A 64,625-nucleotide genomic window follows, 5' to 3' on the forward strand; every position below is an offset into this window, starting at 1 on the left:
TATACCCTCTCTCTCTGTCCCATTGTGTTTTGAGTATCTCTCTCTCTCTCTGTCCCTTTGTGTTTTGTGTATCATCTCTCCATCTCTCTGTCCCTTTGTGTTGTATATCCTCTCTCTCTGTCCCATTGTGTTTTGTATATCCTCTCTCTCTCTCTCTCTCTGTCCCTTTGTGTTTTGTGTATCCAGTCTCTCCGTCTCTCTGCCCCTTGTGTTTTGTGTATCCTCTCTCTCCGTCTCTCTGTCCCTTTGTGTTTTGTGTATCCTCTCTCTCTCTCCGTCTCTCTGTCCCTTTGTGTTTTGTATATCCTCTCTCTCTGTCCCTTTATGTTTTTGTGTATCCTCTCTCTCTCTTTCCCTTTGTATTTTGTGTATCCTCTCTCTCTCTCTGTGTCCCTTTGTGTTTTGTGTATCCTCTCTCTCTCTCTCTCTCTGTCCCTTTGTGTTTTGTGTATCCTCTCTCTCTCTCTCTCTCTCTGTCCCTTTGTGTTTGGTGTATCCTCTCTCTCTCTCCGTCTCTCTGTCCTTTGTGTTTTGTATATCCTCTCTTTCTGTCCCTTTGTGTTTTGTGTATCCTCTCTCTCTCTCTCTCTCTGTCCCATTGTATTTTGTGTATCCCTCTCCTCTCCGTCTCTGTCCGTTCGTGTTTTGTGTATCCTCTCTCTCTCTCTGTCCCTTTGTGTTTGGTGTATCTTCTCTCTCTCTCTCCCCGTCCTCTCTGTCCCTTTGTGTTTTGTGTATCGTCTCTCTCTGTCCCTTTGTGTTTTTGTGTATCACTCTCTCCGTCTCTCTGTCCCTTTGGGCTTTGTATATTCTCTCCTCTCTCTGTCCCTTTGAGTTTTGTGTATCCTCTCTCTCCATCTCTGTCCCTTGTGTTTTGTGTATCCTCTCTGTCCGTCTCTCCATCCCTTTGTGTTTTGTGTATCCCTCTCTCTCGCCGGTCTCTGTCCATTCGTGTTTTGTGTATCCTCTCTCTCTCTCTGTCCCTTTGTGTTTTGTGTATCCAGTCTCTCCGTCTCTCTGCCCCTTGTGTTTTGTGTATCCTCTCTCTCCGTCTCTCTGTCCCCTTTGTGTTTTGTGTATCCTCTCTCTCCGTGTCTCTGTCCCTTTGTGGTTTGTGTATCCTCTCTCTCTCTCTCTCTGTACCTTTGTGTTTTGTGTATCCTCTCTCTCTTCTCTCTCTGTCCCTCCGTGTTTTGCGTATCCTCTCTCTCTCCGTCTCTCTGTCCCTTTGTTTTGTGTATCCTATCTCTCTCTCTCTCTGTCCCTTTGTTTATCCTCTCTCTCCGTCTCTCTGTCCCTTTGTGTTTTGTGTATCCTCTCTCTCTGTCCCTTTGTGTTTTGTATATCCTCTCTCTCTCTCTGTCCCTTGTGTTTTGTGTATCCTCTCTCCATCTCTCTGTCCCTTTGTGTTGTATATCCTCTCTCTCTGTCCCATTGTGTTTTGTATATCCTCTCTCTCTCTCTCTCTCTGTCCCTTTGTGTTTTGTGTATCCAGTCTCTCCGTCTCTCTGCCCCTTGAGTTTTGTGTATCCTCTCTCTCCGTCTCTCTGTCCCTTTGTGTTTTGTGTATCCTATCTCTCTCTCTCTGTCCCTTTGTTTGTTTATCCTCTCTCTCCGTCTCTCTGTCCCTTTGTGTTTTGTGTATCGTCTCTCTCTGTCCCTTTGTGTTTTGTATATCCTCTCTGTCTCTCTCTCTCTGTCTCTTTGTTTTGTGGTATACTCTCTCTCTCTCTCCCTTTGTGTTTGTGTATCCTCTCTCTCTCTGTCCCTTTGTGTTTTGTATATCCTCTCTCTCTGTCCCTTGTGTTTTGTGTATCCTCTCTCCGTCTCTCTGTCCCTTTGTGTTTTGTATATCCTCTCTCTCTGTCCCTTTATGTTTTGTGTATCCTCTCTCTCCTCTTCCCTTTGTATTTTGTGTATCTCTCTCTCTCTGTGTCCCTTTGTGTTTTGTGTATCCTCTCTCTCTCTCTCTCTCTCTGTCCCTTTGTGTTTTGTGTATCTCTCTCCTCTCTCTCTGTCCCTTTGTGTTTGGTGTATCCTCTCTCTCTCTCCGTCTCTCTGTCCCTTTGTGTTTTGTATATCCTCTCTTTCTGTCCCTTTGTGTTTTGTGTATCCTCTCTCTCTCTCTCTCTCTGTCCCTTTGTATTTTGTGTATCCTCTCTCTCCGTCTCTGTCCGTTCGTGTTTTGTGGTATCCTCTCTCTCTCTCTGTCCCTTTGTGTTTGGTGTATCTTCTCTCTCTCTCTCCGTCTCTCTGTCCCTTTGTGTTTTGTGTATCCTCTCTTTCTGTCCATTCGTGTTTTGTGTATCCTCTCTCTCTCTCTGTCCCTTTGTGTTTTGTGTATCCAGTCTCTCCGTCTCTCTGCCCCTTGTGTTTTGTGTATCCTCTCTCTCCGTCTCTCTGTCCCTTTGTGTTTTGTGTATCCTCTCTCTCCGTCTCTCTGTCCCTTTGTGGTTTGTGTATCCTCTCTCTCTCTCTGTACCTTTGTGTTTTGTGTATCCTCTCTCTCTCTCTCTCTCTCTGTCCCTCCGTGTTTTGCGTATCCTCTCTCTCTCCCGTCTCTCTGTCCCTTTGTTTTGTGTATCCTATCTCTCTCTCTCTGTCCCTTTGTTTGTTTATCCTCTCTCTCCGTCTCTCTGTCCCTTTGTGTTTTTGTGTATCGTCTCTCTCTGTCCCTTTTTGTTTTGTGTATCCTCTCTCCATCTCTCTGTCCCTTTGTGTTGTATACCCTCTCTCTCTGTCCCATTGTGTTTTGAGTATCCTCTCTCTCTCTCTGTCCCTTTGTGTTTTGTGTATCATCTCTCCATCTCTCTGTCCCTTTGTGTTGTATATCCTCTCTCTCTGTCCCATTGTGTTTTGTATATCCTCTCTCTCTCTCTCTCTCTGTCCCTTTGTGTTTTGTGTATCCAGTCTCTCCGTCTCTCTGCCCCTTGTGTTTTGTGTATCCTCTCTCTCCGTCTCTCTGTCCCTTTGTGTTTTGTGTATCCTCTCTCTCTCTCCGTCTCTCTGTCCCTTTGTGTTTTGTGTATCCTCTCTCTCTATGTCCCTTTGTGTTTTGTCTATCCTCACTCTCTCCATCTCTGTTTTGTGTATCCTATCTCTCTCTCTCTCTCTGACCCTTTGTGTTTTGTGTATCCTCTCTCTCTCTGTCCCTTTGTGTTTTGTCTATCCTCTCTCTCTCCATCTCTGTTTTGTGTATCCTATCTCTCTCTATCGCTTTGTGTTTTGTGTATCCTTTCTCTCTGTCCCTTTGTGTTTTGTGTATCCTCTCTCTCTCCGTCTCTCTGTCCCTTTGTGTTTTGTGTATCCTCTCTCTCTCCGTCTCTGTGTTTTGTGTATCCTCTCTCTGTCCCTTTGTATTTTGTGTATCCTCTCTCTCTCTCCGTCTCTCTGTCCCTTTGTGTTTTGTGTATCCTCTCTCTCTCTGTCCCTTTGTGTTTTGTGTATCCTCTCTCTCTCTGTCCCTTTGTGTTTTGTGTATCCTCTTTCTCTCTGTCCCTTTGTGTTTGGTGTATCCTCTCTCTCTCTCTCTCTCTCTCCGTCTCTCTGTCCCTTTGTGTTTTGTATATCCTCTCTTTCTGTCCCTTTGTGTTTTGTGTATCCTCTCTCTCTCTCTGTCCCTTTCTGTTTTGTGTATCCTCTCCCTCTGTCTCTCTGTCCCTTTGTGTTTTGTGTATCCTCTCTCTCCGTCTCTGTCCGTTCGTGTTTTGTGTATCCTCTCTTTCTCTCTGTCCCTTTGTGTTTGTGGTATCTTCACTCTCTCTCTCTTTCCGTCTCTCTGTCCCTTTGTGTTTTGTGTATCCTCTCTCTCTGTCCCTTTGTGTTTTGTGTATGCTCTCTCTCTGTCTCTCTGTCCCTTTGTGCTTTGTATATTCTCTCTCTCTCTGTCCCTTTGAGTTTTGTGTATCCTCTCTCTCCGTCTCTGTCCCTTTGTGTTTTGTGTATCCTCTCTCTCCGTCTCTCCATCCCTTTGTGTTTTGTGTATCCTCTCTCTCGCCGTCTCTGACCGTTCGTGTTTTGTGTGTCCTCTCTCTCTCTCTGTCCCTTTGTGTTTTGTGTATCCAGTCTCTCCGTCTCTCTGCCCCTTGTGTTTTGTGTATGCTCTCTCTCTGTCTCTCTGTCCCTTTGTGTTTTGTGTATTATCTCTCTCCGTCTCTCTGTCCCTTTGTGGTTTGTGTATCCTCTCTCTCTCTCTCTCTGTACCTTTGTGTTTTGTGTATCCTCTCTCTCTCTCTCTCTCTCTGTCCCTCCGTGTTTTGCGTATCCTCTCTCTCTCCGTCTCTCTGTCCCTTTGTTTTGTGTATCCTATCTCTCTCTCTCTGTCCCTTTGTTTATCCTCTCTCTCCGTCTCTCTGTCCCTTTGTGTTTTGTGTATCCTCTCTCTCTGTCCCTTTGTGTTTTGTATATCCTCTCTCTCTCTCTGTCCCTTTGTGTTTTGTGTATCCTCTCTCCATCTCTCTGTCCCTTTGTGTTGTATACCCTCTCTCTCTGTCCCATTGTGTTTTGTATATCCTCTCTCTCTCTCCATCCCTTTGTGTTTTGTGTATCCTCTCTCTCGCCGTCTCTGTCCCTTTGTGTTTTGTGTATCCTCTCTCTCTGTCCCTTTGCGTTTTGTGTATGCTCTCTCTCTGTCTCTCTGTCCCTTTGTGTTTTGTGTATCCACTCTCTCCGTCTCTCTGTCCCTTTGTGCTTTGTATATTCTCTCTCTCTCTGTCCCTTTGAGTTTTGTGTATCCTCTCTCTCCGTCTCTGTCCCTTTGTGTTTTGTGTATCCTCTCTCTCCGTCTCTCCATCCCTTTGTGTTTTGTGTATCCTCTCTCTCGCCGTCTCTGTCCATTCGTGTTTTGTGTATCCTCTCTCTCTCTCTCTGTCCCTTTGTTTGTTTATCCTCTCTCTCCGTCTCTCTGTCCCTTTGTGTTTTGTGTATCCTCTCTCTCTCTGTCCCTTTGTGTTTTGTGTATCCTCTCTTTCTCTCTGTCCCTTTGTGTTTGGTGTATCCTCTCTCTCTCTCTCTCTCTCTCTCTCCGTCTCTCTATCCCTTTGTGTTTTGTATATCCTCTCTTTCTGTCCCTTTGTGTTTTGTGTATCCTCTCTCTCTCTCTGTCCCTTTCTGTTTTGTGTATCCTCTCTCTCCGTCCCTTTGTGTTTTGTGTATCCTCTCTCTCCGTCTCTCTGTCCCTTTGTGTTTTGTGTATCCTCTCTCTCTCTCTCTCTGTCCCTTTGTGTTTGGTGTATCCTCTCTCTCTCTCTCTGTCCCTTTGTGTTTGGTGTATCCTCTCTCTCTCTCTCTCCGTCTCTCTGTCCCTTTGTGTTTTGTGTATCCTCTCTCTCTCTCTCTGTCCCTTTGAGTTTTGTGTATCCTCACTCTCCGTCTCTGTCCGTTCGTGTTTTGTGTATCCTCTCTCTCTCTCTGTCCCTTTGTGTTTGGTGTATCTTCTCTCTCTCTCTCTCTCTCCGTCTCTCTGTCCCTTTGTGTTTTGTGTATCCTCTCTCTCTGTCCCTTTGCGTTTTGTGTATGCTCTCTCTCTGTCTCTCTGTCCCTTTGTGTTTTGTGTATCCACTCTCTCCGTCTCTCTGTCCCTTTGTGCTTTGTATATTCTCTCTCTCTCTGTCCCTTTGAGTTTTGTGTATCCTCTCTCTCCGTCTCTGTCCCTTTGTGTTTTGTGTATCCTCTCTCTCCGTCTCTCCATCCCTTTGTGCTTTGTGTATCCTCTCTCTCGCCGTCTCTGTCCATTCGTGTTTTGTGTATCCTCTCTCTCTCTCTGTCCCTTTGTGTTTTGTGTATCCAGTCTCTCCGTCTCTCTGCCCCTTGTGTTTTGTGTATCCTCTCTCTCCGTCTCTCTGTCCCTTTGTGTTTTGTGTATCCTCTCTCTCCGTCTCTCTGTCCCTTTGTGGTTTGTGTATCGTCTCTCTCTCTCTCTCTGTACCTTTGTGTTTTGTGTATCCTCTCTCTCTCTCTCTCTCTGTCCCTCCGTGTTTTGCGTATCCTCTCTCTCTCCGTCTCTCTGTCCCTTTGTTTTGTGTATCCTATCTCTCTCTCTCTGTCTGTTTGTTTATCCTCTCTCTCCGTCTCTCTGTCCCTTTGTGTTTTGTGTATCGTCTCTCTCTGTCCCTTTGTGTTTTGTATATCCTCTCTCTCTCTGTCCCTTTGTGTTTTGTGTATCCTCTCTCCATCTCTCTGTCCCATTGTGTTTTGTATATCCTCTCTCTCTCTCTCTCTCTCTGTCCCTTTGTGTTTTGTGTATCCTCTCTCTCTCTATCGCTTTGTGTTTTGAGTATCCTCTCTCTCTCTCCGTCTCTCTGTCCCTTTGTTTTGTGTATACTCTCTCTCTCTCTCCCTTTGTGTTTTGTGTATCCTCTCTCTCTCTGTCCCTTTGTGTTTTGTGTATCCTCCTCTCTCTCCGTCTCTCTGTCCCTTTGTGTTTTGTATATCCGTCTCTCTCTGTCCCTTTGTGTTTTGTGTATCCTCTCTCCGTCTCTCTGTCCCTTTGTGTTTTGTATATCCTCTCTCTCTGTCCCTGTGTTTTCTGTATCCTCTCTCTCTCTCTCTCTCTCTGTCCCTTTGTGTTTGGTGTATCCTCTCTCTCTCTCCGTCTCTCTGTCCCTTTGTGTTTTGTATATCCTCTCTTTCTGTCCCTTTGTGTTTTGTGTATCCTCTCTCTCTCTCTCTCTCTGTCCCTTTGTATTTTGTGTATCCTCTCTCTCCGTCTCTGTCCGTTCGTGTTTTGTGTATGCTCTCTCTCTGTCTCTCTGTCCCTTTGTGTTTTGTGTATCCTCTCTCTCCGTCTCTGTCCCTTTGTGTTTTGTGTATCCTCTCTCTCCGTCTCTCCATCCCTTTGTGTTTTGTGTATCCTCTCTCTCGCCGTCTCTGTCCCTTTGTGTTTTGTGTATCCTCTCTCTCTGTCCCTTTGCGTTTTGTGTATGCTCTCTCTCTGTCTCTCTGTCCCTTTGTGTTTTGTGTATCCACTCTCTCCGTCTCTCTGTCCCTTTGTGCTTTGTATATTCTCTCTCTCTCTGTCCCTTTGAGTTTTGTGTATCCTCTCTCTCCGTCTCTGTCCCTTTGTGTTTTGTGTATCCTCTCTCTCCGTCTCTCCATCCCTTTGTGTTTTGTGTATCCTCTCTCTCGCCGTCTCTGTCCATTCGTGTTTTGTGTATCCTCTCTCTCTCTCTCTGTCCCTTTGTGTTTTGTGTATCCAGTCTCTCCGTCTCTCTGCCCCTTGTGTTTTGTGTATCCTCTCTCTTCGTCTCTCTGTCCCTTTGTGTTTTGTGTATCCTCTCTCTCCGTCTCTCTGTCCCTTTGTGGTTTGTGTATCCTCTCTCTCTCTCTGTACCTTTGTGTTTTGTGTATCCTCTCTCTCTCTCTCTCTGTCCCTCCGTGTTTTGCGTATCCTCTCTCTCTCCGTCTGTCTGTCCCTTTGTTTTGTGTATCCTATCTCTCTCTCTCTGTCCCTTTGTTTGTTTATCCTCTCTCTCCGTCTCTCTGTCCCTTTGTGTTTTGTGTATCGTCTCTCTCTGTCCCTTTGTGTTTTGTATATCCTCTCTCTCTCTCTGTCCCTTTGTGTTTTGTGTATCCTCTCTCCATCTCTCTGTCCCTTTGTGTTGTATACCCTCTCTCTCTCTGTCCCATTGTGTTTTGAGTATCCTCTCTCTCTCTCCGTCTCTCTGTCCCTTTGTTTTGTGTATACTCTCTCTCTCTCTGTGTTTTGTGTATCCTCTCTCTCTCTCTCTGTCCCTTTGTGTTTTGTGTATCCTCTCTCTCCGTCTCTCTGTCCCTTTGTGTTTTGTATATCCTCTCTCTCTGTCCCTTTGTGTTTTGTGTATCCTCTCTCCGTCTCTCTGTCCCTTTGTGTTTTGTATATCCTCTCTCTCTGTCCCTTTGTGTTTTATGTATCCTCTCTCTCTTTGTCCCTTTATGTTTTGTGTATCCTCTCTCTCTCTGTGTCCCTTTGTGTTTTGTGTATCCTCTCTCTCTCTCTCTCTCTGTCCCTTTGTGTTTTGTGTATCCTCTCTCTCTCCGTCTCTCTGTCCCTTTGTTTTGTGTATCCTATCTCTCTCTCTCTGTCCCTTTGTTTGTGTATCCTCTCTCTCCGTTTCTCTGTCCCTTTGTGTTTCGTGTATCCTCTCTCTCTCGCTCCGTCTCTCTGTCCCTTTGTGTTTTGTGTATCCTCTCTTCTATGTCCCTTTGTGTTTTGTCTATCCTCACTCTCTCCATCTCTGTTTTGTGTATCCTATCTCTCTCTCTCTCTCTGTCCCTTTGTGTTTTGTCTATCCTCACTCTCTCCATCTCTGTTTTGTGTATCCTATCTCTCTCTCTCTCTCTGTCCCTTTGTGTTTTGTGTATCCTCTCTCTCTCTGTCCCTTTGTGTTTTGTCTATCCTCTCTCTCTCCATCTCTGTTTTGTGTATCCTATCTCTCTCTATCGCTTTGTGTTTTGTGTATCCTCTCTCTCTCTGTCCCTTTGTGTTTTGTGTATCCTCTCTTTCTCTCTGTCCCTTTGTGTTTGGTGTATCCTCTCTCTCTCTCTGTCCCTTTGTGTTTGGTGTATCCTCTCTCTCTCTCTCTCTCTCTCTCCCCTGTGGTCACTGGGGGACCCGACGGGGGGAGTAATGTGCTCTCTCTCTCTCTCTCTCTATCTCTATCTCTCTCCCCTGTGGTCACTGGGAGACCTGACGGGGGGAGGAATGTTCGTTCTCTCTCTCTCTCTCTCTCTCCCTCCCTCCCTCCCTCCCTCCCCCCCTCCCCCCCCCCCCCCGTGGTCACTGGGAGACCTGACGGGGGGAGGAATGTGCTCTCTCTATCTCTCTCTCTCTCTCTCTCCCCTGTGGTCACTGGAGGACCCGACAGGGGGAGGAATGTGCTCTCTCTCTCTCTCTCTCTCCCCCCTGTGGTCACTGGAGGACCCGACGGGGGGAGGAATGTGCTCTCTCTCTCTCTCTCTTTCTCTCTCCCCCCTGTGGTCACTGGAGGACCCGACGGGGGGGAGGAATGTGCTCTCTCTCTCTCTCTCTCTCTCTCTCTCTCTCCCTCCCTCCCTCCCCCCCCCCCCCCCCCCCCGTGGTCACTGGGAGACCTGACGGGGGGAGGAATGTGCTCTCTCTCTCTCTCTCTCTCCCCCCTGTGGTCACTGGAGGACCCGACGGGGGGAGGAATGTGCTCTCTCTCTCTCTCTCTCTCTCCCCCCTGTGGTCACTGGAGGACCCGACGGGGGGAGGAATGTGCTCTCTCTCTCTCTCTCTCTCTCCCCCCTGTGGTCACTGGAGGACCCGACGGGGGGAGGAATGTGCTCTCTCTCTCTCTCTCTCTCTCTCCCCCCTGTGGTCACTGGAGGACCCGACGGGGGGAGGAATGTGCTCTCTCTCTCTCTCTCTCTCTCTCTCTCTCTCCCCCTCCCTCCCCCTCCCTGCCCTGTGGTCACTGGGGGACCCGATGGAGAGAGGAATTTGTCGGCAATGGAGGGTGACAGGAGGCACGTCAGCTGGCGATCAGCATTGTGGGGGTCTGTCAGGGGCAGAAGCAATCTCTCCATTAGAGGGGTCCAAGGCAGCTTCCCTGTCCCACAGTCAGAGGTTCTGTGTCCCCTGGGCTGTGTGTGAACTCGCAGAAGGGTGGGGAGGCAGGAGGAAGAGCTGTCGATCTGGAAAGCTGATCTCACATTCAATGGGAAGTAACTCCCTCCGACCGATTGCAGGTCTGGTGTTGGTGACACCTCCGAGCTGAGAAAAACGGGATCAGGTGCAGCTTTCCAAATCGAGGCTCACTCTCCTCGGATGCCGTTGTGCCAAGATCCGGGCTTGCTCGCCCTGGAATCTGAACTGCCCAGCTCACAGTAACCAGGATCCAGGTGCGAACTCGCCCTCCCCGGGATCCAGACCTCAAATAACCTCGGCTTGTTTTCCCAGGACGCCATGTTGGATCCAACAGGCCAGGAAGCAGGGATTTTGGTGAGTTGTGTGCAAAGGAGAGGGAGGGAGCGGGTTGGGAAAGGATGTGAGTGAGATGGGGCAGAACTGCTCAGAAGTGCAGCAGGAAGAAAGGGAAACGGGGGAGTGAGGGTGATGGGTGGGGGGGGAGTGAGGGTGATGGGTGGGGGTGGAGTGAGGGGATGGGTGGGGGCGGAGTGAGGGGGATGGGTGGGGGCGGAGTGAGGGTGATGGGTGGGGGGGAGTGAGGGTGATGGGTGGGGGGGAGTGAGGGGGATGGGTGGGGGGGAGTGAGGGGGATGGGTGGGGGGGAGTGAGGGTGATGGGTGGGGCAGAGTGTGATGGGTGGGGGTGGAGTGAGGGGGATGGGTGGGGAGAGTGAGGGTGATGGGTGGAGGTGGAGTGAGGGCGATGGGTGGGGGTGGAGTGAGGGGGATGGGTGGGGGGGAGTGAGGGTGATGGGTGGAGGTGGAGTGAGGGTGATGGGTGGGGGGGAGTGAGGGCGATGGGTGGAGGGGGAGTGAGGGCGATGGGTGGGGGGGAGTGAGGGCGATGGGTGGGGGCGGAGTGAGGGCGATGGGTGGGGGGGGGAGTGAGGGTGATGGGTGGGGGTGGAGTGAGGGGATGGGTGGGGGCGGAGTGAGGGTGATGGGTGGGGGTGGAGTGAGGGTGATGGGTGGGGGGGATTGAGGGTGATGGGTGGGGTGGAGTGAGGGCGATGGGTGGGGGGGAGTGAGGGCGATGGGTGGGGCAGAGTGAGGGTGATGGGTGGGGAGAGTGAGGGTGATGGGTGGAGGTGGAGTGAGGGCGATGGGTGGGGGTGGAGTGAGGGGGATGGGTGGGGGGGAGTGAGGGGATGGGTGGGGGGGAGTGAGGGCGATGGGTGGAGGGGGAGTGAGGGCGATGGGTGGGGAGAGTGAGGGCGATGGGTGGAGGTGGAGTGAGGGCGATGGGTGGGGGCGGAGTGAGGGGGATGGGTGGGGGCGGAGTGAGGGGGATGGGTGGGGGGGAGTGAGGGCGATGGGTGGAGGCGGAGTGAGGGCGATGGGTGGGGGCGGAGTGAGGGCGATGGGTGGGGGCGGAGTGAGGGTGATGGGTGGAGGGGGAGTGAGGGCGATGGGTGGGGGGGAGTGAGGGTGATGGGTGGGGGGGAGTGAGGGCGATGGGTGGAGGGGGAGTGAGGGCGATGGGTGGGGGGGGAGTGAGGGCGATGGGTGGGGGCGGAGTGAGGGCGATGGGTGGGGGCGGAGTGAGGGGATGGGTGGGGGGGAGTGAGGGCGATGGGTGGGGGAGGAGTGAGGGGATGGGTGGGGGGGAGTGAGGGCGATGGGTGGGGGCGGAGTGAGGGCGATGGGTGGAGGTGGAGTGAGGGCGATGGGTGGGGGCGGAGTGAGGGGGATGGGTGGGGCGGAGGGCGATGGGTGGGGGCGGAGTGAGGGGGATGGGTGGGGGTGGAGTGAGGGGGATGGGTGGGGGTGGAGTGAGGGGGATGGGTGGAGGGGGAGTGAGGGGGATGGGTGGAGGTGGAGTGAGGGCGATGGGTGGAGGTGGAGTGAGGGCGATGGGTGGGTGCGGAGTGAGGGCGATGGGTGGGGGCGGAGTGAGGGGGATGGGTGGGGGGGAGTGAGGGCGATGGGTGGAGGTGGAGTGAGGGCGATGGGTGGGGGCGGAGTGAGGGCGATGGGTGGGGGGGGAGTGAGGGCGATGGGTGGGGGGGAGTGAGGGCGATGGGTGGGGGCGGAGTGAGGGGGATGGGTGGGGGCGGAGTGAGGGCGATGGGTGGAGGTGGAGTGAGGGCGATGGGTGGGGGCGGAGTGAGGGGGATGGGTGGGGCGGAGTGAGGGCGATGGGTGGGGGCGGAGTGAGGGGGATGGGTGGGGGGGAGTGAGGGCGATGGGTGGGGGGGGAGTGAGGGCGATGGGTGGGGGGGAGTGAGGGGGATGGGTGGGGGTGGAGTGAGGGTGATGGGTGGGGGGGGAGTGAGGGGGATGGGTGGAGGTGGAGTGAGGGCGATGGGTGGGGGGGAGTGAGGGCGATGGGTGGAGGGGGAGTGAGGGTGATGGGTGGGGAGAGTGAGGGCGATGGGTGGAGGTGGAGTGAGGGCGATGGGTGGGGTCGGAGTGAGGGCGATGGGTGGAGGGGGAGTGAGGGGGATGGGTGGGGGGGGAGTGAGGGCGATGGGTGGAGGTGGAGTGAGGGCGATGGGTGGAGGGGGAGTGAGGGCGATGGGTGGGGGTGGAGTGAGGGCGATGGGTGGAGGGGGAGTGAGGGCGATGGGTGGAGGGGGAGTGAGGGCGATGGGTGGGGGTGGAGTGAGGGCGATGGGTGGGGGTGGAGTGAGGGCGATGGGTGGAGGGGGAGTGAGGGCGATGGGTGGGGGTGGAGTGAGGGCGATGGGTGGGGGGGAGTGAGGGCGATGGGTGGGGGGGAGTGAGGGCGATGGGTGGGGGGGGAGTGAGGGCGATGGGTGGAGGGGGAGTGAGGGCGATGGGTGGGGGTGGAGTGAGGGCGATGGGTGGGGGTGGAGTGAGGGGGATGGGTGGAGGGGGAGTGAGGGCGATGGGTGGGGGTGGAGTGAGGGCGATGGGTGGGGGCGAGTGAGGGCGATGGGTGGGGGCGGAGTGAGGGCGATGGGTGGGGGGGGAGTGAGGGCGATGGGTGGGGGCGGAGTGAGGGGATGGGTGGGGGGGAGTGAGGGCGATGGGTGGGGGGGAGTGAGGGCGATGGGTGGGGGGGAGTGAGGGCGATGGGTGGGGGGGAGTGAGGGCGATGGGTGGAGGGGGAGTGAGGGCGATGGGTGGGGGTGGAGTGAGGGCGATGGGTGGGGGTGGAGTGAGGGGGATGGGTGGAGGGGGAGTGAGGGCGATGGGTGGAGGGGGGAGTGAGGGCGATGGGTGGGGGTGGTGAGGGCGATGGGTGGGGGGGAGTGAGGGTGAAGGGTGGAGGGGGAGTGAGGGCGATGGGTGGGGGGGAGTGAGGGCGATGGGTGGGGGCGGAGTGAGGGCGATGTGTGGGGGGGGAGTGAGGGCGATGGGTGGGGGCGGAGTGAGGGGATGGGTGGGGGGGGAGTGAGGGCGATGGGTGGGGGGGAGTGAGGGCGATGGGTGGGGGGGTGAGGGCGATGGGTGGAGGGGGAGTGAGGGCGATGGGTGGGGGTGGAGTGAGGGCGATGGGTGGGGCAGAGTGAGGGGATAGGTGGGGCAGAGTGAGGGCGATGGGTGGAGGGGATTGAGGGTGATGGGTGGGGGGGAGTGAGGGCGATGGGTGGGGGTGGAGTGAGGGTGATGGGTGGGGGGGAGTGAGGGTGATGGGTGGGGGTGGAGTGAGGGCGATGGGTGGGGGGGAGTGAGGGCGATGGGTGGGGGTGGAGTGAGGGTGATGGGTGGGGGGGAGTGAGGGGGATGGGTGGGGGGGAGTGAGGGCGATGGGTGGGGGTGGAGTGAGGGCGATGGGTGGGGAGAGTGAGGGCGATGGGTGGGGGTGGAGTGAGGGCGATGGGTGGGGGTGGAGTGAGGGCGATGGGTGGGGGCGGAGTGAGGGCGATGGGTGGGGGGGAGTGAGGGGGATGGGTGGGGGCGGAGTGAGGGTGATGGGTGGGGAGAGTGAGGGCGATGGGTGGAGGGGGAGTGAGGGCGATGGGTGGGGGTGGAGTGAGGGGGATGGGTGGGGCGGAGTGAGGGTGATGGGTGGGGGGGAGTGTGATGGGTGGGGGGGAGTGAGGGTGATGGGTGGGGGGAAGTGAGGGCGATGGGTGGAGGGGAGTGAGGGCGATGGGTGGGGGGGAGTGAGGGCGATGGGTGGGGGCGGAGTGAGGGGGATGGGTGGGGGGGAGTGAGGGCGATGGGTGGGGGGGAGTGAGGGGATGGGTGGGGGGGAGTGAGGGCGATGGGTGGGGGGGAGTGAGGGCGATGGGTGGGGGGGAGTGAGGGGATGGGTGGGGGGGAGTGAGGGCGATGGGTGGGGGTGGAGTGAGGGCGATGGGTGGGGGGGAGTGAGTGTGATGGGTGGGGGGGAGGGCGATGGGTGGGGGCGGAGTGAGGGCGAAGGGTGGGGGTGGAGTGAGGGCGATGGGTGGAGGGGGAGTGAGGGCGATGGGTGGAGGGGGAGTGAGGGCGATGGGTGGGGGTGGAGTGAGGGCGATGGGTGGGGGTGGAGTGAGGGGGATGGGTGGAGGGGGAGTGAGGGCGATGGGTGGGGGTGGAGTGAGGGCGATGGGTGGGGGGGGAGTGAGGGCGATGGGTGGGGGGGAGTGAGGGCGATGGGTGGGGGGGAGTGAGGGCGATGGGTGGGGGGGGAGTGAGGGCGATGGGTGGAGGGGGAGTGAGGGCGATGGGTGGGGGTGGAGTGAGGGCGATGGGTGGGGGTGGAGTGAGGGGGATGGGTGGAGGGGGAGTGAGGGCGATGGGTGGGGTGGAGTGAGGGCGATGGGTGGGGGGGAGTGAGGTCGATGGGTGGGGGCGGAGTGAGGGCGATGGGTGGGGGGGAGTGAGGGCGATGGGTGGGGGCGGAGTGAGGGGATGGGTGGGGGGGAGTGAGGGCGATGGGTGGGGGGGAGTGAGGGCGATGGGTGGGGGGGAGTGAGGGCGATGGGTGGAGGGGGAGTGAGGGCGATGTGTGGAGGGGGAGTGAGGGCGATGGGTGGGGGTGGAGTGAGGGCGATGGGTGGGGGTGGAGTGAGGGCGATGGGTGGGGCAGAGTGAGGGGATAGGTGGGGCAGAGTGAGGGCGATGGGTGGAGGGGAGTGAGGGTGATGGGTGGGGGGGAGTGAGGGCGATGGGTGGGGGTTCAGTGAGGGTGATGGGTGGGGGGGAGTGAGGGTGATGGGTGGGGGTGGAGTGAGGGCGATGGGTGGGGGGGAGTGAGGGCGATGGGTGGGGGTGGAGTGAGGGTGATGGGTGGGGGGGAGTGAGGGGGATGGGTGGGGGGGAGTGAGGGCGATGGGTAGGGGTGGAGTGAGGGCGATGGGTGGGGAGAGTGAGGGCGATGGGTGGGGGTGGAGTGAGGGCGATGGGTGGGGGTGGAGTGAGGGCGATGGGTGGGGGCAGAGTGAGGGCGATGGGTGGGGGGGAGTGAGGGGGATGGGTGGGGGCGGAGTGAGGGTGATGGGTGGGGAGAGTGAGGGCGATGGGTGGAGGGGGAGTGAGGGCGATGGGTGGGGGTGGAGTGAGGGGGATGGGTGGGGCGGAGTGAGGGTGATGGGTGGGGGGGAGTGTGATGGGTGGGGGGGAGTGAGGGTGATGGGTGGGGGGAAGTGAGGGCGATGGGTGGAGGGGAGTGAGGGCGATGGGTGGGGGGGAGTGAGGGCGATGGGTGGGGGCGGAGTGAGGGGGATGGGTGGGGGGGAGTGAGGGCGATGGGTGGGGGGGAGTGAGGGGGATGGGTGGGGGGGAGTGAGGGCGATGGGTGGGGGGGAGTGAGGGGATGGGTGGGGGGGAGTGAGGGCGATGGGTGGGGGGGAGTGAGTGTGATGGGTGGGGGGGGAGGGCGATGGGTGGGGGCGGAGTGAGGTCGATGGGTGGAGGTGGAGTGAGGGCGATGGGTGGGGGCGGAGTGAGGGTGATGGGTGGGGGTGGAGTGAGGGTGATGGGTGGGGGCGGAGTGAGGGTGATGGGAGGGGGGAGTGAGGGTGATGGGTGGGGGTGGAGTGAGGTGATGGGTGGGGGTGGAGTGAGGGGATGGGTGGGGGGGAGTGAGGGTGATGGGTGGGGGTGGAGTGAGGGTGATGGGTGGAGGTGGAGTGAGGGCGATGGGTGGGGGTGGAGTGAGGTGATGGGTGGGGGGGAGTGAGGGTGATGGGTGGGGGGGGAGTGAGGGCGATGGGTGGGGGCGGAGTGAGGGTGATGGGTGGGGGTGGAGTGAGGGTGATGGGTGGAGGTGGAGTGAGGGCGATGGGTGGAGGTGGAGTGAGGGGGACGGGTGGGGGGGAGTGAGGGTGATGGGTGGGGGGGGAGTGAGGGCGATGGGTGGGGGCGGAGTGAGGGTGATGGGTGGGGGTGGAGTGAGGGTGATGGGTGGGGGTGGAGTGAGGGTGATGGGTGGGGGCGGAGTGAGGGTGATGGGTGGGGCAGAGTGAGGGTGATGGGTGGGGGTGGAGTGAGGTGATGGGTGGGGGTGGAGTGAGGGGATGGGTGGGGGGGAGTGAGGGTGATGGGTGGGGGTGGAGTGAGGGTGATGGGTGGAGGTGGAGTGAGGGCGATGGGTGGGGGTGGAGTGAGGTGATGGGTGGGGGTGGAGTGAGGTGATGGGTGGGGGGGAGTGAGGGTGAAGGGTGGAGGTGGAGTGAGGTGATGGGTGGGGGGGAGTGAGAGGGATGGGTGGGGGGGAGTGAGGGTGATGGGTGGGGGGGGAGTGAGGGGATGGGTGGGGGGGAGTGAGGGCGATGGGTGGAGGTGGAGTGAGGGCGATGGGTGGGGGTGGAGTGAGGTGATGGGTGGGGGGGAGTGAGGGTGAAGGGTGGGGGTGGAGTGAGGGCGATGGGTGGGGGGGGAGTGAGGTTGGCAGTCGGGAAGGGGAGGGGGTGTGGAATATGGAAAGGGGCATGTGATGGGAGTGGGTGAGGATAGGAAGGTGTGGTGGGGTCTCGATCAGCGATGCAAGCCTGTTTGGGCAGGCTCAGCTTCCCCATTACGATGGAGGTGAGGGGAAGAGGGGAGGGAAGCGATGGGGCAAGGAGAGGAGTGAGGAGGGTGTGAGGGGAGGAAGGAAGGAGGAAGGGTGAGGAGGAGGGCAGAGGAGAAGGGGCAGGTTGATGAGAAGGGGGCGGGTGGAGGAGAGGGGAGCAGGTGGTGAGGGGAGAAATGGGGTAGGGAGAGGAAGAAGGGGATGAGTGGAGTGGATGGCATCGAGGAGAGGAGAGAGTGGGAAAGGGAGGTGTGGGAAAGGGAGGACAATGAGAGTGCATGAGTGCAAGAAGTGTTGAGGAAGAGATGAGGGTTTGAGGGCGAGGGAAGGCTGTTGTGACGGGGAACTGCAGGACGAGGGGAGGTGGCTTGCGAGGGGGAGGGGGAGTGTTTGTGAGGGGGCGGGTGTGCAACGGGCTTTGCGAGGGGACAGGGGCAATGTTGGGGCAGGGGAGACCGTGTCGACGGAGAGGAGGCGGTGCAGAGGGAGAAGAGACGGTGGTGAGGGGAGGGAGTGAGCACGAGGACAGAGTCTCACTCACCGATCTGGGCTGGTTTGGGCAGGTTCAGGTTCTCCATGATGGTTACGAACTCCTGCTGCGTCTTGGTGAGCCTGGGGTTCCACCTCCGCTCCTCATCCACGGTGGTGACTGTCTGTCCTGTGGGGGAGAGCAGAGGAGGGGTAGTTCAATCTGCGGTCCCTCACACCTGGCCCATCCCAGGCTCACGTCCCATCTCCTCCTGAACGCTGCCTGGGACCGACACGCCGTTATCATCGCCCGCCCAGCCAGCCTGGCAATGACCGGCTCTCTCCGATCAGGCCACGACTCAGGCAGGCATTGCAGAGAGATGGTGACTCCTTCACCCACTCACCTCCCTCCTCTTCCCCCTTACCTCCCCTTCCAGTTCCCTGCCCACACCCAACTTCACCCCCTTAAGATTCAAGATCGTTTAACGTCATTTCCTCTACACGAGTGTAAGAAGAATGAATGAGTAATCGTTACTCTGGCTCCCATACAGCACAGATAAAACACAGTAATAATAATCAAAGCAGAATAACTGTAGGTACAGAATTTAGCTGATGTACGTATAATGATTGTACTGTTATAAAGTGAGGCTAGGCTCAACCATCCGTTGTAAAGGAGCAGAGTTCTTTCATAGAGATGATGATAAGAAGCAGATGAGGACTGAAGCCTAGATGAGTAAAGTACTGAAGATATCTATGAAGACGTTTCCAAATTTTATTTAGAGTTAAGACACGGAATAGGCTCACCCAGCCTTTTGAGTTGTGTGGACAGCAACCCAGCAATTAATCTGAGCCTAATCATAGATAGTTTACAATGACCAACTAACCTACCAGCCGGTACATCTTTCGACTGTGGGAGGAGACGCATTCCCGCACACGAGGAATGTACAAACATGCTTACAGACAGCACTGGAACTCAATTCCAAACTCTGATGCCCCAAGTTGTAACAGCACACGTTACGCTCCAGTAACACCCACGTTCTCATCCTCACCTTAGTGGTCGCCAACCCGTCGACCTTTCAGACTTTCCCCGTAGATCCCGAAAAAGAATGAAATATAAATACACAAACACAGTTGAGAGCTTGTTTCCTGGTTGCGGGGTTTTCGTTCTGGTCTTTTCTGCCCCAGTGTGCTTCAGTGGTCCCCAACCGCGAGGAAAGAATGTGGGTCAGTTGCACCTTTCCTCATTCCCCGTCACAGCCACTGTTGAACTTGAACCCATGCGAGGTCAAGAGTTGCCTAAATGCGCGGCTGGCGGGAAGACCCGATGCTGCAGGGCCGGAGTGCCTCTGAACCTGTTTAGCACACCGAATGTCTGTGGGGAATCCGGTGCTAAAATATTCACAGACGACTTAATTCGGGCCCAAGGTTTCATAAGTATCAGAGCAGCTACCTCGCTGTGATCTGCTGAAACAAACTCTTGTCGGCCGATAGATCCTACGAGGGGGGCGGCCACGGGCCCCTCGCTCTCCCTCTCCGGACTGCGGCCACCGTGGCCCCGGCACGGGGACCTCCGGCCCTGACCTTGTCCTCTCACCCGACCCACGAACAGCCGCACCTGGCCAGGGCGTCTGGCGGCAGGCGGGCAGAGGCTGGAGTTTGGGCCCTGAGGCTATCTAATGCGGCAATGAAGCCTCAAAACTGCTTCGGTACCCTGAGTCCAAACACCGTGAAGTTAAAGACGAACCCACTGAGTTTATTCCAGTGGAAAAACGTGAGCAGGGCCGGACAGCAGAGAAGTGCCACGAGCCGCGAAGGTCGTGTTTAACACGCCCGCTCCCCCCGTCGGCCAGTCCACAAGAATATTCAATATTAAACTGGTCCACGGTGCAAAAAAGGGTGGGTACCCTGGTGCTTTGGCATTATTTCTACTTCCTGTCTTTTCTGCCCCAGTGCGCATGCATGCGACTAATCAATTTGGAGGCGATCTCCCGTTTCACCGAGGCCGAGGTAGGGAATCTTGGGCTTAAAAAGTTTGGAGACCACGACTGCACCTGATCTCAGCCCCTGTTCTACCCAATTCAACCCATCCGCTCCCCTGCCAGGGTCAGACCAGCCACCCACCAGCAACCCCCAGGGAAAGTGAGACTGTGGATGCCAAATGAGGGAAATTTCTGCACGCAGAGAGGCAGACAGAGTGGAAAAATGAGAAGGGAGAGTGCTGAGGTTATGCTTTGGCTTGGGTGGGGCTGAATGGCATCTCCCCCACTGGTTCTGCTTACCGGTGTAATCATGTGCAGGATAAAGCAGGCACTGTGGGGGAAGAGTGAAGATCTTCTCATGCACTGATTGGTAGAGAGTCTTGGCAGAGCCTAGAAAAAAAAAGGGAACGTCAGACAGTGACAGGTAACATCTGAGGAATCACTCCGCACCGTCCCATCACACAGTCGCGGGGTCAGGCACAGAGTGAATCTCCCTCCACACCGTCCGATCACACAGTCCCGGGGTCAGACACAGAGTGAATCTCCCTCCACACCATCCCATCACACACTCCCGGGGTCAGACAGAGTGAATCTCCCTCCACACCGTCCGATCACACAGTCCCGGGGTCAGACACAGAGTGAATCTCCCTCCACACCATCCCATCACACACTCCCAGGGTCAGACACAGAGTGAATCTCCCTCCACACCGTTCCATCACACACTCCCAGGGACAGACACAGAGTGAAACTCCCTCCACACCGTCCCATCACACACTCCCAGATCACACACACAGTGAATCTCCCTCCACACCGTCCCATCACACACTCCCGGGGTCAGACACAGAGTGAATCTCCCTCCACACAGTCCCATCACACACTCCCGGGGTCAGACACAGAGTGAATCTCCCTCCACACCGTCCCATCACACACTCCCATGGTCAGACACAGAGTGAATCTCCCTCCACACCGTCCCATCACACACTCCCATGGTCAGACACAGTGAATCTCTCTCCACACTGTCCCATCACACACTCCCATGGTCAGACATAGAGTGAATCTCCCTCCACACTGTCCCATCACACATTCCCATGGTCAGACACAGAGTGAATCTCCCTCCACACTGTCCCATCACACACTCCCGGGGTCAGACGCTGAGTGAATCTCCCTCCTCACCGTCCCATCACACACTCCCGGGGTCAGACACAGAGTGAATCTCCCTCCACACCGTCCCATCACACACTCCTGGGGTCAGACACACAGTGAATCTCCCTCCACACCGTCCCATCACACACTCCCAGATCACACACACAGTGAATCTCCCTCCACACCGTCCCATCACACACTCCCGGGGTCAGACACAGAGTGAATCTCCCTCCACACCGTCCCATCACACACTCCCGGGGTCAGACACAGAGTGAATCTCCCTCCACACCGTCCCATCACACACTCCCAGATCACACACACAGTGAATCTCCCTCCACACCGTCCCATCACACACTCCTGGGGTCAGACACAGAGTGAATCTCCCTCCACACCGTCCCATCACACACTCCCGGGGTCAGACACAGAGTGACCCTCCCTCCACACCGTCCCATCACACACTCCCTGGGTCAGACACAGAGTGACCCTCCCTCCACACCGTCCCATCACACACTCCCGGGGTCAGACACAGAGTGAATCTCCCTCCACACCGTCCCATCACACACTCCCGGGGTCAGACACTCAGTGAAACTCCCTCCACACCGTCCCATCACACACTCCCTGGGTCAGACACAGAGTGACCCTCCCTCCACACCGTCCCATCACACACTCCTGGGGTCAGACACAGAGTGAATCTCCCTCCACACCGTCCAATCACACACTCCCGGGGTCAGACACAGAGTGAATCTCCCTCCACACCGTCCCAACACACACTCCCAGGGTCAGACACAGAGTGAATCTCTCTCCACACCGTCCCATCATACACTCCCGGGGTCAGACACAGAGTGAATCTCCCTCCACACCGTCCCATCACACACTCCCGGGGTCAGACACAGAGTGAATCTCCCTCCACACCGTCCCATCACACACTCCCAGGGTCAGACACAGAGTGAATCTCCCTCCACACCGTCCCATCACACACTCCCGGGGTCAGACACAGAGTGAATCTCCCTCCACACCGTCCCATCACACACTCCCAGGGTCAGACACAGAGTGAATCTCACTCCACACCGTCCCATCACACACTCCCGGGGTCAGACACAGAGTGAATCTCCCTCCACACCGTCCCATCACACACTCCCAGCGTCAGACACAGAGTGAATCTCCCTCCACACCATCCCATCACACACTCCCGGGGTCAGACACAGGGTGAATCTCCCTCCACACCGTCCCATCACACACTCCCGGGGTCAGACACAGAGTGAATCTCCCTCCACACCGTCCCATCACACACTCCCAGGGTCAGACACAGGGTGAATCTCCCTCCACACCGACCCATCACACACTCCCGGGGTCAGACACAGGGTGAATCTCCCTCCACACCGTCCCATCACACACTCCCGGGGTCAGACACAGAGTGAATCCCCCTCCACACCGTCCCATCACACACTCCCGGGGTCAGACACAGAGTGAATCTCCCTCCACACCGTCCCATCACACACTCCCGGGGTCAGACACAGAGTGAATCCCCCTCCACACCGTCCCATCACACACTCCCGGGGTCAGACACAGAGTGAATCCCCCTCCACACCGTCCCATCACACACTCCCAGAGTCAGACACAAACGCCGAGCAGCTACCTTGCTGGAAATCTGTCCGCCCACACCCTCGGATGAGGAGGGCGTCTCCGGTGAAGGCCATGGACTCATCGCTCAGGACAAAGGTGAGACACCCATCGGTATGTCCGGGGGTTGAGCGAGCATTCAGGTGCTGAGTGTGAGGAGGAATCATGGACAGAGAAATAACTGAATTCAAATTGACCCTTCCCTCCTTACAACCCACCACAGAGATCCCTCCTCCCACCCAGAGATCCATCCTCACCCACAGAGATCCCTCCTCACCCACAGAGATCCCTCCTCACCCACAATCCCTCCTCACCCACAGAGATCCCTCCTCACCCACAGAGATCCCTCCTCACCCAGAGATCCCTCCTCACCCACAGAGATCCCTCCTCACCCACAGAGATCCCTCCTCACCCACAATCCCTCCTCACCCACAGAGATCCCTCCTCACCCAGAGATCCCTCCTCACCCACAATCCCTCCTCACCCACAGAGATCCCTCCTCACCCAGAGATCCCTCCTCCCACCCAGAGATCCATCCTCACCCACAGAGATCTCCCCTCACCCACAGAGATCCCTACTCCCACCCAGAGATCCATCCTCACCCACAGAGATCCCTCCTCACCCACAGAGATCCCTCCTCCCACCCAGAGATCCATCCTCACCCAAAGAGATCCCTCCTCTCCCACAGAGATCCCTCCTCCCACCCAGAGATCCATCCTCACCCACAGAGATCCCTCCTCACCCACAGAGATCCCTCCTCCCACCCAGAGATCCATCCTCACCCACAGAGATCCCTCCTCACCCACAGAGATCCCTCCTCACCCACAGAGATCCCTCCTCACCCACAGAGATCCCTCCTCACCCACTGTACTCCCTCCTCACCCAGAGATCCCTCCTCACCCAGAGATCCCTCCTCACCCAGAGTTCCATCCTCACCCACAGAGATCCCTCCTCACCCACAGAGATCTCTCCTCCCACCCACTGTACTCCCTCCTCACCCAGAGATCCCTCCTCACCCACAGAGATTCCTCCTCACCCACAATCCCTCCTCCCACCCAGAGATCCCTCCTCATCCACAGAGATCCCTCCTCACCCACAATCCATCCTCACCCACAGAGAACCCTCCTCACCCACAGAGATCCCTCCTCACCCACAATCCCTCCTCCCACCCAGAGAACCCTCACCCACAGAGATCCCTCCTCACCCACAGTGATCCCTCCTCACCCACAGAGATCCCTCCTCACCCACAATCCTCCCACCCAGAGTACCCTCACCCACAGAGATCACTCCTCCCACCCAGAGAACCCTCCTCACCCACAGAGATCTCTCCTCCCACCCACTGTACTCCCTCCTCACCCAGAGATCCCTCCTCACCCACAGAGATTCCTCCTCACCCACAATCCCTCCTCCCACCCAGAGATTCCTCCTCACCCACAGAGATCCCTCCTCACCCACAATCCCTCCTCACCCAGAGATCCCTCCTCATCCACAGAGATCCCTCCTCACCCAGAGATCCCTCCTCCCAACCAGAGAACCCTCCTCACCCAGAGATCCCTCCTCCCACAGAGATCCCTCCTCACCCACAATCCATCCTCACCCACAGAGAACCCTCCTCACCCACAGAGATCCCTCCTCACCCACAATCCCTCCTCCCACCCAGAGAACCCTCACCCACAGAGATCCCTCCTCACCCACAGTGATCCCTCCTCACCCACAGAGATCCCTCCTCACCCACAATCCTCCCACCCAGAGTACCCTCACCCACAGAGATCACTCCTCCCACCCAGAGAACCCTCCTCACCCACAGAGATCCCTCCTCCCACCCAGAACCCTCCTCACAGAGATCCCTCACCCACAATCCCTCCTCACCCAGAGATCCCTCACCCACAATCCCTCCTCACCCAGAGGTCCCTCACCCACAATCCCTCCTCCCAACCAGAGATCCCTCCTCACCCACAGAGATCCCTCCTCACACAGAGATCCCTCCTCACCCACAGAGAACCCTCCTCACCCACAGAGATCACTCCTCCCACCCAGAGAACCCTCCTCACACAGAGATCCCTCACCCACAATCCCTCCTCACCCACAATCCTCCCACCCAGAGAACCCTCCTCACCCACGGAGATCCCTGGTCACCCAGAGATCCCTCACCCACAATCCCTCCTCCCACCCAGAGAACCCTCCTCACCCACAGAGATCCCTCCTCCCAACCAGAGAACCCTCACCCATAAAGATCCCTCCTCACACAGAGATCCCTCCTCACCCAGAGATCCCTCCCACCCAGAGAACCTCACCCACATAGATCACTCCTCCCACCCAGAGATCCCTCCTCACCCAGAGATCCCTCCTCCCACCCAGAGAACACTCCTCACCCATAAAGATTCCTCCTCACCCAGAGATCCCTCCTCCCACCCAGAGAACACTCCTCACCCATAAAGATTCCTCCTCACCCAGAGATCCCTCCTCACCCACAATCCCTCCTCCCACCCAGAGAACCCTCCTCACACAGAGATCCCTCCTCACCCAGAGATCCCTCCTCACCCAGAGATCCCTCCTCCCACCCAGAGAACACTCCTCACCCATAAAGATTCCTCCTCACCCAGAGATCCCTCCTCACCCAGAGATCCCTCCTCCCACCCAGAGAACACTCCTCACCCATAAAGATTCCTCCTCACCCAGAGATCCCTCCTCACCCAGAGATCCCTCCTCCCACCCAGAGAACACTCCTCACCCATAAAGATTCCTCCTCACCCAGAGATCCCTCCTCACCCACAATCCCTCCTCCCACCCAGAGAACCCTCCTCACACAGAGATCCCTCCTCACCCAGAGTTCCCTCCTCACCCACAGAGATCACTCCTCCCACCCAGAGAACCCTCCTCACCCACAGAGATCCCTCCTCTCACTCAGAGATCCCTCCTCACCCATAAAGATCCCTCCTCACCCAGATATCCCTCCTTCCACCCAGAGATCCCTCCTCACCCATAAAGATCCCTCCTCACCCAGATATCCCTCCCACCCAGAGATCCCTCCTCACCCACAATCCCTCCTCCCAACCAGAGAACCCTCCTCACCCATAAAGATCCCTCCTCACCCAGAGATCACTCCTCCCACCCAGTGAACCCTCCTTACCCAGAGATCCCTCCTCCCACCCAGATATCCCTCCTCACCCATAAAGATCCCTCCTCACCCAGAGATCCCTCCTCCCACCCAGATCCCTCCTCCCACCCAGAGATCCCTCCTCCCACCCAGAGAACCCTCCACCCAGAGATCCCTCCTCCCACCCAGAGATCCCTCCTCACCCACAATCCCTCCTCCCACTCAGAGATCCCTCCTCACCCACAATCCCTCCTCCCACCCAGAGAACCCTCCTCACCCATAAAGATCCCTCCTCACCCAGAGATCCCTCCTCACCCAGATCCCTCCTCACCCATAAAGATCCCTCCTCACCCACAGAGATCACTCCTCCCACCCAGAGAACCCTCCTCCCACCCAGATATCCCTCCTCACCCACAGAGATCCCTCCTCCCACCCAGAGAACCCTCCACCCAGAGATCCCTCCTCACCCACAGAGATCCCTCCTCACCCAGAGAACCCTCCTCACCCACAGAGATCCCTCCTCACCCACAGAGATCCCTCCTCACCCACAGAGATCCCTCCTCACCCACAGAGATCCCTCCTCACCCACAGAGATCCCTCCTCACCCAGAGAACCCTCCTCACCCACAGAGATCCCTCCTCACCCAGAGAACCCTCACCCACAGAGATCCCTCCTCACCCAGAGAACCCTCCTCACCCACAGAGATCCCTCCTCACCCAGAGAACCCTCCATCGACCCAGAGATCCCTCCTCACCCAGAGAACCCTCCTCACCCACAGAGAACCCTCCTCACCCAGAGAACCCTCCATCGACCCAGAGATCCCTCCTTCCACCCAGAGATCCCTCCTCCCACCCAGAGAACCCTCCTCACCCAGAGATCCCTCCTCACCCACAGAGATCCCTCCTCCCACCCAGAGATCCCTCCTCCCACCCACTGTACTCCCTCCTCACCCAGCACTCCTTCCCCGAAGCACAGCAATCCCTCCTCACTACTCACGAACTTCCCGAAGTTGATGGTGTCTCCTTCGCTGACGTGGATGTCTGCTACGGCCCCACTGTCCTTGGAAATAACACTGCGACAGCCCGGAATGATGGATTTGAGGAGACCGCTCCCGGTCACATGGTCCGCGTGGCAGTGCGTATTGACTAAGTGTAACACAACCGCGATGAAGGTTCACATACTCTCCAAGCAGGGCAGTTCACAACAGATCAAACACCCCTCTATCTGCCTCTCCTCCACTCTAACCGTAACTTCCTATGGCCCATGCACAATGAATTTCTGTGGGAGCAGTGTGTGATGGGATGGTCTGGAGGGAACTTCACTCTGTGTCTGACCCTAAAAGTCTGTGATGGGACGGTGTGGAGGGAGATTCACTCTGTGTCTGACCCCGGGAGTCTGTGATGGGACGGTGTGGAGGGAGATTCACTCTGTGACTGACCCTGGGAGAGTGTGATGGGACAGTGTGGAGGGAGATTCACTCTGTATCTGACCCCGGGAGTGTGTGATGGGACGGTATGGAGGGATCTTCACACAGATTCTGACCCCGGGAGTGTGTGATGGGACGGTGTGGAGGGAGATTCACTCTGTGTCTGACCCTGGGAGTGTGTGATGGGATGGTGTGGAGGGAGATTCACTCTGTGTCTGACCCTGGGAGTGTGTGATGGGACGGTGTGGAGGGAGATTCACTCTGTGTCTGACCCTGGGAGTGTGTGATGGGACGGTGTGGAGGGAGATTCACTCTGTGTCTGACCCTGGGAGTGTGTGATGGGACGGTGTGGAGGGAGATTCACACTGTGTCTGACTCCGGGAGTGTGTGATGGGACGGTGTGGAGGGAGATTCACTCTGTCTCTGACCATGGGAGTGTGTGATGGGACGGTGTGGAGGAAGATTCACTCTGTGTCTGACCCTGGGAGTGTGTGATGGGACAGTGTGGAGGGAGATTCACTGTGTCTGACCCTGGGAGTGTGTGATGGGACAGTGTGGAGGGAGATTCACTGTGTCTGACGCTGGGAGTGTGTGATGGGACGGGGTGGAGAGAACTTCACTCTGTGTCTGACCCTGGAAGTGTGTGATGGGACAGTGTGGAGGGAGATTCACTCTGTGTCTGACTCTGGGAGTGTGTGATGGGACGGTGTGAAGGGAGATTCACTCTGTGTCTGACCCTGGGAGTGTGTGATGGGACGGTGTGGAGGGAACTTCACTCTGTGTCTGACCCTGGGAGTATTTGATGGGACAGTGTGGAGGGATCTTCACACTGATTCTGACCCCGGGAGTGTGTGATGGGACGGTGTGGAGGGAGATTCTCTCTGTGTCTGACCCCGGGAGTGTGTGATGGGACGGTGTGGAGGGAGATTCACTCTGTGTCTGAGCCTGGGAGTGTGTGATGGGACGGTGTGGAGGGAGATTCACTCTGTGACTGACCCAGTGAGAGTGTGATGGGATGGTGTGGAGGGAGATTCACTCTGTGTCTGACCCCGGGAGTGTGTGATGGGACGGTTTGGAGGGATCTTCACACTGATTCTGACCCCGGGAGTGTGTGATGGGACGGTGTGGAGGGAGATTCACTCTGTGTCTGACCCTAGGAGAGTGTGATGGGACAGTGTGGAGGGAGATTCACTCTGTGTCTGACCCCGGAAGTGTGTGATGGGACGGTGTGGAGGGAGATTCACTCTGTGTCTGACCCCGGGAGTGTGTGATGGGACGGTGTGGAGGGAGATTCACTCTGTGTCTGATGGTGTGGAGAGAGCACCATTTCTGCCTGACTGAGGAATTGTGTGATAGGGTCATACCTGCATAAAGAAGCTTTAAGCCGAGCTCCTGAATTAACTTTGAGTCCCTGCTGACTTCCTCCAGAACAGGGTCGATGATGATGGCGTCCCTGCTCTGCGCATCTGCCAGAAGGTAGGTGTAGGTGGAGCTAATTTTCTCAAACAACTGGGCAAACGAGACATGGGGAGAAAGGCGGTCAGGACACAAGAAAGTCTACTGAATTTGTAAATAATGAATGCTGCAGACAGCATTCTGGAGGAACTGAATCCTTCTGTAGAGACTTTAATAAACACTGGCTGTTTGACCCACATGGAGGCTATTATTGGTGATGATTATCTGCATGTGTGTAGATGAGAGAGAATCCATCAAGCATAGACCAAACCTTCCTATAAAATGCAATGATTAACCAGAGGAATATTCATCAAATGGCACTTCGCTTTCAGCGTGGGGGTAAAGGGCACTGCAGAGAAAGGGAGGGTGCCTGCGAAATAAATATCTCTACTTGCTCTTTCTCTCCAGATCGGGGCGGTGGGGAATGAGGGAAGAGCAGTAGGTGGTGGGGATTGAGGGAAGAGCAGTAGGTGGTGGGGAATGAGGGAAGAGCAGTCGGTGGTGGGGATTGAGGGAAGAGCAGTCGGTGGTGGGGAATGAGGGAAGAGCAGTCGGTGGTGGGGAATGAGGGAAGAGCAGTCGGTGGTGGGGAATGAGGGAAGAGCAGTCGGTGGTGGGGAATGAGGGAAGAGCAGTCGGTGGTGGGGATTGAGGGAAGAGCAGTCGGTGGTGGGGATTGAGGGAAGAGCAGTAGGTGGTGGGGAATGAGGGAAGAGCAGTAGGTGGTGGGGAATGAGGGAAGAGCAGTCGGTGGTGGGGAATGAGGGAAGAGCAGTCGGTGGTGGGGAATGAAGGAAGAGCAGTAGGTGGTGGGGAATGAGGGAAGAGCAGTAGGTGGTGGGGAATGAGGGAAGAGCAGTAGGTGGTGGGGAATGAGGGAAGAGCAGCAGGTGGTGGGGAATGAGGGAAGAGCAGTCGGTGATGGGGAATGAGGGAAGAGCAGTCGGTGGTGGGGAATGAGGGAAGAGCAGTAGGTGGTGGGGAATGAGGGAAGAGCAGTCGGTGGTGGGGAATGAGGGAAGAGCAGTCGGTGGTGGGGAATGAGGGAAGCGCAGTAGGTGGTGGGGAATGAGGGAAGAGCAGTCGGTAATGGGGAATGAGGGAAGAGCAGTAGGTGGTGGGGAATGAGGGAAGAGCAGTCGGTGATGGGGAATGAGGGAAGAGCAGTCGGTGATGGGGAATGAGGGAAGAGCAGTAGGTGGTGGGGAATGAGGGAAGAGCAGTAGGTGATGGGGAATGAGGGAAGAGCAGTCAGTGGTGGGGAATGAGGGAAGAGCAGTAGGTGATGGGGAATGAGGGAAGAGCAGTCGGTGGTGAGGAATGAGGGAAGAGCAGTAGGTGGTGGGGAATGAGGGAAGAGCAGTCGGTGGTGGGGAATGAGGGAAGAGCAGTAGGTGGTGGGGAATGAGGGAAGAGCAGTCGGTGGTGGGGAATGAGGGAAGAGCAGTAGGTGATGGGGAATGAGGGAAGAGCAGTCGGTGGTGAGGAATGAGGGAAGAGCAGTAGGTGATGGGGAATGAGGGAAGAGCAGTCGGTGGTGGGGATTGAGAGAAGAGCAGTCGGTGGTGGGGAATGAGGGAAGAGCAGTCGGTGATGGGGAATGAGGGAAGAGCAGTAGGTGGTGGGGAATGAGGGAAGAGCAGTCGGTGGTGGGGAATGAGGGAAGAGCAGTCGGTGATGGGGAATGAGGGAAGAGCAGTCGGTGGTGGGGAATGAGGGAAGAGCAGTCGGTGGTGGGGAATGAGGGAAGAGCAGTCGGTGGTGGGGAATGAGGGAAGAGCAGTAGGTGGTGGGGAATGAGGGAAGAGCAGTCGGTGGTGGGGAATGAGGGAAGAGCAGAAGGTGATGGGGAATGAGGGAAGAGCAGTCGGTGGTGAGGAATGAGGGAAGAGCAGTAGGTGATGGGGAATGAGGGAAGAGCAGTCGGTGGTGGGGATTGAGAGAAGAGCAGTCGGTGGTGGGGAATGAGGGAAGAGCAGTCGGTGATGGGGAATGAGGGAAGAGCAGTAGGTGGTGGGGAATGAGGGAAGAGCAGTCGGTGGTGGGGATTGAGGGAAGAGCAGTCGGTGATGATGAATGAGGGAAGAGCAATAGGTGGTGGGGAATGAGGGAAGTGCAGTCGGTGGTGGGGAATGAGGGAAGAGCAGTCGGTGATGGGGAATGAGGGAAGAGCAGTCGGTGGTGGGGATTGAGAGAAGAGCAGTCGGTGGTGGGGAATGAGGGAAGAGCAGTAGGTGGTGGGGAATGAGGGAAGAGCAGTCGGTGATGGGGAATGAGGGAAGAGCAGTAGGTGGTGGGGAATGAGGGAAGAGCAGTCGGTGATGGGGAATGAGGGAAGAGCAGTAGGTGGTGGGGAATGAGGGAAGAGCAGTCGGTGGTGGGGAATGAGGGAAGAGCAGAAGGTGATGGGGAATGAGGGAAGAGCAGTCGGTGGTGAGGAATGAGGGAAGAGCAGTAGGTGATGGGGAATGAGGGAAGAGCAGTCGGTGGTGGGGATTGAGAGAAGAGCAGTCGGTGGTGGGGAATGAGGGAAGAGCAGTCGGTGATGGGGAATGAGGGAAGAGCAGTAGGTGGTGGGGAATGAGGGAAGAGCAGTCGGTGGTGGGGATTGAGGGAAGAGCAGTCGGTGATGATGAATGAGGGAAGAGCAATAGGTGGTGGGGAATGAGGGAAGTGCAGTCGGTGGTGGGGAATGAGGGAAGAGCAGTCGGTGATGGGGAATGAGGGAAGAGCAGTCGGTGGTGGGGATTGAGAGAAGAGCAGTCGGTGGTGGGGAATGAGGGAAGAGCAGTAGGTGGTGGGGAATGAGGGAAGAGCAGTCGGTGATGGGGAATGAGGGAAGAGCAGTAGGTGGTGGGGAATGAGGGAAGAGCAGTCGGTGGTGGGGATTGAGGGAAGAGCAGTCGGTGATGATGAATGAGGGAAGAGCAGTAGGTGGTGGGGAATGAGGGAAGTGCAGTCGGTGGTGGGGAATGAGGGAAGAGCAGTCGGTGATGGGGAATGAGGGAAGAGCAGTCGGTGGTGGGGATTGAGAGAAGAGCAGTCGGTGGTGGGGAATGAGGGAAGAGCAGTAGGTGGTGGGGAATGAGGGAAGAGCAGTCGGTGGTGGGGAATGAGGGAAGAGCAGTAGGTGGTGGGGAATGAGGGAAGAGCAGTCGGTGATGGGGAATGAGGGAAGAGCAGTCGGTGGTGGGGAATGAGGGAAGAGCAGTCGGTGATGGGGAATGAGGGAAGAGCAGTCGGTGGTGAGGATTGAGGGAAGAGCAGTAGGTGGTGGGGATTGAGGGAAGAGCAGTCGGTGGTGGGGAATGAGGGAAGAGCAGTAGGTGGTGGGGAATGAGGGAAGAGCAGTAGGTGGTGGGGAATGAGGGAAGAGCAGTAGGTGGTGGGGAATGAGGGAAGAGCAGTCGGTGGTGGGGAATGAGGGAAGAGCAGTAGGTGGTGCGGAATGAGGGAAGAGCAGTCGGTGGTGGGGAATGAGGGCAGAGCAGTTGGTGGTGGGGAATGAGGGAAGAGCAGTCGGTGGTGGGGAATGAGGGAAGAGCAGTCGGTGGTGGGGAATGAGGGAAGAGCAGTCGGTGGTGGGGAATGAGCGAAGAGCAGTCGGTAGTGGGGAATGAGGGAAGAGCAGTCGGTGGTGGGGATTGAGAGAAGAGCAGTCGGTGGTGGGGAATGAGGGAAGAGCAGTAGGTGGTGGGGAATGAGGGAAGAGCAGTAGGTGGTGGGGAATGAGGGAAGAGCAGTCGGTGGTGGGGAATGAGGGAAGAGCAGTAGGTGGTGGGAAATGAGGGAAGAGCAGTAGGTGGTGGGGAATGAGGGAAGAGCAGTAGGTGGTGGGGAATGAGGGAAGAGCAGTCGGTGGTGGGGAATGAGGGAAGAGCAGTAGGTGGTGGGGTATGAGGGAAGAGCAGTCGGTGGTGGGGAATGAGGGAAGAGCAGTCGGTGGTGGGGAATGAGCGAAGAGCAGTCGGTAGTGGGGAATGAGGGAAGAGCAGTCGGTGGTGGGGATTGAGAGAAGAGCAGTCGGTGGTGGGGAATGAGGGAAGAGCAGTAGGTGGTGGGGAATGAGGGAAGAGCAGTCGGTGGTGGGGAATGAGGGAAGAGCAGTAGGTGGTGGGAAATGAGGGAAGAGCAGTAGGTGGTGGGGAATGAGGGAAGAGCAGTAGGTGGTGGGGAATGAGGGAAGAGCAGTCGGTGGTGGGGAATGAGGGAAGAGCAGTAGGTGGTGGGGAATGAGGGAAGAGCAGTCGGTGGTGGGGAATGAGGGAAGAGCAGTCGGTGAAGGGGAATGAGGGAAGAGCAGTCGGTGAAGGGGAATGAGGGAAGAGCAGTAGGTGGTGGGGAATGAGGGAAGAGCAGTCGGTGGTGGGGAATGAGGGAAGAGCAGTCGGTGGTGGGGATTGAGGGAAGAGCAGTCGGTGGTGGGGAATGAGGGAAGAGCAGTACGTGATGGGGAATGAGGGAAGAGCAGTCGGTGGTGGGGAATGAGGGAAGAGCAGTAGGTGATGGGGAATGAGGGAAGAGCAGTCGGTGGTGGGGAATGAGGGAAGAGCAGTCGGTGGTGGGGAATGAGGGAAGAGCAGTCGGTGGTGGGGAATGAGGGAAGAGCAGTCGGTGGTGGGGAATGAGGGAAGAGCAGTAGGTGATGGGGAATGAGGGAAAAGCAGTCGGTGGTGGGGAATGAGGGAAGAGCAGTCGGTGGTGGGGATTGAGGGAAGAGCAGTCGGTGGTGGGGAATGAGGGAAGAGCAGTCGGTGGTGGGGAATGAGGGAAGAGCAGTCGGTGGTGGGGAATGAGGGAAGAGCAGTAGGTGATGGGGAATGAGGGAAAAGCAGTCGGTGGTGGGGACTGAGGGAAGAGCAGTAGGTGGCGGGGACTGAGGGAAGAGCAGTAGGTGGCGGGGAATGAGGGAAGAGCAGTCGGTGGCGGGGAATGAGGGAAGAGCAGTCGGTGGTGGGGAATGAGGGAAGAGCAGTCGGTGGTGGGGAATGAGGGAAGAGCAGTAGGTGGTGGGGAATGAGGGAAGAGCAGTAGGTGGTGGGGAATGAGGGAAGAGCAGTCGGTGATGGGGAATGAGGGAAGAGCAGTCGGTGGTGGGGAATGAGGGAAGAGCAGTAGGTGGTGGGGAATGAGGGAAGAGCAGTCGGTGGTGAGGAATGAGGGAAGAGCAGTAGGTGGTGGGGAATGAGGGAAGAGCAGTCGGTGAAGGGGAATGAGGGAAGAGCAGTCGGTGGTGGGGATTAAGGGAAGAGCAGTAGGTGGTGGGGAATGAGGGAAGAGCAGTCGGTGGTGGGGAATGAGGGAAGAGCAGTAGGTGGTGGGGAATGAGGGAAGAGCAGTAGGTGGTGGGGAATGAGGGAAGAGCAGTCGGTGGTGGGGAATGAGGGAAGAGCAGTCGGTGATGGGGAATGAGGGAAGAGCAGTCTGTGATGGGGAATGAGGGAAGAGCAGTCGGTGGTGGGGAATGAGGGAAGAGCAGTCGGTGATGGGGAATGAGGGAAGAGCAGTCGGTGGTGGGGAATGAGGGAAGAGCAGTAGGTGGTGGGGAATGAGGGAAGAGCAGTAGGTGGTGGGGAATGAGGGAAGAGCAGTCGGTGGTGGGGAATGAGGGAAGAGCAGTCGGTGGTGGGGAATGAGGGAAGAGCAGTCGGTGGTGGGGAATGAGGGAAGAGCAGTCGGTGGTGGGGAATGAGGGAAGAGCAGTCGGTGGTGGGGAATGAGGGAAGAGCAGTCGGTGAAGGGGAATGAGGGAAGAGCAGTCGGTGGTGGGGATTGAGGGAAGAGCAGTCGGTGGTGGGGAATGAGGGAAGAGCAGTAGGTGTTGGGGAATGAGGGAAGAGCAGTCGGTGGTGGGGAATGATGGAAGAGCAGTAGGTGATGGGGAATGAGGGAAGAGCAGTCGGTGGTGGGGAATGAGGGAAGAGCAGTCGGTGGTGGGGAATAAGGGAAGAGCAGTCGGTGGTGGGGAATGAGGGAAGAGCAGTCGGTGAAGGGGAATGAGGGAAGAGCAGTAGGTGGTGGGGAATCAGGGAAGAGCAGTCGGTGGTGGGGATTGAGGGAAGAGCAGTAGGTGGTGGGGAATGAGGGAAGAGCAGTAGGTGGTGGGGAATGAGGGAAGAGCAGTCGGTGGTGGGGAATGAGGGAAGAGCAGTCGGTGGTGGGGATTGAGGGAAGAGCAGTCGGTGGTGGGGAATGAGGGAAGAGCAGTCGGTGATGGGGAATGAGGGAAAAGCAGTCGGTGGTGGGTAATGAGGGAAGAGCAGTCGGTGGTGGGGAATGAGGGAAGAGCAGTAGGTGGTGGGGAATGAGGGAAGAGCAGTCGGTGAAGGGCAATGAGGGAAGAGCAGTAGGTGGTGGGGAATGAGGGAAGAGCAGTCGGTGGTGGGGAATGAGGGAAGAGCAGTCGGTGGTGGGGATTGAGGGAAGAGCAGTCGGTGGTGGGGAATGAGGGAAGAGCAGTAGGTGATGGGGAATGAGGGAAGAGCAGTCGGTGGTGGGGAATGAGGGAAGAGCAGTAGGTGATGGGGAATGAGGGAAGAGCAGTCGGTGGTGGGGAATGAGGGAAGAGCAGTAGGTGATGGGGAATGAGGGAAGAGCAGTCGGTGGAGGGGATTGAGGGAAGAGCAGTCGGTGGTGGGGATTGAGAGAAGAGCAGTAGGTGATGGGGAATGAGGGAAGAGCAGTCGGTGGTGGGGATTGAGGGAAGAGCAGTCGGTGGTGGGGATTGAGAGAAGAGCAGTCGGTGGTGGGGAATGAGGGAAGAGCAGTCGGTGGTGGGGAATGAGGGAAGAGCAGTCGGTGGTGGGGAATGAGGGAAGAGCAGTCGGTGGTGGGGAATGAGGGAAGAGCAGTCGGTGGTGGGGAATGAGGGAAGAGCAGTAGGTGGTGGGGAATGAGGGAAGAGCAGTCGGTGGTGAGGAATGAGGGAAGAGCAGTAGGTGGTGGGGAATGAGGGAAGAGCAGTCGGTGAAGGGGAATGAGGGAAGAGCAGTCGGTGGTGGGGATTAAGGGAAGAGCAGTCGGTGGTGGGGAATGAGGGAAGAGCAGTCGGTGATGGGGAATGAGGGAAGAGCAGTCGGTGATGGGGAATGAGGGAACAGCAGTAGGTGGTGGGGAATGAGGGAAGAGCAGTCGGTGATGGGGAATGAGGGAAGAGCAATCGGTGGTGGGGAATGAGGGAAGAGCAGTCGGTGGTGGGGAATGAGGGAAGAGCAGTCGGTGGTGGGGAATGAGGGAAGAGCAGTCGGTGATGGGGAATGAGGGAAGAGCAGTCGGTGATGGGGAATGAGGGAAGAGCAGTCGGTGGTGGGGAATGAGGGAAGAGCAGTAGGTGGTGGGGAATGAGGGAAGAGCAGTCGGTGGTGGGGAATGAGGGAAGAGCAGTAGGTGGTGGGGAATGAGGGAAGAGCAGTCGGTGGTGGGGAATGAGGGAAGAGCAGTCGGTGAAGGGGAATGAGGGAAGAGCAGTCGGTGAAGGGGAATGAGGGAAGAGCAGTAGGTGGTGGGGAATGAGGGAAGAGCAGTAGGTGGTGGGGAATGAGGGAAGAGCAGTCGGTGAAGGGGAATGAGGGAAGAGCAGTATGTGGTGGGGAATGAGGGAAGAGCAGTCGGTGGTGGGGAATGAGGGAAGAGCAGTCGGTGGTGGGGATTGAGGGAAGAGCAGTCGGTGGTGGGGAATGAGGGAAGAGCAGTAGGTGATGGGGAATGAGGGAAGAGCAATCGGTGGTGGGGAATGAGGGAAGAGCAGTAGGTGATGGGGAATGAGGGAAGAGCAGTCGGTGGTGGGGAATGAGGGAAGAGCAGTCGGTGGTGGGGAATGAGGGAAGAGCAGTCGGTGGTGGGGAATGAGGGAAGAGCAGTCGGTGGTGGGGAATGAGGGAAGAGCAGTCGGTGATGGGGAATGAGGGAAGAGCAGTCGGTGGTGAGGATTGAGGGAAGAGCAGTAGGTGGTGGGGATTGAGGGAAGAGCAGTCGGTGGTGGGGAATGAGGGAAGAGCAGTAGGTGGTGGGGAATGAGGGAAGAGCAGTAGGTGGTGGGGAATGAGGGAAGAGCAGTCGGTGGTGGGGAATGAGGGAAGAGCAGTAGGTGGTGGGGAATGAGGGAAGAGCAGTCGGTGGTGGGGAATGAGGGCAGAGCAGTCGGTGGTGGGGAATGAGGGAAGAGCAGTCGGTGGTGGGGAATGAGGGAAGAGCAGTCGGTGGTGGGGAATGAGGGAAGAGCAGTCGGTGGTGGGGAATGAGCGAAGAGCAGTCGGTAGTGGGGAATGAGGGAAGAGCAGTCGGTGGTGGGGATTGAGAGAAGAGCAGTCGGTGGTGGGGAATGAGGGAAGAGCAGTAGGTGGTGGGGAATGAGGGAAGAGCAGTCGGTGGTGGGGAATGAGGGAAGAGCAGTAGGTGGTGGGAAATGAGGGAAGAGCAGTAGGTGGTGGGGAATGAGGGAAGAGCAGTCGGTGGTGGGGATTGAGGGAAGAGCAGTAGGTGGTGGGGATTGAGGGAAGAGCAGTCGGTGGTGGGGAATGAGGGAAGAGCAGTAGGTGGTGGGGAATGAGGGAAGCAGTAGGTGGTGGGGAATGAGGGAAGAGCAGTCGGTGGTGGGGAATGAGGGAAGAGCAGTAGGTGGTGGGGAATGAGGGAAGAGCAGTAGGTGGTGGGGAATGAGGGAAGAGCAGTCGGTGGTGGGGAATGAGGGAAGAGCAGTAGGTGGTGGGGAATGAGGGAAGAGCAGTCGGTGGTGGGGAATGAGGGAAGAGCAGTAGGTGGTGGGGAATGAGGGAAGAGCAGTCGGTGGTGGGGAATGTGGGAAGAGCAGTCGATGAAGGGGAATGAGGGAAGAGCAGTCGGTGAAGGGGAATGAGGGAAGAGCAGTAGGTGGTGGGGAATGAGGGAAGAGCGGTCGGTGGTGGGGAATGAGGGAAGAGCAGTCGGTGGTGGGGAATGAGGGAAGAGCAGTAGGTGATGGGGAATGAGGGAAGAGCAGTCGGTGGTGGGGAATGAGGGAAGAGCAGTAGGTGATGGGGAATGAGGGAAGAGCAGTCGGTGGTGGGGAATGAGGGAAGAGCAGTCGGTGGTGGGGAATGAGGGAAGAGCAGTCGGTGGTGGGGAATGAGGGAAGAGCAGTAGGTGATGGGGAATGAGGGAAAAGCAGTCGGTGGTGGGGAATGAGGGAAGAGCAGTCGGTGGTGGGGATTGAGGGAAGAGCAGTCGGTGGTGGGGAATGAGGGAAGAGCAGTCGGTGGTGGGGAATGAGGGAAGAGCAGTCGGTGATGGGGAATGAGGGAAGAGCAGTCGGTGGTGGGGAATGAGGGAAAAGCAGTAGGTGGCGGGGAATGAGGGAAGAGCAGTAGGTGGCGGGGAATGAGGGAAGAGCAGTCGGTGGTGGGGAATGAGGGAAGAGCAGTCGGTGGTGGGGAATGAGGGAAGAGCAGTCGGTGGTGGGGAATGAGGGAAGAGCAGTAGGTGGTGGGGAATGAGGGAAGAGCAGTAGGTGGTGGGGAATGAGGGAAGAGCAGTCGGTGGTGGGGAATGAGGGAAGAGCAGTCGGTGGTGGGGAATGAGGGAAGAGCAGTAGGTGGTGGGGAATGAGGGAAGAGCAGTCGGTGGTGAGGAATGAGGGAAGAGCAGTAGGTGATGGGGAATGAGGGAAGAGCAGTCGGTGAAGGGGAATGAGGGAAGAGCAGTCGGTGGTGGGGAATGAGGGAAGAGCAGTAGGTGGTGGGGAATGAGGGAAGAGCAGTAGGTGGTGGGGAATGAGGGAAGAGCAGTAGGTGGTGGGGAATGAGGGAAGAGCAGTAGGTGGTGGGGAATGAGGGAAGAGCAGTCGGTGGTGGGGAATGAGGGAAGAGCAGTCGGTGATGGGGAATGAGGGAAGAGCAGTCGGTGATGGGGAATGAGGGAAGAGCAGTCGGTGGTGGGGAATGAGGGAAGAGCAGTCGGTGATGGGGAATGAGGGAAGAGCAGTCGGTGGTGGGGAATGAGGGAAGAGCAGTAGGTGGTGGGGAATGAGGGAAGAGCAGTAGGTGGTGGGGAATGAGGGAAGAGCAGTCGGTGGTGGGGAATGAGGGAAGAGCAGTCGGTGGTGGGGAATGAGGGAAGAGCAGTCGGTGGTGGGGAATGAGGGAAGAGCAGTCGGTGGTGGGGAATGAGGGAAGAGCAGTCGGTGGTGGGGAATGAGGGAAGAGCAGTCGGTGAAGGGGAATGAGGGAAGAGCAGTCGGTGGTGGGGATTGAGGGAAGAGCAGTAGGTGGTGGGGAATGAGGGAAGAGCAGTAGGTGGTGGGGAATGAGGGAAGAGCAGTAGGTGGTGGGGAATGAGGGAAGAGCAGTAGGTGATGGGGAATGAGGGAAGAGCAGTAGGTGATGGGGAATGAGGGAAGAGCAGTCGGTGGTGGGGAATAAGGGAAGAGCAGTCGGTGGTGGGGAATGAGGGAAGAGCAGTCGGTGGTGGGGAATGAGGGAAGAGCAGTAGGTGATGGGGAATGAGGGAAGAGCAGTCGGTGGTGGGGATTGAGGGAAGAGCAGTCGGTGGTGGGGAATGAGGGAAGAGCAGTAGGTGGTGGGGAATGAGGGAAGAGCAGTAGGTGGTGGGGAATGAGGGAAGAGCAGTCGGTGGTGGGGAATGAGGGAAGAGCAGTCGGTGGTGGGGATTGAGGGAAGAGCAGTCGGTGGTGGGGAATGAGGGAAGAGCAGTCGGTGGTGGGGAATGAGGGAAGAGCAGTCGGTGGTGGGGATTGAGGGAAGAGCAGTCGGTGGTGGGGAATGAGGGAAGAGCAGTAGGTGATGGGGATTGAGGGAAGAGCAGTCGGTGGTGGGGATTGAGAGAAGAGCAGTAGGTGATGGGGAATGAGGGAAGAGCAGTCGGTGGTGGGGATTGAGGGAAGAGCAGTCGGTGGTGGGGATTGAGAGAAGAGCAGTCGGTGGTGGGGAATGAGGGAAGAGCAGTCGGTGGTGGGGAATGAGGGAAGAGCAGTAGGTGATGGGGAATGAGGGAAGAGCAGTAGGTGGTGGGGAATGAGGGAAGAGCAGTCGGTGGAGGGGAATGAGGGAAGAGCAGTAGGTGGTGGGGAATGAGGGAAGACCAGTCGGTGGTGGGGAATGAGGGAAGAGCAGTCGGTGGTGGGGATTGAGGGAAGAGCAGTCGGAGGTGGGGAATGAGGGAAGAGCAGTAGGTGATGGGGAATGAGGGAAGAGCAGTCGGTGGTGGGGATTGAGGGAAGAGCAGTCGGTGGTGGGGATTGAGAGAAGAGCAGTCGGTGGTGGGGAATGAGGGAAGAGCAGTCGGTGGTGGGGAATGAGGGAAGAGCAGTCGGTGGTGGGGAATGAGGGAAGAGCAGTCGGTGGTGGGGAATGAGGGAAGAGCAGTAGGTGGTGGGGAATGAGGGAAGAGCAGTAGGTGGTGGGGAATGAGGGAAGAGCAGTCGGTGATGGGGAATGAGGGAAGAGCAGTCGGTGGTGGGGAATGAGGGAAGAGCAGTAGGTGGTGGGGAATGAGGGAAGAGCAGTCGGTGGTGAGGAATGAGGGAAGAGCAGTAGGTGATGGGGAATGAGGGAAGAGCAGTCGGTGAAGGGGAATGAGGGAAGAGCAGTCGGTGGTGGGGAATGAGGGAAGAGCAGTAGGTGGTGGGGAATGAGGGAAGAGCAGTAGGTGGTGGGGAATGAGGGAAGAGCAGTAGGTGGTGGGGAATGAGGGAAGAGCAGTAGGTGGTGGGGAATGAGGGAAGAGCAGTCGGTGGTGGGGAATGAGGGAAGAGCAGTCGGTGGTGGGGAATGAGGGAAGAGCAGTCGGTGATGGGGAATGAGGGAAGAGCAGTCGGTGGTGGGGAATGAGGGAAGAGCAGTCGGTGATGGGGACTGAGGGAAGAGCAGTCGGTGGTGGGGAATGAGGGAAGAGCAGTAGGTGGTGGGGAATGAGGGAAGAGCAGTAGGTGGTGGGGAATGAGGGAAGAGCAGTCGGTGGTGGGGAATGAGGGAAGAGCAGTCGGTGGTGGGGAATGAGGGAAGAGCAGTCGGTGGTGGGGAATGAGGGAAGAGCAGTCGGTGGTGGGGAATGAGGGAAGAGCAGTCGGTGGTGGGGAATGAGGGAAGAGCAGTCGGTGAAGGGGAATGAGGGAAGAGCAGTCGGTGGTGGGGATTGAGGGAAGAGCAGTAGGTGGTGGGGAATGAGGGAAGAGCAGTAGGTGGTGGGGAATGAGGGAAGAGCAGTAGGTGGTGGGGAATGAGGGAAGAGCAGTAGGTGATGGGGAATGAGGGAAGAGCAGTAGGTGATGGGGAATGAGGGAAGAGCAGTCGGTGGTGGGGAATAAGGGAAGAGCAGTCGGTGGTGGGGAATGAGGGAAGAGCAGTCGGTGGTGGGGAATGAGGGAAGAGCAGTAGGTGATGGGGAATGAGGGAAGAGCAGTCGGTGGTGGGGATTGAGGGAAGAGCAGTCGGTGGTGGGGAATGAGGGAAGAGCAGTAGGTGGTGGGGAATGAGGGAAGAGCAGTAGGTGGTGGGGAATGAGGGAAGAGCAGTCGGTGGTGGGGAATGAGGGAAGAGCAGTCGGTGGTGGGGATTGAGGGAAGAGCAGTCGGTGGTGGGGAATGAGGGAAGAGCAGTCGGTGGTGGGGAATGAGGGAAGAGCAGTCGGTGGTGGGGATTGAGGGAAGAGCAGTCGGTGGTGGGGAATGAGGGAAGAGCAGTAGGTGATGGGGATTGAGGGAAGAGCAGTCGGTGGTGGGGATTGAGAGAAGAGCAGTAGGTGATGGGGAATGAGGGAAGAGCAGTCGGTGGTGGGGATTGAGGGAAGAGCAGTCGGTGGTGGGGATTGAGAGAAGAGCAGTCGGTGGTGGGGAATGAGGGAAGAGCAGTCGGTGGTGGGGAATGAGGGAAGAGCAGTAGGTGATGGGGAATGAGGGAAGAGCAGTAGGTGGTGGGGAATGAGGGAAGAGCAGTCGGTGAAGGGGAATGAGGGAAGAGCAGTAGGTGGTGGGGAATGAGGGAAGAGCAGTCGGTGGTGGGGAATGAGGGAAGAGCAGTCGGTGGTGGGGATTGAGGGAAGAGCAGTCGGTGGTGGGGAATGAGGGAAGAGCAGTAGGTGATGGGGAATGAGGGAAGAGCAGTCGGTGGTGGGGATTGAGGGAAGAGCAGTCGGTGGTGGGGATTGAGAGAAGAGCAGTCGGTGGTGGGGAATGAGGGAAGAGCAGTCGGTGGTGGGGAATGAGGGAAGAGCAGTCGGTGGTGGGGAATGAGGGAAGAGCAGTCGGTGGTGGGGAATGAGGGAAGAGCAGTAGGTGGTGGGGAATGAGGGAAGAGCAGTCGGTGGTGAGGAATGAGGGAAGAGCAGTAGGTGGTGGGGAATGAGGGAAGAGCAGTCGGTGAAGGGGAATGAGGGAAGAGCAGTCGGTGGTGGGGATTAAGGGAAGAGCAGTCGGTGGTGGGGAATGAGGGAAGAGCAGTCGGTGATGGGGAATGAGGGAAGAGCAGTCGGTGATGGGGAATGAGGGAAGAGCAGTAGGTGGTGGGGAATGAGGGAAGAGCAGTCGGTGATGGGGAATGAGGGAAGAGCAGTCGGTGGTGGGGAATGAGGGAAGAGCAGTCGGTGGTGGGGAATGAGGGAAGAGCAGTCGGTGATGAGGAATGAGGGAAGAGCAGTCGGTGATGGGGAATGAGGGATGAGCAGTCGGTGGTGGGGAATGAGGGAAGAGCAGTAGGTGGTGGGGAATGAGGGAAGAGCAGTCGGTGGTGGGGAATGAGGGAAGAGCAGTAGGTGGTGGGGAATGAGGGAAGAGCAGTCGGTGGTGGGGAATGAGGGAAGAGCAGTCGGTGAAGGGGAATGAGGGAAGAGCAGTCGGTGTAGGGGAATGAGGGAAGAGCAGTAGGTGGTGGGGAATGAGGGAAGAGCAGTAGGTGGTGGGGAATGAGGGAAGAGCAGTCGGTGAAGGGGAATGAGGGAAGAGCAGTAGGTGGTGGGGAATGAGGGAAGAGCAGTCGGTGGTGGGGAATGAGGGAAGAGCAGTCGGTGGTGGGGATTGAGGGAAGAGCAGTCGGTGGTGGGGAATGAGGGAAGAGCAGTAGGTGATGGGGATTGAGGGAAGAGCAGTCGGTGGTGGGGATTGAGAGAAGAGCAGTAGGTGATGGGGAATGAGGGAAGAGCAGTCGGTGGTGGGGATTGAGGGAAGAGCAGTCGGTGGTGGGGATTGAGAGAAGAGCAGTCGGTGGTGGGGAATGAGGGAAGAGCAGTCGGTGGTGGGGAATGAGGGAAGAGCAGTCGGTGGTGGGGAATGAGGGAAGAGCAGTAGGTGGTGGGGAATGAGGGAAGAGCAGTCGGTGAAGGGGAATGAGGGAAGAGCAGTAGGTGGTGGGGAATGAGGGAAGAGCAGTCGGTGGTGGGGAATGAGGGAAGAGCAGTCGGTGGTGGGGATTGAGGGAAGAGCAGTCGGTGATGGGGAATGAGGGAAAAGCAGTCGGTGGTGGGTAATGAGGGAAGAGCAGTCGGTGGTGGGTAATGAGGGAAGAGCAGTCGGTGGTGGGGAATTAGGGAAGAGCAGTAGGTGGTGGGGAATGAGGGAAGAGCAGTCGGTGAAGGGGAATGAGGGAAGAGCAGTAGGTGGTGGGGAATGAGGGAAGAGCAGTCGGTGGTGGGGAATGAGGGAAGAGCAGTCGGTGGTGGGGATTGAGGGAAGAGCAGTCGGTGGTGGGGAATGAGGGAAGAGCAGTAGGTGTTGGGGAATGAGGGAAGAGCAGTAGGTGGTGGGGAATGAGGGAAGAGCAGTCGGTGAAGGGGAATGAGGGAAGAGCAGTAGGTGGTGGGGAATGAGGGAAGAGCAGTCGGTGGTGGGGAATGAGGGAAGAGCAGTCGGTGGTGGGGATTGAGGGAAGAGCAGTCGGTGGTGGGGAATGAGGGAAGAGCAGTAGGTGATGGGGAATGAGGGAAGAGCAGTCGGTGGTGGGGAATGAGGGAAGAGCAGTAGGTGATGGGGAATGAGGGAAGAGCAGTCGGTGGTGGGGAATGAGGGAAGAGCAGTAGGTGATGGGGAATGAGGGAAGAGCAGTCGGTGGTGGGGATTGAGGGAAGAGCAGTCGGTGGTGGGGATTGAGAGAAGAGCAGTCGGTGGTGGGGAATGAGGGAAGAGCAGTCGGTGGTGGGGAATGAGGGAAGAGCAGTCGGTGGTGGGGAATGAGGGAAGAGCAGTCGGTGGTGGGGAATGAGGGAAGAGCAGTAGGTGGTGGGGAATGAGGGAAGAGCAGTCGGTGGTGAGGAATGAGGGAAGAGCAGTAGGTGGTGGGGAATGAGGGAAGAGCAGTCGGTGAAGGGGAATGAGGGAAGAGCAGTCGGTGGTGGGGATTAAGGGAAGAGCAGTCGGTGGTGGGGAATGAGGGAAGAGCAGTCGGTGATGGGGAATGAGGGAAGAGCAGTCGGTGATGGGGAATGAGGGAAGAGCAGTAGGTGGTGGGGAATGAGGGAAGAGCAGTCGGTGATGGGGAATGAGGGAAGAGCAGTCGGTGGTGGGGAATGAGGGAAGAGCAGTCGGTGGTGGGGAATGAGGGAAGAGCAGTCGGTGATGAGGAATGAGGGAAGAGCAGTCGGTGATGGGGAATGAGGGAAGAGCAGTCGGTGGTGGGGAATGAGGGAAGAGCAGTAGGTGATCCGGAATGAGGGAAGAGCAGTCGGTGGTGGGGAATGAGGGAAGAGCAGTCGGTGGTGGGGAATGAGGGAAGAGCAGTCGGTGGTGGGGAATGAGGGAAGAGCAGTAGGTGATGGGGAATGAGGGAAAAGCAGTCGGTGGTGGGGAATGAGGGAAGAGCAGTCGGTGGTGGGGATTGAGGGAAGAGCAGTCGGTGGTGGGGAATGAGGGAAGAGCAGTCGGTGGTGGGGAATGAGGGAAGAGCAGTCGGTGGTGGGGAATGAGGGAAGAGCAGTAGGTGATGGGGAATGAGGGAAAAGCAGTCGGTGGTGGGGACTGAGGGAAGAGCAGTAGGTGGTGGGGAATGAGGGAAGAGCAGTCGGTGGCGGGGAATGAGGGAAGAGCAGTCGGTGGTGGGGAATGAGGGAAGAGCAGTCGGTGGTGGGGAATGAGGGAAGAGCAGTCGGTGGTGGGGAATGAGGGAAGAGCAGTAGGTGGTGGGGAATGAGGGAAGAGCAGTCGGTGGTGAGGAATGAGGGAAGAGCAGTAGGTGGTGGGGAATGAGGGAAGAGCAGTCGGTGAAGGGGAATGAGGGAAGAGCAGTCGGTGGTGGGGATTAAGGGAAGAGCAGTAGGTGGTGGGGAATGAGGGAAGAGCAGTCGGTGATGGGGAATGAGGGAAGAGCAGTCGGTGGTGGGGAATGAGGGAAGAGCAGTAGGTGGTGGGGAATGAGGGAAGAGCAGTCGGTGGTGAGGAATGAGGGAAGAGCAGTAGGTGGTGGGGAATGAGGGAAGAGCAGTCGGTGAAGGGGAATGAGGGAAGAGCAGTCGGTGGTGTGGATTAAGGGAAGAGCAGTAGGTGGTGGGGAATGAGGGAAGAGCAGTCGGTGGTGGGGAATGAGGGAAGAGCAGTAGGTGGTGGGTAATGAGGGAAGAGCAGTAGGTGGTGGGGAATGAGGGAAGAGCAGTCGGTGATGGGGAATGAGGGAAGAGCAGTCGGTGGTGGGGAATGAGGGAAGAGCAGTCGGTGATGGGGAATGAGGGAAGAGCAGTCGGTGGTGGGGAATGAGGGAAGAGCAGTCGGTGATGAGGAATGAGGGAAGAGCAGTCGGTGATGGGGAATGAGGGAAGAGCAGTCGGTGGTGGGGAATGAGGGAAGAGCAGTAGGTGGTGGGGAATGAGGGAAGAGCAGTCGGTGGTGAGGAATGAGGGAAGAGCAGTAGGTGATGGGGAATGAGGGAAAAGCAGTCGGTGAAGGGGAATGAGGGAAGAGCAGTCGGTGGTGGGGAATGAGGGAAGAGCAGTAGGTGGTGGGGAATGAGGGAAGAGCAGTCGGTGGTGGGGAATGAGGGAAGAGCAGTAGGTGGTGGGGAATGAGGGAAGAGCAGTAGGTGGTGGGGAATGAGGGAAGAGCAGTCGGTGGTGGGGAATGAGGGAAGAGCAGTCGGTGATGGGGAATGAGGGAAGAGCAGTCGGTGGTGGGGAATGAGGGAAGAGCAGTCGGTGGTGGGGAATGAGGGAAGAGCAGTAGGTGATGGGGAATGAGGGAATAGCAGTCGGTGGTGGGGAATGAGGGAAGAGCAGTCGGTGGTGGGGATTGAGGGAAGAGCAGTCGGTGGTGGGGAATGAGGGAAGAGCAGTCGGTGGTGGGGAATGAGGGAAGAGCAGTCGGTGGTGGGGAATGAGGGAAGAGCAGTAGGTGATGGGGAATGAGGGAAAAGCAGTCGGTGGTGGGGACTGAGGGAAGAGCAGTAGGTGGTGGGGAATGAGGGAAGAGCAGTCGGTGGCGGGGAATGAGGGAAGAGCAGTCGGTGGTGGGGAATGAGGGAAGAGCAGTCGGTGGTGGGGAATGAGGGAAGAGCAGTCGGTGGTGGGGAATGAGGGAAGAGCAGTAGGTGGTGGGGAATGAGGGAAGAGCAGTCGGTGGTGAGGAATGAGGGAAGAGCAGTAGGTGGTGGGGAATGAGGGAAGAGCAGTCGGTGAAGGGGAATGAGGGAAGAGCAGTCGGTGGTGGGGATTAAGGGAAGAGCAGTAGGTGGTGGGGAATGAGGGAAGAGCAGTCGGTGATGGGGAATGAGGGAAGAGCAGTCGGTGGTGGGGAATGAGGGAAGAGCAGTAGGTGGTGGGGAATGAGGGAAGAGCAGTCGGTGGTGAGGAATGAGGGAAGAGCAGTAGGTGGTGGGGAATGAGGGAAGAGCAGTCGGTGAAGGGGAATGAGGGAAGAGCAGTCGGTGGTGTGGATTAAGGGAAGAGCAGTAGGTGGTGGGGAATGAGGGAAGAGCAGTAGGTGGTGGGTAATGAGGGAAGAGCAGTCGGTGGTGGGGAATGTGGGAAGAGCAGTCGGTGATGGGGAATGAGGGAAGAGCAGTCGGTGGTGGGGAATGAGGGAAGAGCAGTAGGTGGTGGGGAATGAGGGAAGAGCAGTCGGTGGTGGGTAATGAGGGAAGAGCAGTAGGTGGTGGGGAATGAGGGAAGAGCAGTCGGTGGTGGGGAATGAGGGAAGAGCAGTCGGTGGTGGGGAATGAGGGAAGAGCAGTCGGTGAAGGGGAATGAGGGAAGAGCAGTCGGTGAAGGGGAATGAGGGAAGAGCAGTCGGTGGTGGGGATTGAGGGAAGAGCAGTAGGTTGTGGGGAATGAGGGAAGAGCAGTCGGTGGTGTGGAATGAGGGAAGAGCAGTAGGTGGTGGGGAATGAGGGAAGAGCAGTAGGTGGTGGGGAATGAGGGAAGAGCAGTCGGTGATGGGGAATGAGGGAGGAGCAGTCGGTGGTGGGGAATGAGGGAAGAGCAGTCGGTGGTGGGGAATGAGGGAAGAGCAGTCGGTGATGGGGAATGAGGGAGGAGCAGTCGGTGATGGGGAATGAGGGAAGAGCAGTCGGTGGTGGGGAATGAGGGAAGAGCAGTAGGTGGTGGGGAATGAGGGAAGAGCAGTCGGTGGTGGGGAATGAGGGAAGAGCAGTAGGTGGTGGGGAATGAGGGAAGAGCAGTCGGTGGTGGGGAATGAGGGAAGAGCAGTCGGTGGTGGGGAATGAGGGAAGAGCAGTCGGTGGTGGGGATTGAGGGAAGAGCAGTCGGTGGTGGGGAATGAGGGAAGAGCAGTAGGTGGTGGGAAATGAGGGAAGAGCAGTAGGTGGTGGGGAATGAGGGAAGAGCAGTCGGTGGTGGGGAATGAGGGAAGCGCAGTAGGTGGTGGGGAATGCGGGAAGAGCAGTCGGTGGTGGGGATTGAGGGAAGAGCAGTCGGTGGTGGGGAATGAGGGAAGAGCAGTCGGTGGTGGGGAATGAGGGTAGAGCAGTCGGTGGTGGGGAATGAGGGAAGAGCAGTAGGTGGTGGCGAATGAGGGAAGAGCAGTCGGTGGTGGGGAATGAGGGAAGAGCAGTCGGTGGTGGGGATTGAGGGAAGAGCAGTCGGTGGTGGGGAATGAGGGAAGAGCAGTCGGTGGTGGGGAATGAGGGAAGAGCAGTCGGTGGTGGGGATTGAGGGAAGAGCAGTCGGTGGTGGGGAATGAGGGAAGAGCAGTAGGTGGTGGGGAATGAGGGAAGAGCAGTCGGTGATGGGGATTGAGGGAAGAGCAGTCGGTGGTGGGGAATGAGGGAAGAGCAGTCGGTGGTGGGGAATGAGGGAAGAGCAGTCGGTGGTGGGGATTGAGGGAAGAGCAGTCGGTGATGGGGATTGAGGGAAGAGCAGTCGGTGGTGGGGAATGAGGGAAGAGCAGTCGGTGGTGGGGAATGAGGGAAGAGCAGTCGGTGGTAGGGAATGAGGGAAGAGCAGTCGGTGGTGGGGAATGAGGGAAGAGCAGTAGGTGGTGGGGAATGAGGGAAGAGCAGTCGGTGGTGGGGAATGAAGGAAGAGCAGACGGTGGTGGGGAAAGAGGGAAGAGCAGTAGGTGATGGGGAATGAGGGAAGAGCAGTCGGTGGTGGGGAATGAGGGAAGAGCAGTCGGTGGTGCGGAATGAGGGAAGAGCAGTCGGTGGTGGAGATTGAGGGAAGAGCAGTCGGTGGTGGGGATTGAGGGAAGAGCAGTCGGTGGTGGGGAATGAGGGAAGAGCAGTAGGTGGTGGGAAATGAGGGAAGAGCAGTAGGTGGTGGGGAATGAGGGAAGAGCAGTCGGTGGTGGGGAATGAGGGAAGAGCAGTAGGTGGTGGGGAATGAGGGAAGAGCAGTCGGTGGTGGGGATTGAGGGAAGAGCAGTCGGTGGTGGGGAATGAGGGAAGAGCAGTCGGTGGTGGGGAATGAGGGTAGAGCAGTCGGTGGTGGGGAATGAGGGAAGAGCAGTAGGTGGTGGGGAATGAGGGAAGAGCAGTAGGTGGTGGGGAATGAGGGAAGAGCAGTCGGTGGTGGGGATTGAGGGAAGAGCAGTCGGTGGTGGGGAATGAGGGAAGAGCAGTAGGTGGTGGGGAATGAGGGAAGAGCAGTCGGTGGTGAGGAATGAGGGAAGAGCAGTAGGTGGTGGGGAATGAGGGAAGAGCAGTCGGTGAAGGGGAATGAGGGAAGAGCAGTCGGTGGTGGGGATTAAGGGAAGAGCAGTAGGTGGTGGGGAATGAGGGAAGAGCAGTCGGTGATGGGGAATGAGGGAAGAGCAGTCGGTGGTGGGGAATGAGGGAAGAGCAGTAGGTGGTGGGGAATGAGGGAAGAGCAGTCGGTGGTGAGGAATGAGGGAAGAGCAGTAGGTGGTGGGGAATGAGGGAAGAGCAGTCGGTGAAGGGGAATGAGGGAAGAGCAGTCGGTGGTGTGGATTAAGGGAAGAGCAGTAGGTGGTGGGGAATGAGGGAAGAGCAGTAGGTGGTGGGTAATGAGGGAAGAGCAGTCGGTGGTGGGGAATGTGGGAAGAGCAGTCGGTGATGGGGAATGAGGGAAGAGCAGTCGGTGGTGGGGAATGAGGGAAGAGCAGTAGGTGGTGGGGAATGAGGGAAGAGCAGTCGGTGGTGGGTAATGAGGGAAGAGCAGTAGGTGGTGGGGAATGAGGGAAGAGCAGTCGGTGGTGGGGAATGAGGGAAGAGCAGTCGGTGGTGGGGAATGAGGGAAGAGCAGTCGGTGAAGGGGAATGAGGGAAGAGCAGTCAGTGGTGGGGATTGAGGGAAGAGCAGTAGGTTGTGGGGAATGAGGGAAGAGCAGTCCGTGGTGTGGAATGAGGGAAGAGCAGTAGGTGGTGGGGAATGAGGGAAGAGCAGTAGGTGGTGGGGAATGAGGGAAGAGCAGTCGGTGATGGGGAATGAGGGAGGAGCAGTCGGTGGTGGGGAATGAGGGAAGAGCAGTCGGTGGTGGGGAATGAGGGAAGAGCAGTCGGTGATGGGGAATGAGGGAGGAGCAGTCGGTGATGGGGAATGAGGGAAGAGCAGTCGGTGGTGGGGAATGAGGGAAGAGCAGTAGGTGGTGGGGAATGAGGGAAGAGCAGTCGGTGGTGGGGAATGAGGGAAGAGCAGTAGGTGGTGGGGAATGAGGGAAGAGCAGTCGGTGGTGGGGAATGAGGGAAGAGCAGTCGGTGGTGGGGAATGAGGGAAGAGCAGTCGGTGGTGGGGATTGAGGGAAGAGCAGTCGGTGGTGGGGAATGAGGGAAGAGCAGTAGGTGGTGGGAAATGAGGGAAGAGCAGTAGGTGGTGGGGAATGAGGGAAGAGCAGTCGGTGGTGGGGAATGAGGGAAGCGCAGTAGGTGGTGGGGAATGCGGGAAGAGCAGTCGGTGGTGGGGATTGAGGGAAGAGCAGTCGGTGGTGGGGAATGAGGGAAGAGCAGTCGGTGGTGGGGAATGAGGGTAGAGCAGTCGGTGGTGGGGAATGAGGGAAGAGCAGTAGGTGGTGGCGAATGAGGGAAGAGCAGTCGGTGGTGGGGAATGAGGGAAGAGCAGTCGGTGGTGGGGATTGAGGGAAGAGCAGTCGGTGGTGGGGAATGAGGGAAGAGCAGTCGGTGGTGGGGAATGAGGGAAGAGCAGTCGGTGGTGGGGATTGAGGGAAGAGCAGTCGGTGGTGGGGAATGAGGGAAGAGCAGTAGGTGGTGGGGAATGAGGGAAGAGCAGTCGGTGATGGGGATTGAGGGAAGAGCAGTCGGTGGTGGGGAATGAGGGAAGAGCAGTCGGTGGTGGGGAATGAGGGAAGAGCAGTCGGTGGTGGGGAATGAGGGAAGAGCAGTCGGTGGTGGGGATTGAGGGAAGAGCAGTCGGTGATGGGGATTGAGGGAAGAGCAGTCGGTGGTGGGGAATGAGGGAAGAGCAGTCGGTGGTGGGGAATGAGGGAAGAGCAGTCGGTGGTAGGGAATGAGGGAAGAGCAGTCGGTGGTGGGGAATGAGGGAAGAGCAGTAGGTGGTGGGGAATGAGGGAAGAGCAGTCGGTGGTGGGGAATGAAGGAAGAGCAGACGGTGGTGGGGAAAGAGGGAAGAGCAGTAGGTGATGGGGAATGAGGGAAGAGCAGTCGGTGGTGGGGAATGAGGGAAGAGCAGTCGGTGGTGCGGAATGAGGGAAGAGCAGTCGGTGGTGGAGATTGAGGGAAGAGCAGTCGGTGGTGGGGATTGAGGGAAGAGCAGTCGGTGGTGGGGAATGAGGGAAGAGCAGTAGGTGGTGGGAAATGAGGGAAGAGCAGTAGGTGGTGGGGAATGAGGGAAGAGCAGTCGGTGGTGGGGAATGAGGGAAGAGCAGTAGGTGGTGGGGAATGAGGGAAGAGCAGTCGGTGATGGGGATTGAGGGAAGAGCAGTCGGTGGTGGGGAATGAGGGAAGAGCAGTCGGTGGTGGGGAATGAGGGTAGAGCAGTCGGTGGTGGGGAATGAGGGAAGAGCAGTAGGTGGTGGGGAATGAGGGAAGAGCAGTAGGTGGTGGGGAATGAGGGAAGAGCAGTCGGTGGTGGGGATTGAGGGAAGAGCAGTCGGTGGTGGGGAATGAGGGAAGAGCAGTCGGTGGTGGGGAATGAGGGAAGAGCAGTCGGTGGTGGGGATTGAGGGAAGAGCAGTCGGTGGTGGGGAATGAGGGAAGAGCAGTAGGTGGTGGGGAATGAGGGAAGAGCAGTCGGTGATGGGGATTGAGGGAAGAGCAGTCGGTGGTGGGGAATGAGGGAAGAGCAGTCGGTGGTGGGGAATGAGGGAAGAGCAGTCGGTGGTGGGGATTGAGGGAAGAGCAGTCGGTGGTGGGGAATGAGGGAAGAGCAGTCGGTGGTGGGGAATGAGGGAAGAGCAGTCGGTGGTGGGGAATGAGGGAAGAGCAGTCGGTGGTGGGGAATGAGGGAAGAGCAGTAGGTGGTGGGGAATGAGGGAAGAGCAGTCGGTGGTGGGGATTGAAGGAAGAGCAGACGGTGGTGGGGAAAGAGGGAAGAGCAGTAGGTGATGGGGAATTAGGGAAGAGCAGTCGGTGGTGGGGAATGAGGGAAGAGCAGTCGGTGGTGGGGAATGAGGGAAGAGCAGTCGGTGGTGGAGATTGAGGGAAGAGCAGTCGGTGGTGGGGAATGAGGGAAGAGCAGTCGGTGGTGGGGAATGAGGGAAGAGCAGTAGGTGGTGGGGAATGAGGGAAGAGCAGTCGGTGGTGGGGAATGAGGGAAGAGCAGTCGGTGGTGGGGAATGAGGGAAGAGCAGTAGGTGGTGGGGAATGAGGGAAGAGCAGTCGGTGGTGGGGAATGAGGGAAGCGCAGTAGGTGGTGGGGAATGAGGGAAGAGCAGTCGGTGGTGGGGATTGAGGGAAGAGCAGTCGGTGGTGGGGAATGAGGGAAGAGCAGTCGGTGGTGGGGAATGAGGGTAGAGCAGTCGGTGGTGGGGAATGAGGGAAGAGCAGTAGGTGGTGGGGAATGAGGGAAGAGCAGTCGGTGGTGGGGAATGAGGGAAGAGCAGTCGGTGGTGGGGATTGAGGGAAGAGCAGTCGGTGGTGGGGAATGAGGGAAGAGCAGTAGGTGATGGGGATTGAGGGAAGAGCAGTCGGTGGTGGGGATTGAGAGAAGAGCAGTAGGTGATGGGGAATGAGGGAAGAGCAGTCGGTGGTGGGGATTGAGGGAAGAGCAGTCGGTGGTGGGGATTGAGAGAAGAGCAGTCGGTGGTGGGGAATGAGGGAAGAGCAGTCGGTGGTGGGGAATGAGGGAAGAGCAGTCGGTGGTGGGGAATGAGGGAAGAGCAGTAGGTGGTGGGGAATGAGGGAAGAGCAGTCGGTGAAGGGGAATGAGGGAAGAGCAGTAGGTGGTGGGGAATGAGGGAAGAGCAGTCGGTGGTGGGGAATGAGGGAAGAGCAGTCGGTGGTGGGGATTGAGGGAAGAGCAGTCGGTGATGGGGAATGAGGGAAAAGCAGTCGGTGGTGGGTAATGAGGGAAGAGCAGTCGGTGGTGGGGAATGAGGGAAGAGCAGTAGGTGGTGGGGAATGAGGGAAGAGCAGTCGGTGAAGGGGAATGAGGGAAGAGCAGTAGGTGGTGGGGAATGAGGGAAGAGCAGTCGGTGGTGGGGAATGAGGGAAGAGCAGTCGGTGGTGGGGATTGAGGGAAGAGCAGTCGGTGGTGGGGAATGAGGGAAGAGCAGTAGGTGATGGGGAATGAGGGAAGAGCAGTAGGTGGTGGGGAATGAGGGAAGAGCAGTCGGTGAAGGGGAATGAGGGAAGAGCAGTAGGTGGTGGGGAATGAGGGAAGAGCAGTCGGTGGTGGGGAATGAGGGAAGAGCAGTCGGTGGTGGGGATTGAGGGAAGAGCAGTCGGTGGTGGGGAATGAGGGAAGAGCAGTAGGTGATGGGGAATGAGGGAAGAGCAGTCGGTGGTGGGGAATGAGGGAAGAGCAGTAGGTGATGGGGAATGAGGGAAGAGCAGTCGGTGGTGGGGAATGAGGGAAGAGCAGTAGGTGATGGGGAATGAGGGAAGAGCAGTCGGTGGTGGGGATTGAGGGAAGAGCAGTCGGTGGTGGGGATTGAGAGAAGAGCAGTCGGTGGTGGGGAATGAGGGAAGAGCAGTCGGTGGTGGGGAATGAGGGAAGAGCAGTCGGTGGTGGGGAATGAGGGAAGAGCAGTCGGTGGTGGGGAATGAGGGAAGAGCAGTAGGTGGTGGGGAATGAGGGAAGAGCAGTCGGTGGTGAGGAATGAGGGAAGAGCAGTAGGTGGTGGGGAATGAGGGAAGAGCAGTCGGTGAAGGGGAATGAGGGAAGAGCAGTCGGTGGTGGGGATTAAGGGAAGAGCAGTCGGTGGTGGGGAATGAGGGAAGAGCAGTCGGTGATGGGGAATGAGGGAAGAGCAGTCGGTGATGGGGAATGAGGGAAGAGCAGTAGGTGGTGGGGAATGAGGGAAGAGCAGTCGGTGATGGGGAATGAGGGAAGAGCAGTCGGTGGTGGGGAATGAGGGAAGAGCAGTCGGTGGTGGGGAATGAGGGAAGAGCAGTCGGTGATGAGGAATGAGGGAAGAGCAGTCGGTGATGGGGAATGAGGGAAGAGCAGTCGGTGGTGGGGAATGAGGGAAGAGCAGTAGGTGATGGGGAATGAGGGAAGAGCAGTCGGTGGTGGGGAATGAGGGAAGAGCAGTCGGTGGTGGGGAATGAGGGAAGAGCAGTCGGTGGTGGGGAATGAGGGAAGAGCAGTAGGTGATGGGGAATGAGGGAAAAGCAGTCGGTGGTGGGGAATGAGGGAAGAGCAGTCGGTGGTGGGGATTGAGGGAAGAGCAGTCGGTGGTGGGGAATGAGGGAAGAGCAGTCGGTGGTGGGGAATGAGGGAAGAGCAGTCGGTGGTGGGGAATGAGGGAAGAGCAGTAGGTGATGGGGAATGAGGGAAAAGCAGTCGGTGGTGGGGACTGAGGGAAGAGCAGTAGGTGGTGGGGAATGAGGGAAGAGCAGTCGGTGGCGGGGAATGAGGGAAGAGCAGTCGGTGGTGGGGAATGAGGGAAGAGCAGTCGGTGGTGGGGAATGAGGGAAGAGCAGTCGGTGGTGGGGAATGAGGGAAGAGCAGTCGGTGGTGGGGAATGAGGGAAGAGCAGTAGGTGGTGGGGAATGAGGGAAGAGCAGTCGGTGGTGAGGAATGAGGGAAGAGCAGTAGGTGGTGGGGAATGAGGGAAGAGCAGTCGGTGAAGGGGAATGAGGGAAGAGCAGTCGGTGGTGGGGATTAAGGGAAGAGCAGTAGGTGGTGGGGAATGAGGGAAGAGCAGTCGGTGATGGGGAATGAGGGAAGAGCAGTCGGTGGTGGGGAATGAGGGAAGAGCAGTAGGTGGTGGGGAATGAGGGAAGAGCAGTCGGTGGTGAGGAATGAGGGAAGAGCAGTAGGTGGTGGGGAATGAGGGAAGAGCAGTCGGTGAAGGGGAATGAGGGAAGAGCAGTCGGTGGTGTGGATTAAGGGAAGAGCAGTAGGTGATGGGGAATGAGGGAAGAGCAGTCGGTGGTGGGGAATGAGGGAAGAGCAGTCGGTGATGAGGAATGAGGGAAGAGCAGTCGGTGATGGGGAATGAGGGAAGAGCAGTCGGTGGTGGGGAATGAGGGAAGAGCAGTAGGTGGTGGGGAATGAGGGAAGAGCAGTCGGTGGTGAGGAATGAGGGAAGAGCAGTAGGTGATGGGGAATGAGGGAAGAGCAGTCGGTGATGGGGAATGAGGGAAGAGCAGTCGGTGAAGGGGAATGAGGGAAGAGCAGTCGGTGGTGGGGAATGAGGGAAGAGCAGTAGGTGGTGGGGAATGAGGGAAGAGCAGTCGGTGGTGGGGAATGAGGGAAGAGCAGTCGGTGGTGGGGAATGAGGGAAGAGCAGTAGGTGGTGGGGAATGAGGGAAGAGCAGTCGGTGGTGGGGAATGAGGGAAGAGCAGTCGGTGATGGGGAATGAGGGAAGAGCAGTCGGTGGTGGGGAATGAGGGAAGAGCAGTCGGTGGTGGGGAATGAGGGAAGAGCAGTAGGTGATGGGGAATGAGGGAAAAGCAGTCGGTGGTGGGGAATGAGGGAAGAGCAGTCGGTGGTGGGGATTGAGGGAAGAGCAGTCGGTGGTGGGGAATGAGGGAAGAGCAGTCGGTGGTGGGGAATGAGGGAAGAGCAGTCGGTGGTGGGGAATGAGGGAAGAGCAGTAGGTGATGGGGAATGAGGGAAAAGCAGTCGGTGGTGGGGACTGAGGGAAGAGCAGTAGGTGGTGGGGAATGAGGGAAGAGCAGTCTGTGGCGGGGAATGAGGGAAGAGCAGTCGGTGGTGGGGAATGAGGGAAGAGCAGTCGGTGGTGGGGAATGAGGGAAGAGCAGTCGGTGGTGGGGAATGAGGGAAGAGCAGTAGGTGGTGGGGAATGAGGGAAGAGCAGTCGGTGGTGAGGAATGAGGGAAGAGCAGTAGGTGGTGGGGAATGAGGGAAGAGCAGTCGGTGAAGGGGAATGAGGGAAGAGCAGTCGGTGGTGGGGATTAAGGGAAGAGCAGTAGGTGGTGGGGAATGAGGGAAGAGCAGTCGGTGATGGGGAATGAGGGAAGAGCAGTCGGTGGTGGGGAATGAGGGAAGAGCAGTAGGTGGTGGGGAATGAGGGAAGAGCAGTCGGTGGTGAGGAATGAGGGAAGAGCAGTAGGTGGTGGGGAATGAGGGAAGAGCAGTCGGTGAAGGGGAATGAGGGAAGAGCAGTCGGTGGTGTGGATTAAGGGAAGAGCAGTAGGTGGTGGGGAATGAGGGAAGAGCAGTCGGTGGTGGGGAATGAGGGAAGAGCAGTAGGTGGTGGGTAATGAGGGAAGAGCAGTCGGTGGTGGGGAATGTGGGAAGAGCAGTCGGTGATGGGGAATGAGGGAAGAGCAGTCGGTGGTGGGGAATGAGGGAAGAGCAGTAAGTGGTGGGGAATGAGGGAAGAGCAGTCGGTGGTGGGGAATGAGGGAAGAGCAGTAGGTGGTGGGGAATGAGGGAAGAGCAGTCGGTGGTGGGGAATGAGGGAAGAGCAGTCGGTGGTGGGGAATGAGGGAAGAGCAGTCGGTGAAGGGGAATGAGGGAAGAGCAGTCGGTGGTGGGGATTGAGGGAAGAGCAGTAGGTTGTGGGGAATGAGGGAAGAGCAGTCGGTGGTGTGGAATGAGTGAAGAGCAGTAGGTGGTGGGGAATGAGGGAAGAGCAGTAGGTGGTGGGGAATGAGGGAAGAGCAGTCGGTGATGGGGAATGAGGGAGGAGCAGTCGGTGGTGGGGAATGAGGGAAGAGCAGTCGGTGGTGGGGAATGAGGGAAGAGCAGTCGGTGATGGGGAATGAGGGAAGAGCAGTCGGTGATGGGGAATGAGGGAAGAGCAGTCGGTGGTGGGGAATGAGGGAAGAGCAGTAGGTGGTGGGGAATGAGGGAAGAGCAGTCGGTGGTGGGGAATGAGGGAAGAGCAGTAGGTGGTGGGGAATGAGGGAAGAGCAGTCGGTGGTGGGGAATGAGGGAAGAGCAGTCGGTGGTGGGGAATGAGGGAAGAGCAGTCGGTGGTGGGGATTGAGGGAAGAGCAGTCGGTGGTGGGGAATGAGGGAAGAGCAGTAGGTGGTGGGAAATGAGGGAAGAGCAGTAGGTGGTGGGGAATGAGGGAAGAGCAGTCGGTGGTGGGGAATGAGGGAAGCGCAGTAGGTGGTGGGGAATGCGGGAAGAGCAGTCGGTGGTGGGGATTGAGGGAAGAGCAGTCGGTGGTGGGGAATGAGGGAAGAGCAGTCGGTGGTGGGGAATGAGGGTAGAGCAGTCGGTGGTGGGGAATGAGGGAAGAGCAGTAGGTGGTGGCGAATGAGGGAAGAGCAGTCGGTGGTGGGGAATGAGGGAAGAGCAGTCGGTGGTGGGGATTGAGGGAAGAGCAGTCGGTGGTGGGGAATGAGGGAAGAGCAGTCTGTGGTGGGGAATGAGGGAAGAGCAGTCGGTGGTGGGGATTGAGGGAAGAGCAGTCGGTGGTGGGGAATGAGGGAAGAGCAGTAGGTGGTGGGGAATGAGGGAAGAGCAGTCGGTGATGGGGATTGAGGGAAGAGCAGTCGGTGGTGGGGAATGAGGGAAGAGCAGTCGGTGGTGGGGAATGAGGGAAGAGCAGTCGGTGGTGGGGATTGAGGGAAGAGCAGTCGGTGATGGGGATTGAGGGAAGAGCAGTCGGTGGTGGGGAATGAGGGAAGAGCAGTCGGTGGTGGGGAATGAGGGAAGAGCAGTCGGTGGTGGGGAATGAGGGAAGAGCAGTCGGTGGTGGGGAATGAGGGAAGAGCAGTAGGTGGTGGGGAATGAGGGAAGAGCAGTCGGTGGTGGGGATTGAAGGAAGAGCAGACGGTGGTGGGGAAAGAGGGAAGAGCAGTAGGTGATGGGGAATGAGGGAAGAGCAGTCGGTGGTGGGGAATGAGGGAAGAGCAGTCGGTGGTGCGGAATGAGGGAAGAGCAGTCGGTGGTGGAGATTGAGGGAAGAGCAGTCGGTGGTGGGGATTGAGGGAAGAGCAGTCGGTGGTGGGGAATGAGGGAAGAGCAGTAGGTGGTGGGAAATGAGGGAAGAGCAGTAGGTGGTGGGGAATGAGGGAAGAGCAGTCGGTGGTGGGGAATGAGGGAAGAGCAGTAGGTGGTGGGGAATGAGGGAAGAGCAGTCGGTGGTGGGGATTGAGGGAAGAGCAGTCGGTGGTGGGGAATGAGGGAAGAGCAGTCGGTGGTGGGGAATGAGGGTAGAGCAGTCGGTGGTGGGGAATGAGGGAAGAGCAGTAGGTGGTGGGGAATGAGGGAAGAGCAGTAGGTGGTGGGGAATGAGGGAAGAGCAGTCGGTGGTGGGGATTGAGGGAAGAGCAGTCGGTGGTGGGGAATGAGGGAAGAGCAGTCGGTGGTGGGGAATGAGGGAAGAGCAGTCGGTGGTGGGGATTGAGGGAAGAGCAGTCGGTGGTGGGGAATGAGGGAAGAGCAGTAGGTGGTGGGGAATGAGGGAAGAGCAGTCGGTGATGGGGATTGAGGGAAGAGCAGTCGCTGGTGGGGAATGAGGGAAGAGCAGTCGGTGGTGGGGAATGAGGGAAGAGCAGTCGGTGGTGGGGATTGAGGGAAGAGCAGTCGGTGGTGGGGATTGAGGGAAGAGCAGTCGGTGGTGGGGAATGAGGGAAGAGCAGTCGGTGGTGGGGAATGAGGGAAGAGCAGTCGGTGGTGGGGAATGAGGGAAGAGCAGTCGGTGGTGGGGAATGAGGGAAGAGCAGTAGGTGGTGGGGAATGAGGGAAGAGCAGTCGGTGGTGGGGATTGAAGGAAGAGCAGACGGTGGTGGGGAAAGAGGGAAGAGCAGTAGGTGATGGGGAATGAGGGAAGAGCAGTCGGTGGTGGGGAATGAGGGAAGAGCAGTCGGTGGTGGGGAATGAGGGAAGAGCAGTCGGTGGTGGAGATTGAGGGAAGAGCAGTCGGTGGTGGGGAATGAGGGAAGAGCAGTCGGTGGTGGGGAATGAGGGAAGAGCAGTAGGTGGTGGGGAATGAGGGAAGAGCAGTCGGTGGTGGGGAATGAGGGAAGAGCAGTCGGTGGTGGGGAATGAGGGAAGAGCAGTAGGTGGTGGGGAATGAGGGAAGAGCAGTCGGTGGTGGGGAATGAGGGAAGCGCAGTAGGTGGTGGGGAATGAGGGAAGAGCAGTCGGTGGTGGGGATTGAGGGAAGAGCAGTCGGTGGTGGGGAATGAGGGAAGAGCAGTCGGTGGTGGGGAATGAGGGTAGAGCAGTCGGTGGTGGGGAATGAGGGAAGAGCAGTAGGTGGTGGGGAATGAGGGAAGAGCAGTAGGTGGTGGGGAATGAGGGAAGAGCAGTCGGTGGTGGGGAATGAGGGAAGAGCAGTCGGTGGTGGGGAATGAGGGAAGAGCAGTCGGTGGTGGGGATTGAGGGAAGAGCAGTCGGTGATGGGGATTGAGGGAAGAGCAGTCGGTGGTGGGGAATGAGGGAAGAGCAGTCGGTGGTGGGGAATGAGGGAAGAGCAGTCGGTGGTGGGGAATGAGGGAAGAGCAGTCGGTGGTGGGGAATGAGGGAAGAGCAGTAGGTGGTGGGGAATGAGGGAAGAGCAGTCGGTGGTGGGGATTGAAGGAAGAGCAGACGGTGGTGGGGAAAGAGGGAAGAGCAGTAGGTGATGGGGAATGAGGGAAGAGCAGTCGGTGGTGGGGAATGAGGGAAGAGCAGTCGGTGGTGCGGAATGAGGGAAGAGCAGTCGGTGGTGGAGATTGAGGGAAGAGCAGTCGGTGGTGGGGATTGAGGGAAGAGCAGTCGGTGGTGGGGAATGAGGGAAGAGCAGTAGGTGGTGGGAAATGAGGGAAGAGCAGTAGGTGGTGGGGAATGAGGGAAGAGCAGTCGGTGGTGGGGAATGAGGGAAGAGCAGTAGGTGGTGGGGAATGAGGGAAGAGCAGTCGGTGGTGGGGATTGAGGGAAGAGCAGTCGGTGGTGGGGAATGAGGGAAGAGCAGTCGGTGGTGGGGAATGAGGGTAGAGCAGTCGGTGGTGGGGAATGAGGGAAGAGCAGTAGGTGGTGGGGAATGAGGGAAGAGCAGTAGGTGGTGGGGAATGAGGGAAGAGCAGTCGGTGGTGGGGATTGAGGGAAGAGCAGTCGGTGGTGGGGAATGAGGGAAGAGCAGTCGGTGGTGGGGAATGAGGGAAGAGCAGTCGGTGGTGGGGATTGAGGGAAGAGCAGTCGGTGGTGGGGAATGAGGGAAGAGCAGTAGGTGGTGGGGAATGAGGGAAGAGCAGTCGGTGATGGGGATTGAGGGAAGAGCAGTCGGTGGTGGGGAATGAGGGAAGAGCAGTCGGTGGTGGGGAATGAGGGAAGAGCAGTCGGTGGTGGGGATTGAGGGAAGAGCAGTCGGTGGTGGGGAATGAGGGAAGAGCAGTCGGTGGTGGGGAATGAGGGAAGAGCAGTCGGTGGTGGGGAATGAGGGAAGAGCAGTCGGTGGTGGGGAATGAGGGAAGAGCAGTAGGTGGTGGGGAATGAGGGAAGAGCAGTCGGTGGTGGGGATTGAAGGAAGAGCAGACGGTGGTGGGGAAAGAGGGAAGAGCAGTAGGTGATGGGGAATGAGGGAAGAGCAGTCGGTGGTGGGGAATGAGGGAAGAGCAGTCGGTGGTGGGGAATGAGGGAAGAGCAGTCGGTGGTGGAGATTGAGGGAAGAGCAGTCGGTGGTGGGGAATGAGGGAAGAGCAGTCGGTGGTGGGGAATGAGGGAAGAGCAGTAGGTGGTGGGGAATGAGGGAAGAGCAGTCGGTGGTGGGGAATGAGGGAAGAGCAGTCGGTGGTGGGGAATGAGGGAAGAGCAGTAGGTGGTGGGGAATGAGGGAAGAGCAGTCGGTGGTGGGGAATGAGGGAAGAGCAGACGGTGGTGGGGAATGAGGGAAGAGCAGTAGGTGATGGGGAATGAGGGAAGAGCAGTCGGTGGTGGGGAATGAGGGAAGAGCAGTCGGTGGTGGGGATTGAGGGAAGAGCAGTCGGTGGTGGGGAATGAGGGAAGGCTCCCTGATCTCAGCTGAGGGACGGGCTGATTAACCACTCCCACTCCCTCCACTGGAGAGGCTGAACCGTCACAACAACAGCCCAGCAGGCCCGTCTCTTCCAAGTGCCCAGAGCTTGCACCACTCCATCCCCCTCACTCACTCCTCCCCCGGTATAACAGGCGGCTCTCCCTCCCACCCCTGGGGTTGCAAGCCGCAGAGGGGCCGAATAGACTTCCAGGTACAGCAGGCCCGCTCCTCGGAGGGGCCGAACGGCGGGGATGGACTCGCCCTTACCTGGCGGAAGATTAACCCGGCCGGCGGCTGGCTGTACATCCTGGGCCGCCGGAGTGCGGGCAGGGCGGGAGGCCGAAGGAGTCGGGCGTCGGGCCTGCGGCGGCCCAGTAATCCGCGCCCGGCGAGGCGGAGAACCGAAGTCATGACCGGGACGGTCGCCACACCGACCGGGAAGCAGCTGACCTAGCAGACACCGCGATGGGCGGCGTTCACTCGGGCACCGCCTCCCGTCCGGCGGCGGGACAGGCAGGGCGCCATGTCCGGGACCGCTGCAGCCCCTACACCCCTCCCCGGGACCCCTACACCCCCTACACCCCTCCCCGGGACCCCTACACCCCCTACACCCCTCCCCGGGACCCCTACACCCCCTACACCCCTCCCCGGGACCCATACACCCCCTACACCCCTCCCCTAGACCCCTCCCCGGGACCCCTACACCCCCTACACCCCTCCCCGGGACCCCTGCACCCCCTACACCCCTCCCCGGGACCCATACACCCCCTACACCCCTCCCCGGGACCCCTACACACCCTACACCCCTCCCCGGGACCCCTACACCCCCTACACCCCTCCCCGGGACCCCTACACCCCCTACACCCCTCCCCGGGACCCCTACACCCCCTACACCCCTCCCCGGGACACATACACCCCCGGGACCCCTCCCCGGGACCCCTACACCCCTCCCCGGGACCCCTACACCCCCTACACCCCTCCCCGGGACCCCTACACCCCCTACACCCCTCCCCGGGACCCCTACACCCCCTACACCCCTCCCCGGGACCCCTACACCCCCTACACCCCTCCCCGGGACCCCTACACCCCCTACACCCCTCCCCGGGACCCCTACACCCCCTACACCCCTCCCCGGGACCCCTACACCCCCTACACCCCTCCCCGGGACCCCTACACCCCCTACACCCCTCCCCGGGACACATACACCCCCGGGACCCCTACACCCCCTACACCCCTCCCCGGGACCCCTACACCCCCTACACCCCTCCCCGGGACACATACACCCCTCCCCGGGACCCCTACACCCCCTACACCCCTCCCCGGGACCCCTACACCCCTCCCCGGGACACATACACCCCTCCCCGGGACCCCTACACCCCCTACACCCCTCCCCGGGACCCCTACACCCCTCCCCGGGACCCCTACACCCCCTACACCCTTCCCCGGGACACATACACCCCCGGGACCCCTACACCCCCTACACCCCTCCCCGGGACCCCTACACCCCCTACACCCCTCCCCGGGACCCCTACACCCCCTACACCCCTCCCCGGGACCCCTACACCCCCTACACCCCTCCCCGGGACACATACACCCCCGGGACCCCTACACCCCCTACACCCCTCCCCGGGACCCCTACACCCCCTACACCCCTCCCCGGGACCCCTACACCCCCTACACCCCTCCCCGGGACACATACACCCCCGGGACCCCTACACCCCCTACACCCCTCCCCGGGACCCCTACACCCCCTACACCCCTCCCCGGGACCCCTACACCCCCTACACCCCTCCCCGGGACCCCTACACCCCTCCCCGGGACACATACACCCCCGGGACCCCTACACCCCCTACACCCCTCCCCGGGACCCCTACACCCCCTACACCCCTCCCCGGGACCCCTACACCCCCTACACCCCTCCCCGGGACCCCTACACCACCTACACCCCTCCCCGGGACCCCTACACCCCTCCCCGGGACCCCTACACCCCTCCCCGGGACCCCTACACCCCCTACACCCCTCCCCGGGACCCCTACACCACCTACACCCCTCCCCGGGACCCCTACACCACCTACACCCCTCCCCGGGAACCCTACACCCCTCCCCGGGACCCCTACACCCCCTACACCCCTCCCCGGGACACATACACCCCCGGGACCCCTACACCCCCTACACCCCTCCCCGGGACCCCTACACCCCCTACACCCCTCCCCGGGACCCCTACACCCCTTACACCCCTCCCCGGGACCCCTACACCCCCTACACCCCATCCCCGGGACCCATACACCCCCTACACCCCTCCCCGGGACCCCTACACCCCTCCCCGGGACCCCTACACCCCCTACACCCCTCCCCGGGACCCCTACACCCCCTACACCCCTCCCCGGGACCCATACACCCCCTACACCCCTCCCCGGGACCCCTACATCCCCTACACCCCTCCCCGGGACCCATACACCCCCTACACCCCTCCCCGGGACCCCTACACCCCTCCCCGGGACCCCTACACCCCCTACACCCCTCCCCGGGACCCCTACACCCCCTACACCCCTCCCCGGGACCCCTACACCCCCTACACCCCTCCCCGGGACCCCTACACCCCCTACACCCCTCCCCGGGACCCCTACACCCCCTACACCCCTCCCCGGGACCCATACACCCCCTACACCCCTCCCCGGGACCCCTCCACCCCCTAGACCCCTCCCCGGGACCCCTACACCCCCTACACCCCTCCCCGGGACCCCTGCACCCCCTACACCCCTCCCCGGGACCCATACACACCCTACACCCCTCCCCGGGACCCCTACACCCCCTACACCCCTCCCCGGGACCCCTACACCCCCTACACCCCTCCCCGGGACCCCTACACCCCCTACACCCCTCCCCGGGACCCCTACACCCCCTACACCCCTCCCCGGGACCCATACACCCCCTACACCCCTCCCCGGGACCCCTACACCCCTCCCCGGGACCCCTACACCCCCTACACCCCTCCCCGGGACCCCTACACCCCCTACACCCCTCCCCGGGACCCCTACACCCCCTACACCCCTCCCCGGGACCCCTACACCCCCTACACCCCTCCCCGGGACCCCTACACCCCCTACACCCCTCCCCGGGACACATACACCCCCTACACCCCTCCCCGGGACCCCTACACCCCCTACACCCCTCCCCGGGACACATACACCCCCTACACCCCTCCCCGGGACCCCTACACCCCCTACACCCCTCCCCGGGACCCATACACCCCCTACACCCCTCCCCGGGACCCCTCCACCCCCTACACCCCTCCCCGGGACCCCTCCACCCCCTACACCCCTCCCCGGGACCCCTACACCCCCTACACCCCTCCCCGGGACCCCTACACCCCCTACACCACTCCCCGGGACCCCTACAACCCCTACACCCCTCCCCGGGACCCCTACACCCCCTACACCCCTCCCCGCGACCCCTACACCCCCTACACCCCTCCCCGGGACACATACACCCCCTAGACCCCTCCCCGGGACCCATACACCCCCTACACCCCTCCCCGGGACACCTACACCCCCTACACCCCTCCCCGGGACCCATACACCCCCTACACCCCTCCCCGGGACACATACACCCCCTACACCCCTCCCCGGGACACATACACCCCCTACACCCCTCCCCGGGACCCCTACACCCCCTACACCCCTCCCCGGGACACATACACGCCCTACACCCCTCCCCGGGACACATACACCCCTCCCCGGGACCCCTACACCCCCTACACCCGTCCCCGGGACCCCTACACCCCCTACACCCCTCCCCGGGACCCATACACCCCCTACACCCCTCCCCGGGACCCCTACACCCCCTACACCCGTCCCCGGGACCCCTACACCCCCTACACCCCTCCCCGGGACACATACACCCCCTATACCCCTCCCCGGGACACATACACCCCTCCCCGGGACCCCTACACCCCCTATACCCCTCCCCGGGACACATACACCCGTCCCCGGGACCCCTACACCCCCTACACCCCTCCCCGGGACCCCTACACCCCCTACACCCATCCCCGGGACCCCTACACCCCTCCCCGGGACCCCTACAACCCCTGTACCCCTCCCCGGGACCCATACACCCCCTACACCCCTCCCCGGGACACATACACCCCCTACACCCCCTACACCCCTCCCCGGGACACATACACCCCCTACACCCCTCCCCGGGACCCATACACCCCCTACACCCCTCCTCGGGACCCCTACACCCCCTACACCCCTCCCCGGGACCCCTACACCCCCTACACCCCTCCCCGGGACACATACACCCCCTATACCCCTCCCCGGGACACATACACCCCCTACACCCCTCCCCGGGACACATACACCCCCTACACCCCTCCCCGGGACCCCTACACCCCCCTACACCCCTCCCCGGGACCCCTACACCCCCTACACCCCTCCCCGGGACACATACACCCCCTACACCCCTCCCCGGGACCCATACACCCCCTACACCCCTCCTCGGGACCCCTGCACCCCCTACACCCCTCCCCGGGACCCATACACCCCCTACACCCCTCCCCGGGATCCCTGCACCCGCTACACCCCTCCCCGGGACCCCTGCACCCCCTACACCCCTCCCCGGGACCCCTACACCCCTCCCCGGGACACATACACCCCTCCCCGGGACACATACACCCCTCCCCGGGACCCCTACACCCCCTACACCCCTCCCCGGGACCCCTACACCCCCTACACCCATTCCCGGGTCACATACACCCCCTATACCCCTCCCCGGGACACATACACCCCCTACACCCCTCCCCGGGACACATACAACCCTCCCCGGGACCCCTACTCCCCCTACACCCCTCCCCGGGACACATACACCCCTCCCCGGGACCCCTACACCCCCTACACCCCTCCCCGGGACACATACACCCCTCCCCGGGACACATACACCCCCTACACCCGTCCCCGGGACCCCTACACCCCCTACACCCCTCCCCGGGACACATACACCCCCTATACCC

General features: G+C 58.7%; 1 protein-coding gene across 1 annotated transcript; it reads right to left on the reverse strand.

The window, feature by feature from the left end:
* Positions 1–17,047: 17,047 nt before the first annotated feature.
* Positions 17,048–60,106, reverse strand: LOC132386382 (persulfide dioxygenase ETHE1, mitochondrial-like). Its single transcript, XM_059958632.1, has 6 exons — positions 59,882–60,106; positions 27,638–27,782; positions 25,844–25,992; positions 21,767–21,896; positions 19,288–19,377; positions 17,048–17,198 (listed from the first exon to the last, which is right to left on the reverse strand). The coding sequence occupies exons 1-6, from the start codon at positions 60,023–60,025 to the stop codon at positions 17,074–17,076; spliced, it is 783 nt and encodes a 260-aa protein (XP_059814615.1). The 5' UTR covers positions 60,026–60,106; the 3' UTR covers positions 17,048–17,073.
* Positions 60,107–64,625: the final 4,519 nt, after the last annotated feature.

This window comes from Hypanus sabinus, unplaced genomic scaffold (assembly GCF_030144855.1).
Source record: "Hypanus sabinus isolate sHypSab1 unplaced genomic scaffold, sHypSab1.hap1 scaffold_1135, whole genome shotgun sequence".
Lineage (NCBI taxonomy): Eukaryota > Metazoa > Chordata > Chondrichthyes > Myliobatiformes > Dasyatidae > Hypanus > Hypanus sabinus.

Excerpts from the sequence above, each read along its gene's own strand:
- LOC132386382 (XM_059958632.1), bottom strand. The coding sequence starts at position 60,025 with ATGACTTCGGTTCTCCGCCTCGCCGGGCGCGGATTACTGGGCCGCCGC. Across the intron at positions 19,378-21,766 it reads GCGGACAGATTTCCAGCAAG|GCTCTGCCAAGACTCTCTAC; the intron begins GTAGCTGCTCGG and ends TTTTTTTTCTAG. Across the intron at positions 17,199-19,287 it reads TCCTGCACATGATTACACCG|GACAGACAGTCACCACCGTG; the intron begins GTAAGCAGAACC and ends TCTCCCCCACAG.